At 34.5% G+C, this 72,089-nt stretch overlaps 1 long non-coding RNA gene and 1 pseudogene across 1 annotated transcript; both read right to left on the minus strand.

The window, feature by feature from the left end:
- Positions 1 to 33,240: 33,240 nt before the first annotated feature.
- Positions 33,241 to 46,139, minus strand: LOC109176849 (annotated as a pseudogene).
- Positions 46,140 to 53,895: 7,756 nt separating this feature from the next.
- On the minus strand, positions 53,896 to 60,700 carry LOC109176869. Its single transcript, XR_002053474.1, has 3 exons — positions 60,690 to 60,700; positions 57,798 to 57,800; positions 53,896 to 54,017 (listed from the first exon to the last, which is right to left on the minus strand). It is a non-coding gene; the product is annotated as an uncharacterized LOC109176869 (long non-coding RNA).
- Positions 60,701 to 72,089: the final 11,389 nt, after the last annotated feature.

Raw genomic sequence — 72,089 nt, forward strand, 5'->3', positions numbered from 1 at the left:
AAGTCAAACCAAACCCATTCCTCACATTTTGCTTTCCCAGACACCCTTCCTGCAACCTCTATATACACACACACACACACACAAACAAAAACACAACAAAACAAAACAAAACAAAAAACCTACAGAAAACAACAAAGTTGTGTTGTTGCAAACAAACAAGATAAATTAAACCTCGGCCGAGCTTATTGTCAGTTTACGCGATCAACCAACTGAAGAAAAAAACAAATAAATCAAAATGTTCAGAGACGATCACAGCCATATTTTGAGACAAACAAGGAAAACATTCATGGGGAAGTACGAGGAATTGGAGCATTATCTTGTTGGAAAAGCCGCCGGCGAGATTAAAGGGCAGAAGATGGAAATTAAAGGTGGAGTGATGGAAAGAAGCTTGAGTCTTGGGTCGCCGTGGGAGCTTAGGCTTGAAAGGTTCAAAGTCAAGACTCCAAATGTGATATACGGTGATGGATCCACCATAGGATAGATGAATAATTTTTTTTTTTAAAAAATAATTTATTCATTAATTACAAATGTAAAGTTATTTGAGGAATTGGATTTTCAAGGATGACTTTGCATCAAAAGAGCTGATTTTCTATACTTTGTACTAATTCTTTGTTCATTAAAATGATGTATGTATAGGTAAATATGCTTATTGAATTGATTTATTTTTTTTATTTGATTAAGTTGTTGTATTTATCATTTGGTCTTGTTGCATAGAAATTTTTTTCATATTAATATATTCACTGTTTTTTTTTGTTAAAAATTATTTTCTATCACTTTTTTAGTGAAATTATTACACAAGATCAAGAACAAATCAAATTATAGTGATACGCTATGCGACCGGTCAGCGGCGTCGATTATCGGTGTCTAGGCAGAATTTTTGCAACACTGCTTTTTTCTAGTGAACCCCTATTATAGGAAATGGTATTTTCTGATGACAAAGAAGAGACTTCTTTCTCCACCCCCCCCCCCCCCCCCCCCCTTTTTTTTTTTTTTACTCTACAACTATAGTAGATAAATCACAGGATCTATTGTACTGAATAATATTGATGTGTGAATTGTGGACTTGATGTGTTTTTTTCCTCTCTAGAATGCTAGGGTTTTGCTTCCTCTCCTAGGTTTTGGCTAGGGTTTCGCAGTTTTCATACGTTTTCCCGGTAATTTGGACCGTAAATTTGCGTCGAAGGTTGTTCGTTGGCGTGGGCAAGTTCGCGGAAGGCTGTTTGCGTTGTCCAGTGCAGAAGGCATTCGGCATGGCGGAGGAGGGTGGTGGAGACCGTGTTGCGGCGTTGGCGGAGAGGTGGGCGGATATTGCCATCGATGACGAGGACGATTACTTTGCTCCGGTTGTTGGGGAGGAGCAGGCTGGTGCAGAACCGCCGGTACAGACATGGAGCGTAGTTGGCAGATTCCTAACGGCGAAGATGATAAAGCTAGAATACATGAGACAAGTGCTGGCTTCGGTTTGGCAACTGGTGATGGGGGTGACGATCACGGAGATACAGAAGGGGTTGTTTCTATTCGTTTTCTTTCACAAAACGGATGTTGATTATGTGTTGGAGGGAGGGCCGTGGGCATTTGAGAATAGTACTTTGGTGTGTCGTCTAGTTGGTGATGGGGTGCTGCCGGTAAATGTGGTTCTGAACTCGGTAGACATGTGGGTGCAGCTGCATGATGTGCCAATGGGTTATACGTCACAGCCAATACTAGAACAGATGGGCAACTTTATTGGAACCTTTGTTAAGCATGATGAGAGGTTTGTGGGGGCGCCTTGGCTAGCCTTTTACCGTATCCGTGTGTCAATCCCGGTGGATAAACCACTACGGAGGCGGATGAAGTTGTTGAAGCGGGATAAGACCACATGTTGGGTTAACTTCAGGTACGAGAGACTGCACTCGTTTTGTTTTTTCTGTGGAATGATGGGGCATTCGTACAAATTTTGTGTGAAAGCACGGGTTTCGTTAGTTCCGATTCAGCAGTATCCATATGGCCCGGAGATGAGGGTGGGGGGAAGTCGGGGTCCGAGGGAGGTGGGGGAGAACTGGTTGGTTCCCGTGGGGGGCAAGCCGAGGGCTGTTGTTGAGGCTATGGCAGTGGGGGAGCGGGTGGGTGAGGTGAGGGAGGAGGGGCGGGTGGGGGAGGGTTGGTTGAACCAGTAGTGGAGGCGGTGGCAAAAAGGAGAAGGGATGAGGGATATGAGGGTGTTACGCGTACTGGTGAGGAGGATACTACAATGACCGATGTGTCAAAAAACATGCATATGGCGGGAGCTGCTGCGCAGTCCCGCCCGTCATTATGAATACGTTATGCTGGAACTGCTGTGGCTTGGGCAATCCACGGACAGTTCGGGAGGTGGTGGACATGGTGTCCAGTAAGAAGCCAGACTTTGTATTCTTGATTGAGACGATGGTGAAGAGTGATCATGCAGAAAGGTTGCGTATCAAGTTAGGGTTTGAGGGGGTTTTTTATGTGGATCCGGAATGACAGAAAGGTGGTTTGGCATTGTTGTGGAGATATAATAACACTGCAAGGTTAATAAGCTACTCTAATAATCATGTGGATGTGTAAGTAACGATGGATAGTCACCCCCCTGTGGCGAATGACGTGTTACTATGGGTATGCTCAGAGATCTAGGAGGCGGGAGTCATGGGAACTGTTGAAGAGGTTATCAATGCAATCCACGCTACCTTGGGTTGTAATTGGTGACTTTAATGACCTTCTTTTCCAGTCCGAGAAGTGTTGAAATAATCCACACCCGGAGAGTTTGCTACGTGGGTTTGGGGAGACTCTTGATTCGTGTGGCTTGCTACAACTGCCTATGGAGGGGTACCCGTATACTTGGGAGAGGGGTGAGGGGACGAAGGATTGGGTTGAGGAGAAGCTGGACAGAGCGGTGGCAACCATGGAGTGGCGGGAGTTGTTAGTGGAAGCCAAAACGGTTAATATACTCACACACAAATTCGATCACTTAGCAATTTTCCTGAGTATTTTTAATCCGTTAAGTTATGGTGGAGGAGGAAGGCGGGCCTTTCGCTTTGAGATGGCTTGGTTGTTGGACTCGGGTTGCCGTGGGGTTGTGGAGCAGGCATGGCTGGATGGTCAGGGGGGCGGCCTTCTGAATAATCTACAGTTATGCAAGGACCGGTTGCAGGCCTGGGGAGGGGACCGGTTTCATATGTTTGGTAAGCAGTTAAAACTTTTGAATGGCAAGCTAATGAGGCTTAAAGGTGGCAGGGGCCCAGCGGTTTTAGCTGAGTACAATACTATTAGTGCTCAGCTGTCTCGGTTGGAAGCGCATGAGGATATATATTGGAGGCAAAGGGCAAAACAGCATTGGCTGCGGGGGGCGGATGCCAACACCAAGTTCTATCATAGGTATGCTTCATCTCGTAAGCAGAAAAATTATCTGTCTAGATTAAAAGGGGTGGATGGGAACTGGGTAACAAAGGGTGCTATGAATGATGTTGTTATTGATTATTTTGTTGATGTTTTTAAATCGTCTAATGCCCCGGTCCATAGTAATTTTTTTTTGATACGGTGCCCCCTCGTGTGACTGAGTTGCATAATGAGTCTTTGTTGAGGCCGTTTGTGGCGGAGGAGGTTAAGGATGCATTGTTTGCCATGTACCCGGATAAGGCGCCTGGGCCAGATGGGATGAACCCAGGTTTCTACCAGCACTTCTGGGGTGTTGTGGGGCCTGAAGTCACAGGATTTGTGCTGAATTGTCTTAATACGGGTGTTTTCCCGGAGGGATTAAATGATTCTAATGTTGTGCTAATCCCGAAGAAAAAAGTTCCCGAGTACCCTGCGGATTTGAGACCAATTGCTTTAAGCAATGTGGTCTATAAAATTATGGCCAAGATGATTGCAAATAGGATGAAGCCGTTCATGGATACTATTATCTCAGAGTCTCAGAGTGCATTCATTCCTAACAGGCTGATAACTGATAACATTTTAATTGCTGCTGAGGTGGGGCATTTTCTGAACAGGAAGCAATGTGGAAAGGCAGGTTGGGGGGCCCTAAAGCTGGATATGGCGAAAGCATATGATAAAATGGAATGGGCTTTCTTGAGACAGATGATGAGGGCGCTAGGCTTTGCGGACAGATGGGTAAATTTAATTATGTTGTGTGTTACTTCTGTTTCATATAACATTCTTATAAATGGCGCAGTTGGAGGGGTTGTGGTGCCTACACGGGGCCTCAGACAAGGAGACCCGTTGTCTCCTTATCTGTTTATCATTTGCGCAGAAGGGCTGTCTTTGATGTTACAGCAGGCACAGTCTATGGGCGTTATTCATGGGTGTAGAGTGGCGAGAGGGGCTCCGGCTATTTCCCATTTGTTCTTTGCGGATGATAGCCTCTTGTTTTTTAAGGCGAATGCCCAGGAGGGGAGTGCAATAAAGCAGTGCTTGGAACGGTATGAAAAGCTGTCTGGCCAGTCTATAAATTTCCATAAATTCAGTATTTGCTTCAGTAAAAATACAACAGAAGAGATAAGGGAGGAGGTGGGTACGGTTTTGGGGGTGGCCCAAGCGGATGATTTCGGGAAATATTTGGGACTGCCGTCATTTATTGGAAGAAATAAGAAACGGATCTTTGCTTTCATTGAGGAAAAGATACAGCAGAGGGTAGGATCATGGAATAAGAAATTGTTGTCACAGGCAGGTAAAGAGATTTTGTTGAAAACGGTAACTCAGGCTATGCCTACTTTTTCAATGAGTGTCTCTCTGCTAACAGATTCCCTTTGTGCGGCAATTCAGAGGACAATGAATAGGTACTATTGGAATAAGGGGGGTGCGGGTGGAGGGGGTATTCATTGGATGGCATGGGATCGTCTCAGTAGACCGAAGGTTGCTGGGGGTCTGGGTTTTAAGGATCTAAAGGCCTTTAACCTTGCAATGTTGGGTAAGCAGGCGTGGCGGTTCCTTACAAAGCCAGAATCGTTAGTTGCAAAAATATATAAAGCAAGGTATTTTCCTAAGTCAAGTTTTATTGATGCCACTGTGGGGAATAGCCCGAGTTATTGTTGGAGAAGTATTATGGCAGCCCATAGCCTGGTATGTGGAGGGATAAGGATGAGGATTGGGAATGGAGAGACTACATTAATAGGAAAAAATCCTTGGCTTTTGGATTTGGATTATAAAATCCATACAGTTATACCACATAACATCTATGAGTCACGGGTGTCGGGTTTGATTGATCAGGATACTCGTACATGGGACCCAGACATTCTGAACGATATTTTTGACCCGGTAGATGTAAATCGTATTCGCACGGTGCCTGTTTGCCCGGATTATGAGGATACGTGGTATTGGTATAAGGAGCAGAATGGAACTTATTCTGTTAAAAGTGCGTATCGTTTGGTTGTGGGAGAAATTCAGAATAATACTGGTTTTGATAAATGGACTGCGTTATGGAAATTGGATGTTCCACCAAGGTGGAAGACATTTTTGTGGAGAGCTATAAGTGGAACTTTGCCAACCACAACAGCCTTGGCAAGTAGGAGAGTTGATGTGCCCCTAGCCTGCCCTATGTGTCTTGATTTTAATGAGGATGTTATGCATTGCTTGATAAACTGTCAATATGCCTGCCGTGTATGGATTGAGTCTTGTCTTGATATATCCTCTGTGCTTGGTGGGTCGTTTGCTGAGTGGTTTCAGAATGCAATGAATATGCTAACAATGGATAATCTTATTAAAATTGTTGCAGTCTTATATCATCTGTAGAATGCACGAAACTCGGCAGTATGGGAGGGGTGCATGTGGACTCCGAGACGGTTGTGGACTTGTGCCAAGACAACCCTTGCGGCCTGGATAGCAGCTCGGCCACCGGCAGCACCGTTGGAACAGCAGCAGCAGAATGGTATCGTGCTGGGGACACCGGCTTGCTGCGTCGATGCGGCCTGGAGTCCTGCAACGCGAACTGGGGCTTTTGGAGCGGTTCTTCTGGACGAACACAGGGTGTTTGTGGCAGCAACGAGTGGGCAGTTCCCTTATTGTGAAAATTCCCTTACAGCGGAAACTCTAGCATGTAAGGAGGCGTTATCTTGGTTGAAGGATCGACATGTAATGGAGGTTGCTGTTTTCACTGATTGTTCGACCTTGCAATCCTATCTATCCAAAGTTGGCTCGCAGCCTAGATCGTATGTTGGTGTTGTGGTCCATGAGTGTCAGGTCATTATGACACAATTTTCTACATGTCAGTTTAGATTTATTCCGAGACGTTTTAATATTATCGCTCATACTTTAGCTTCGATGGTCTCTGACCAGGATAATACTATGTATTGGGACGGTGTGCCTCCTGATTTCATTGTTTCACACTTACAGTAATCAAAAATCACAACTTTGCTTTCAAAAAAAAAAAAAGATAAATCACAGAATCATGGATTAAAACAATAGAGGTTAGACTGAAGCCGACGGGGTGGCAACATCCTGAGCTTTCAAACTGCGTAGCAAAATGATTCCCCCGAACTCAGAGATTCTCACATACTTGGTATTGCCAATGATGAAATATGATTTGGGGTCGGGTTGAAGGATGTGAAGACAAGAGGCGGGTGAAGGAGATGGTGCAATCCATGGCCGAAGAGACGGAAATTAGAAAGAAAAAATAAATTGGGCCAAAAAATTGAAAAATTTAAAAAAAAAAAATGAAAAGACGAAAATGTCATTGCCAAAAATAGGGTTTCACCGAAAAAATTCATCTAAAGGACCAAAAGTGTCCAAAATATTATAGTCTGAGATGTTAAATGACAAAAACGATTGTCTAAAACTAAATTTTGATGGCAAAAACGATTGTCTGAGACTAAATTTGGAATTGTCATCAAAGACAAAGGACTTCTGTTGGAATTAACTTATTGGGAAAAAAAAAAATGAAGAGACGAAAATACCTTTGCCCAAAATAGGGTTTCACTGGAAAAGTCATCGGAATGGCCAAAAGTTTCCAAATATGGTAGTCTAGGGTATTAAATGATATCAGGACTATGTGGTGATTATGAGTTCGAGCCTCAGTGGAGGCGTTATTGGTTCTTTGTGTTTCAGTAGGTTGAGAAAGTATATGAACAGATACTACAATGTAATAGAGCCAGTAGCTTTCAAAAAAAAAAGGGTGTTAAATGATAAAAACGATAGTCTGTGACTAAATTTAGAATTGTCATCAAAGACAAGGGACCTCCGATGGAATTTATTCTAATTTAAATATGTGAGCTAATATATATATATATATATATATATATATATATATATATATATATATATATATATATATATATATATATATATATACATACATATATATATATATATATATATATATATATATATATATATATATATATATATATATATATACATACATATATATATATATCATTTTCTACCCATTAAAAACAATCAAAAACAATATTTTTGACTATTTTTATATTGTAAAAAATCACCATCAGTACTACAGAAGTGTTGTAAATATATCTATTTATGTGACCATTACCCTAGTGTTATTCTTCCATGATCAGATACTGTTTTCCATTTTTATTGTATATATATGTATATATATAATTCATTATCTAGCTAATAAAACAGGGAGCTAGGGTTTTTGAGTTGAGTTAATTCCAGCAATGGTCCTCCGATTATGTTGATTTTTCACAATTGGTCCCCACATTTTAATTCGGACAATTTAGACACTTGACTTTCGAATTCTTTCCAATGTTGGTCCTTCCGTTAGATGAAGGTTAAGTATATGTCAATTTGAGGGGTAAAAGCGTCCTTTCAAGTACTAAGTGTATATTTCTTCTTCGTTCTCCCTTCCTTGTATAGTCGGAGGACCACGGCGGTTGCCGAATTTTCCGACAGAAGGGAGTAATAATTAATTAATGATTCAGGAGGGAAAATGTGTTGTGCCCTGCAACCCACATCCTTTTGCCAATTCCAGAATCTATGGCACAACTGAATCATACAACACCAATTGCTCGGAGATGTGCGATGGTCGTCTTCATGTTATACGGAACTTCGGCGACGCCTTCGGGGAGGACGTTGGGAATTGAATGAGCTCCACCTCGATCAAGGAGGCGGTGCTAGCCAAAGTTTAAAGGTAAATGCTTGCCCGTTACGTGAGGACGAACGTGACCTTGCCGCCTTTGGTAGCCAAGTGTGTGCAGAACTAGATAATTCTAGATTCAAGTGCTCACCACTTCAAGAAATTAAATCCAAAGTCGCTACACAGGAGTTAAAAATCATTAGAAAAAACAACAGCATAAACGAAAGCACTGCACCTTTCTTTTGAACTCTGATACATCTTCAAAATGAAATCCTATTTGATTTGGTAACTAAGCAGGCTGAATATGACAAAGAAGAAGAATCATAAACCTGAAATATGAGCATCTAGGGCAAGCGAGATGGGATTGAGCAGCCATCCACGCTTGTCTTTGGCAATTAGGTGAAGAAAAAGCAGTGAATCGCGCCAAGAAGCAGAGAATCGCACGTTACCCCAACTCAGATCCAAATTCCAATCCTCCTCCGCACGTGCTGGTGATTCGTAGAGAAGAGGCGTGGGGTTTTGTTGGACTATGAGAGGAGTGGGGTTTTGTTGTTGCTAAAGGGGCTGTTGGCAGCTCTGCTTTCTTCCCTAATTGCCTCTTGGGTCACCAGAAAACTAGGTCAGAGACTCCCTTGGTTAAACTTGTTGTTGCACGCCGTGAAGTTGAGCTCGCATACTCCCTTCCATCTCACGGCGGCGGTGGCGGCATCCCTTCATCGCAAAATGAAGGATGCTCTCGGGCAATCTTGGTACCCAAAACCTGATTATACACTAAGTAAGTGAAATGACTATTTTACCCCTTAATTTAACATCCACTTAACCTTCATCTAACGGAAGGACCAACATTGGAAAGAATTCGAAAGTCAAGTTTCTAAATTGTCCAAATTAAAAGTCGAGGACCAATTGTGGAAAATCAATATAGTCGGAGGACCATTGCTGGAATTAACTCTTTCTGAGTTCTACTTCTCTCTCTGTTCTTTGTCTTTACTTTACATGTCTTTGCTCTTGTGCGATCAGAATCATACAGCATCCACATACTATCAAATTCACAACACATTATCAGCACACACACCAAAAATTGTTACATATCATCTAGAAAGCAAAATCACAGTTGGAAGCATCCCCTTGCTCAGCCTCATTCTGGCAACTAAAAGCATCTGCTCTTGGAACCACACTATCCATTTGCCCGAAAGACCTATTAGCATAATAAAGATAAGCCAGCACCTGAAGGTTGGCAGTCGTAGTCCATATAACCATGGTCTAGAGAAATCTCTCACTGCTCGTGCAAGCACTACGAAAGTCCGAAACCTAGAGGAAGAAGAGTCAAGAGTAGGTCGCGATTCAGAAAACGAATTGAATAAAGTACCCTATGCATAGAATTGGCTTGGAAGAAGCCACAAATAAATAAATAGCCTGAAAAAGACTAACTGAGAAATGCTAGGCAGAAAAAACAGAAGAAACACCAGATGGCCTAAAAAGGGAGGAGGCAAGACTGAGGAACTGACTGACTAGTCAGATTGGTAACTGGTCGGCCATCCATTCGATCAGACAAGCGACCGGTCGGTCAAACCACCCCTCGATGACCGACTGCTCACTCAGCACCGACGGCACGTCACTCTCCATCATCCCAATATATATATATAATACGCAATATATGAACTGATTAAACAGAATGGGCCACCAGTCAAGTGGATTGGTCCGGCAGACTATTCAGACTTGTGGAATGGACAGGCTAACCAGAAAATATATACTTTCTCCATAAAAAAAAATAAAAAATAAAAAATAAAAAAAGAGGAAAGAAGAACTAGATCCATATCGAACCTGCCGATCGACCAGTCGGCTTGGGTCCGTCGGACTCTAAAGCCTCTCTGTCACGATCGTCTATGAAGAAGAAGAAGCCGGGCGTAAGTTATGCATATAGGATATGACCGGCGCCTACAACACACCATTTTGACGGAAATCCAATATCTTCCTTCATATGACATTTGACTTGCTTCTTCTCCATGAAGACATAAGGTGTGGATATATTAAGAATAGAGAGTATCTGGAGCCATGTAACCTTGTCCTTCACCATACAAACTTATTGTGGAAGATACTTGTATCGTTTATAGCTAGCCTCTCCGCGCGTCAGTACACATACACACACAACATGACGAGCTAGCTTTCTTGTTTTTTTCTTTCCTTTGCTCCACCATCGACAGGGACACATATGTACATAAAATACATATGTGTAGACCACTGGTTACTAGCTTTGCATCTGTTACGAACATAGCATATATACATAAAAGAGCACAGCAAAGAAGGAGATGAAGAAACCTAAAAATGACTGACCGGTCACCTAGTTGGGCAACCGGTCGGTCACTCAGTGAACCGACCGGCCAGTCCATTGAGAGTGTTCTCCATCAATCCTTGATGAATGTATGAGATCGATTATACAGATCATATCTGCAACAATTTCAACAAATATGTTTCTGATTTATCACAACCGGATCGCCTAACAAACAGAGGAGAGATCTGGAGATATTTTGATTATCAATATCATTGTTCTTGTGGCAATTCCTGGAAGCAGCCAAGAATTTCCTTCGGCGGCAGAGTGACGCAGCAATTGGTTTGACTTCCCATGTTGTAAATACTAAAGTCAAATGTGGAAATGGGCAGAACCTTTTTCTGATGAGGTTAGGAGCAGGAGCAAACACTTGGTCTGAAGAGCAAGAACACTTGGTCTGAAGAGCAAGATGTTCATCTCTTAAGAGCACGGTGCTCATCTCTTAAGAGCACGATGCTCATCTCTTAAGAGCACGATGCTCATCTCTGAAGAGCAAGATGCTCATTTCGGAAGAGCAGGAGAAAGAGCAAGATGTTCATTTCAGGAGAAAGAGCAAGATGAAGTTGCAGGAGAGGGTTTGCTATAAATAGGCAACTCCTCTTCATCCAATCTCATCCCATTCCATCAGGAATTCTCCCATTAGCATAGCAAAAATATAGAGAGTAGAATAGAGAGTTATATTGTAATTCCTATTGTAATATCCTTTTGCCAATACAGAGAATCCTTTTCTTCAAATTGCCTTTATTTTGTGTATGATTTATTTTAAATCTTACACTAGAAATATTCTCATTATTTCCGGTCCGAATTGCCGCTGGTATTTTGGTGTTGTGAACCGTATCGATCCTAACAAGTGGTATCAGAGCCCCAGGTTGGTTCAGAGATATATCTGTACTGTATCGTTATGTTAGAACTCATACTGGTAAAGTGATTGTACATGTCTAGGAAAAGATCTGGTTAAGACTTGGTATTTAAGCAGTCCATTTGTGACTCACCTCTCTTCTCTAGAAATATTTTCCTGGTGTACTGTTCACAGGACCGGTAGTTTTCTATTATACGATACTATTTAGATATATTGTTCAGGATCAAGAACACCACTTACAATGACGGCAAAGTACGAGATTGAAAAGTTCAATGGGAACAGTTTCTCGTTGTGGAAAATGAGAATGAAAGCAGTTCTCAGGAAAGATAACTGCGTTGCAGCAATTGAAGAAAGGCCAGCCGATTTCACTGACGATGCCAAGTGGACAGAAATGGATAGCAATGCTATTGCCAATCTGCACTTAGCACTTGCTGATGAAGTTTTGTCAAGTGTGGCGGAAAAAGGTACGGCAAAAGAGATATGGGATACTCTCGTAAATTTGTATGAGGCCAAATCACTGCACAACAAGATCTTCTTGAAGAGGAAGCTATACACTCTCAGGATGATGGAGACATCCTCAGTAACTGAGCACATCAACACTCTCAACACTCTATTTTCACAACTCTCGGCGTTGAGTTATAAAATAGATGTGAATGAACGTGCTGAAATTTTACTCCAAAGTCTACCGGATTCATACGATCAACTCATTATCAATCTAGTCAACAACAAGGAGGTACTTGTCTTCGATGACATTGCAGCTGCGGTTCTTCAAGAAGAAAGTCGGCGCAAAAACAAAGAAGATAAAGTTGGAACCTCACAACAGTCTCAGGCGTTGACAGTGACAAGAGGAAGATCTACGGAGCCTGGCTCCAGTGGGAGTCACAACCGAGGTAGATCAAAGTCAAGGGGTAAGAAGAATGTCAAGTGTTTTCACTGTGGCAAAAAGGGGCACTTCAAGAGTGAGTGTTGGCAGCTCAAGAAGGATGGGGCCAAAGGCAAAAATCCCGAGACATCAAATGCTCAGGGATGTGTTGTGAGTACATCGGATGAATGTGAAGTTTTATTTGGTGAAGCAGCAACGATTGTTGAAGGCAGGAAAAGTCTAGCTGATGTCTGGCTAATGGACTCGGGAGCAACATGGCATATGACCTCACGGAAAGAATGGTTTCATGAATATGAACCTGTCTCTGGAGGATCTGTGTTCATGGGAGACGACCATGCCTTAGAGATTGCTGGCTTAGGTACTATCAAACTAAAAATGTTTGATGGTACGGTTCGCACTATCCAAGAGGAACGCCACGTGAAGGGCCTAAAGAAAAATCTATTGTCTCTAGGACAATTAGATAGCCGTGAATGTAAAATTCACATTCAGGATGGGATCATCAAAGTAATCAAGGGCGCGCTTGTTGTGATGAAAGCTGAGAAGATAGCAGCCAATCTATACATGCTTAAAGGAGAAACACAACTACAAGGAGAAGCAGCCGTTGCAGCAGACAATCTTATAGAGGAATCAACGATGATGTGGCATCAGAAACTTGGCCACATGTCGGAACGAGGTCTAAAGATTCTTGCTGATCAACATCTTCTTCCGGGGTTAAAAAAGGTTTCATTACCTTTTTGTGAGCATTGTGTTACAAGTAAGCAGCATAGATTGAAGTTTGAGAGCTCTAAAGCAAGGAGCAAGGCTATCTTGGAGCTAATCCACTCCGATGTTTGGCAAGCACCAGTTATATCCCTGGGAGGTGCAAAGTATTTTGTATCCTTCATAGACGATTATTCGAGGAGATGTTGGGTGTATCCAATCAAGCGGAAGGCGGATGTATTTGAAGTTTTCAAATTCTTCAAAGCGCGTGTGGAACTTGAATCCAAGAAACGGATCAAGTGTTTGAGGTCAGATAATGGAGGAGAATATACTAGTGATGAGTTTGATAAATTCTGTCTACAAGAAGGTATCAAACGGCAGTTCACGGTGGCGTATACTCCACAACAAAATGGAGTGGCAGAGCGGATGAACAGAACCTTGTTAGAAAGAACAAGAGCAATGTTGAGGACTGCAAATTTGGCAAATTCATTTTGGGCTGAAGCAGTCAAGACCGCCTGTTATGTGATCAATCGGTCACCATCAACCGCAATTGATCTGAAAACGCCAACGGAGATGTGGACGGGTAAGCCAAGTAGTTATTCTCACTTACATACATTTGGGAGTCCGGCATATGTGGTATACAACGCTCAAGAAACATCAAAACTTGATCCAAAGTCAAGAAGATGCGTTTTCTTGGGATATGCTGATGGAGTGAAGGGGTATCGCCTGTGGGATCCCACTGCCCACAAGGTTATCATCAGTAGGGATGTTCTATTTGTAGAAGGGAAGGTACAAGAAGGTGAAAGCACTGGAAAGGAGAAACCAGTGACAACAACAGTACAAGTTGAGGGAAGGAAGGAAGAAGAAATTCCAGTTTCCCCTGAAACAGCAATAGAGCATGATGAACAAGATCAAGCTGAGTCTTCAACTTCAGAAGTTCGACGATCAACTCGGGAGAGGAGAGAACCAGCTTGGCACTCAGATTATTCCATGGAGGGAAATGTTGCATACTGTCTACTAACAGAAGATGGTGAGCCATTAACTTACCATGAGGCTATAAAAGGTCCAGATGCATCTCTGTGGATGACAGCAATGCAAGAAGAAATTGAAGCTCTCCATAAGAATAAAACATGGGAACTTGTCCCGTTACCACGAGGAAGGAAGGCTATTGGAAACAAATGGGTCTATAAGATCAAACGCGATAGCAACAATCAAGTGGAACGGTATCGTGCTCGATTAGTTGTGAAAGGATTTGCTCAACAGGAAGGAGTTGATTTCAACGAGATATTTTCTCCTGTTGTACGACTTACAACGATTCGAGCAGTCCTAGCGATGTGTGCTGTGTTTGACTTGTATCTTGAGCAGTTGGATGTGAAAACTGCGTTTTTACATGGAGAACTTGAAGAAGAGATTTACATGCTCCAACCAGAAGGTTTTGAAGAAGAAGGAAACTTGGTTTGCAGGTTGACCAAATCTCTATACGGTCTCAAACAGGCGCCGAGATGTTGGTATAAGAGATTTGATTCATTCATTCTGAGCCTTGGATACAATAGGTTTAATTCCGATCCTTGTGCATATTGCAAGAGATTTGATGATAATCAGTTTATCATCTTGCTGTTGTATGTTGACGACATGTTGGTAGTAGGCCCCAACAATGATCATATCACGGAGATGAAGGCTCAACTGGCTAGGGAATTTGAAATGAAGGACTTGGGACCAGCAAACAAGATTCTAGGGATGCAAATTCACCGAGACAGAAATAATAGGAAGATTTGGCTTTCTCAGCAGAATTATCTGAAGAAAATCTTGCGACGCTTCAACATGCAAGATTGTAAGCCAATTTCTACCCCTCTTTCTATTAATTTCAAGTTATCCTCAAGTATGAGTCCTAGCAACGAAGCAGAGAGGATGGAGATGTCTCGAGTACCGTATGCATCAGCAGTGGGCAGTTTAATGTTTGCTATGATCTGCACTAGACCAGACATTGCACAAGCAGTGGGAGCGGTCAGTCGATACATGACAAATCCTGGTAGAGAGCATTGGAGTGCTGTGAAGAGGATCCTTAGATATATCAAGGGTACCTCAGATATTGCATTGTTTTATGGAGGATCAGACTTCATCATTAGAGGCTATGTTGATTCAGATTATGCAGGTAATCTTGATTGTAGCAAATCCACCACGGGTTATGTGTTTACTCTTGCTGGCGGAGCAGTAAGCTGGGTCTCGAAGTTGCAGTCTGTTGTGGCAACATCGACGACAGAAGCAGAATATATAGCTGCTACTCAAGCTAGTAAAGAGGCTATATGGTTGCAAATGCTATTGGAGGAGCTCGGGCACAAATTAGAGAAAATGACTCTATTTTGTGACAGTCAGAGCGCTTTGTACTTGACAAAGAATCCAGCATTTCATTCCAAGACGAAACACATACCGGTCCAATTTCACTTTGTTCGTGAAAAGGTGGAAGAAGGGAGTGTGGATATACAGAAAATCCATACTAAAGATAACCTGGCAGATATGTTAACAAAGCCGGTTACCAACGATAAATTCGTATGGTGTAGATCCTCAATTGGCCTAACAAGTATGCAAGCAGCACGGAATTGGCAGAAAGGATGAAGGTCCACATTGTGACTTTAAGTGGGAGATTTGTAAATACTAAAGTCAAATGTGGAAATGGGCAGAACCTTTTTCTGATGAGGTTAGGAGCAGGAGCAAACACTTGGTCTGAAGAGCAAGAACACTTGGTCTGAAGAGCAAGATGTTCATCTCTTAAGAGCACGGTGCTCATCTCTTAAGAGCACGATGCTCATCTCTTAAGAGCACGATGCTCATCTCTGAAGAGCAGGAGAAAGAGCAAGATGCTCATTTCAGGAGAAAGAGCAAGATGAAGTTGCAGGAGAGGGTTTGCTATAAATAGGCAACTCCTCTTCATCCAATCTCATCCCATTCCATCAGGAATTCTCCCATTAGCATAGCAAAAATATAGAGAGTAGAATAGAGAGTTATATTGTAATTCCTATTGTAATATCCTTTTGCCAATACAGAAAATCCTTTTCTTCAAATTGCCTTTATTTTGTGTATGATTTATTTTAAATCTTACACTAGAAATATTCTCATTATTTCCGGTCCGAATTGCCGCTGGTATTTTGGTGTTGTGAACCGTATCGATCCTAACACATGTGTCTGACCTACTCCACATCAGTCCATCAGAGCTCAATAGAGAAATCGAAAATTACTAATTTTGCGAATTAGCGTGGCTTGTTATGGCCCTTTGAGTTCAAATTGATCAAAGAGGTTTGTCAATTGTCATATGCAATGTTTCTTGTAATGCTACTGTCCACCTTGCTTGCAGATTGCTTGTATCAATATACCATCATGACCATGTAGGTTCACGCTTGGGTACTAAAGAGCAAGAGCTTGTCGCGGCAAAAAGGTTAGTTTTACTTACTCTCTGAGTTTTGCGGGACTATACTCTCTGAGTTCTAATCCTTACCTACTTGATAATGTTCCAAGTCATTGGATTGTTTTTATAATAAAGGTCTGGAAGACCTCATATAGGAATTAAATTTTTTGATGACTAATGACTCATGAATGAAGTTTGAAAGTTCTATCTTTAGTGTTATGCTACTCTGTCAAACATGCTATGTGCTTGAAAGTTATAAGTGAATCACATCATGACAGTTTGCCTGAAGTAAACAAGTAGAGCCGTCAAAATGGGCTTATATATATACAGATTTACAGTAACACTGTAAATATATATATATATATATATCAGTGTCGGTTATTCGGTGATCGCAGTTATTACACCTTCATAACCGATAAATAACTGAATAGTCGAATAAATGATTTTTTTTTGTCTTATAACCGATAACTGAAATTATCGGTTGGTTCGGTTATCGGTTATCAGTTTTTCGGTAATTATACTTACCCCTATTGGTGTCATTGTTGTCATGATGTGTATGTTATTTTCTTATGAATAAGTGTTTTAAGTAGATAGCAATTGAGTTATTAACATAGTCACATTAGAGTTTAGATTTTAGGGACACATCACACATGATTAAAATAATAATAATAATAACACCAAGTGGCTTGTAGTCCACTGGTATTGGATTGCTCCCTTATGTGGGAGGTCTAGGTTTTGAGCCTTAGTGTAGGCGTAGTTTGTATGGGTATCCGCCTTCCTTTGTAATAAAAAAATAATAATAATAAATAAAATAAAATAAAACAAGCGGGCTTTGGCGGGGCCCGCGGGCTTTGGCGGGGCCCGCGGGCTGCCCCTACCTAGGCCCGTATTCTTGGCTGGCTTTTTAGCCCGCCCCGCCAAAAGGCGGGCTTTGGCGGGCCTTGCCCCGCCAGCCCATGACAGTTCTATAAACAAGTTGTGAATATATTTTATGATGATAACATCTCATAAGTTGAGAAAATAGATTTTAGAATTCTTGATTGATCTCACTATCTATTCTTTTATTTGGCTTTTAATTTCCTTAAGATAATTGAGTGCTCTAATAATTTTTGTTTAATGTGTATGCTTTTCTTATTTGAATAATATGAAACTATTAGAGAATTGCATATACTTATGAGTACTCATTATGTTGCGATGTTTTAAAAATTTAAAGACCCAAATTCTTTTAAATTATGGAATGAGTTATTGGGTCAATTAGGTAAATATAATGAGTCAGATTTGTACTAATCTTATTTTCATCATATATATGTCGCTAGGTAGTCTTCCTTCTTCACATGATTATTTTATAAAGAATGTGTGAACGAAAATTTCTAAATTATTAGTTTGGTTTTGGGGACATCCAATTTGATATACTACTGCTCTATTTATTCAAATCTGACTTACGGCATATTACAATTATCCACCATAAAACTTAATACGTGGTTTATAATTGAACATTTCCCCATCTGCGTTTTAGTATTAGTGTGCAATCTATATTCATATGTCATCACCATAGCGTACCTCTAGGAGCTATCAAAGAAACTAGGTATACAAGTTGGTTATAAATTAAACTCCGCTAAAAACCTAAAGCCCATGATAGGAGAACATATAATTAGGTACGCTGACTGCATACTTTATGAAGATCGTTTCTTGGCATTAGGGGGAGATAACAATCCAAATTTAAAGGAATGCCGATAAATTTCATGAAATGAAAACATCTTCAATATTTAAATTCACGTACTAGTTAGACTGAATTGGAAGTTCAGCAGATAATCAATTTGCAATTTTAGCAAATAATATGTCAAATATATCTATTAATCATTCTTATCATAAAAGAGTGACTAGATCTCATGTACCTTCCCCAACTTGGACCTAATATATCTAACGATCACTAGTACAAAAATGAACAAAAAAATCGAAGAATATGAATCCAAAGTTTAAACATTGGACGCATAATGTGGGAGGCGGTGACATTTTTGTAATTAAAATGTCACTATATAATTATTTTTTTTTAAATATAAAACAATGTGCGTCCAAAGTTTGGGAACTTTGGACGCACATTGTGGAGTTGGGAAATTAGAACTATTATATGCATCCGAAGCTCTTGCTCTTCGGACGCATATATGTGACACGAAAGTATAATATGCGTTCGAAGTTTGGCATTTCGGACGCATATTATTAGGGTTTTTTGAACAAAAACACCCTTAGTCTGTCGTCTTCCCCAAAACCTCCGCCGCGCTTTCTATCTTCCCCTCGTCGTCGTCCCCACAGCCGCCGCCGCCGCTCATCGTCGTCCCCATTATCTTCTCGTCGCATAACCCCACGTCTCCATCTCCCCCTCCGTTGCACTCCTCCATCGCCGCCGGTCTCCAGCCTTGACGCCTCCGCCACCGGTCTCCAGCCCCACCACCGCCGCTACCCGGTCCACGCCGTCCCCATCGTCCACACCGCAAGCTCGCCGCCGGTCTCCAGCCGATCGATGCCGCAAGGTACATACGTATTTATATATATATATTTTTTAAGTCTTTAATTTAATTTTATTTATTTGTAATATAGTTTAGAAATTTTATTGTTGTTTATTTTACTTTAGATTTGTTGTGTGTTATTGTATATTTTAGGCATTGTTGTGATTGTTTAATTAAAAAAAATGGTGTATTATGTATATATATATATATATATATATATATATATATATATATATATATATATATATATATATATATAGTTGTTATTGTGTGATAAAAATGTTGAATAATACATTTTAGAATTTTTTTTTTGTTTGTTTTAGTTTAGATTAATTGTGTGTTATTATTGTATATGTATATAAAGAATGTATATTGTGTATTATGTATTATTAGTTTAGATTAATTAGTTTTAGGTAGTATTTTAAATTTTTTATAATTTCCGGCCTTTTGCTCTCAATATCTACATGCTTGAGCTTACACAAATGTGACAACTTATTAGTAAATATGTTTGCCATTATGAATATGTCTTAACACGTCCAAATGCATGTGATAGGGATGCGAAGAAGGAGAAGGGCTAGGAAAAGACAAGCAAGGTATAAAAGGATATGTTAGAGTCAAAAACAAACAGTACAAGATACTGCAGGTTCTCTTCTTAGTCTTTTTTTTTTTTCCTACAGAATATTTTCTTTTATTTTAGTTAATGGTGCTAACAATAAGTTGTTCCTTCTGTTGAACTTAGAAATGAATTTTGTTGTGAGTAGTAATTTTTTTTTACTCTTTTCATTTTTGCAGCAAGCCACTGAGTCCAAAAATGAAGAAGGTATGTTAAAGTGAAAGGATATTTTGATATGTTAAAGTGTATAACATTATGCATAACTTGTCTCTGTTTCCTTCTAACAGTAAATGGTAAGGATGAAATGCAAGTGGACACAAAGACAAAGAATTCTCCAAGCAATGAAGATTGAAGAAGCAGTAGTTGCTAAAGTCACTCGTCCACAAGGAAGGAAAGTGCAGTGACTCTTTGAACTCCAGTATTTGCAAACAACGCCGTTTTCCAACTTCACTGCTTTCTGGTATGTGTTTCTTATTTCCACGGTTTAAATTTCTTCTTTCTGGTTATTATTATTTTTCTGTTTGATTCTTAATGCTTCTACCTGCTTGTTGTCATTACTTGCCTTAAGAGAAATTGTTTTAGCTGAATTTTCACTTCGGAGAAAAATAATGGATGTTATTTACTAGCTCAACAGCCTTCTTGCTTGAGTTCTTGCCTCATGAGATTTTCTTCCATGTTGTTTATTCTTTTCATTTTAAAGAGTTTATGGAGTTGCCCATGGTGGACAAGGATGTGAGGAACATAGAAGATAAGTCATCTGATAAAAATGCTATTCTCATGGATTTTTCTGATCGCATTCAGGAATGTGGGGCATGTACTCATGAATCTGAATTGTATATTATAGGGCATTTTGATATGTTGTAAATTTATGAGGGAAAAGAGCTAAGAACAACGTTGATTGGAAGGAAATTGATGTATATATCAAAATTAGAGTATTAATACTTTTTTACAATTTTATTAGTAGTGTTTTTATTGTTTAACTTACTAATATATATACATAAAAACTCATATTTTGTAGTGTCCTCGACAACCAAGTAATGAGGAATGCGGGTATTATGTGTTGAGATACATGTATGAGATATGCACTCTATATTATGAATTTGAACCTTTAGAAACGGTATGTAAAATTTATTAAAAACAAAATGTGACAACCCAAAATTTATTTTCCTAAATTCTATTTTATAAAATTCCAAAATAATTATTTTAAATCCGATTTTTTTTTCAAAATAGGTGTATGAATTAAATATTTTAAATCATGATTTTTATTAATTCAATACCAAGTAATAGCCTATTTCGAAAATCTTAAGTATGGTATATTCATGTATCAAGTTTTGACCCAAAAAGTCAATCTGAGTGAAACCTGAGAAGAACCTGTGAAATCTGAACCAAATGTTTTTATCTAGAAACATCCTTATAGAAAATTCATTTTATATCCCAAGAGTGTATAAACCTATTTTAATACTCTAAGCTAAGTTAAAAGAAGGAGCCTGATGTTTATGAAGCAAATGTACCAAAATGCCCTTATCAACCAATACATCAATCTAGGGTTTCGAACCATATAAAAGCCACACTATTCATCTGATCGTCTTCAATTCCTCCACTGCCTCTTTCACTCTAAGCTAAGAAATCTGAGAAAGATGAAAGAAATCACAGTAAGCTTTTCCTCCATCCATCTTCATTTTCATCCCTTGACACTTACCCTTCATCTCTTTCATCTTATAGTATATGTTTGAGTTTGTGATGGGTGTTGTATGTGTTTATGTTATTTTATGAGGAAAATAGGAGGTGAGGGGGGGAGCCATTGTTAAAGAAGAGGAGGGATTCACACTAGGCTTAGCAAGCTCAGAGGTATAAACCATGAATTTCTAAATCTATTATTTTAGCCCTATGTTAATAGATTTCTTGAGATTTGATGTTTAGAAATGAATGAGAATGCATGATAATATGTTTACTGTGTGTTGATGATGTTAGATGATTTATTCATGGTTGTTTGGAGGTGTTTTGTTGAAGTTTGAGTTGTGAAAATGGAGATTTGAGGCATCTGGCGCACACAGGTGCACACTGCCTGGTTCACTGGTTGGCCTTGCGGCCCTAGCCAACGGATCTGGGAGACACCCATTGGCTAGACCCGTGAACCAACGGACCAAAGCGACGGATCCAAGAGAGATCCGTCACTCCAGTCCGTTGCTTGGCGAAGCCAAATGACAGGGCCTCACAGGGCCCGTCACCAAGCTCCGCCAGGTCAAAACAGGAGATGGCGGGCCCTTGAGGCTCAGCTATGTGTTGTTTCGGACCGGGATTCGTGGGCCCGTGAGGCTCGGACACTCGGGCTCGTAACGACACGCTAGTGTGAGTTGTGTTTGTATGATTTTTGAGTAGAAGCATGTTATCCAGACAAAATATGATATTTAGTCCCTGAGTATTTGATTGAATGTTGAGTTTAAAATTATGAAGTATTATGTTGGCATCTGCTTACAAGAATTATTTGATTAAATGTGCTAATTGCATTGCTTAGCTTATGAATAGAAGAATTGTTGAGATTATTGAAATTCTTGCATAAGTCACTGTTTTTCCATACTTTGCATTAAAAAGCCTATTTTGTCACTTTTAAAGATTTATGTACAATAGAAGGCTTAAAGTAAAGCCTTAAACTATTTTCAAAACCCTTATATCTATTTTGGAAAATCTATATATATATATATATATATATATATATATATATATATATATATATATATATATATATATATATATATATATATATATATATATATATATATATATATATATATATATATATATATATATATATATATATATATATGCATTGAGAAGCTTGCATGATAATTAGATTTCCAATATGAGAAAGAGAAGTTATATGAGAAATATATGTGCATTGAGAAGCTTGCATGATATTTAGATTACTAGCATGAGAAAGGGAAGTTGCATGAGATATATATGCTATTTATATAAAGTGAGGAAAACACATGATTTTGGAGGCTCCCGTTAGGACTATGTCCTTTCGGATGGACAGAGAAAAGATCGGTAAAGTCACCGACAAAACAGAGAAAAGATCGTTTAAGTCACCGACAAAACAGAGAAAAGATTCGGTCAAAGAAGGCCGCTTTTAGAAGTAACTTGGTAGAACAATCCTGAGTTGCTAGGTTCGATACTACCCGCTGGGCTTGGAATCCTAGTTAGGGGGTGTGCACATTAAAGGTACGATACCTGATTCCACAGAGATTAAGAACCACGTACGAGTACCGATTTTGTGGGCGAAATGAGTATTAGGCCGGCCAAATTTGCCGAGCCCGGACAGGTCCATTGACGATTCGTGAAGTTCTTACCTCCCACACGAATTCGAAAAGAAAGCAAGAAATGAAGAAAGAAAGGAAGTAAGAAAGAAGAAAAAAGTGAGTCAAGTGACTCAACAGAGATCCTCCACAGAAAAGTATTCTTTTTATATAAAGATTGAGAGCATAAGTATATATATAGTATCATTCATAGCATAGCATATGTCTTATCTTGAGTATATATATGAGAAGTAAAGTATCATTCATGGCATAACATATGTCTTATCTTGAGTATTTGAGAAGTGAAGTATCATTCATTGCTTGAGTAGTAGCATGGAAGCATGATCTTACTTGCTAGTTATATCTCTCGTTTATTATCTATCTTGGAAGTATCATCATGATTGCAAGAAGTACATAGTAGCTTAATAGACGAGTTGTATCACAGTTTCCAGTACATGTTATATGCAAGAGCATTATTTATGAATTGATATCTGTTGAGATGAGTATAGGTTGTTGAGCATATAGAAGTATATAAAGTATTCTTAATTGAGATCTATTGATTGAGTATCTTGATTGCTTATGTTCATACTTGAGAATGTATATGAATGCAAAACATTTTCCAACATATATCTATAGTATGTTACAGGGTTGAGTGGCTTTATACTTAGTATTATATGCTAACGGGTTTATTTTTCCTATGTGTTTTATAACCCCTTTCATATGAACCCATTGCATGATGAGAGTGTGCATTCTTATAGTAGTGTGTTGCTCTAGTATCCATGTAGAGGCTAAACTAGTATTTTCCCTCCTGATTAGACTTCTGTTGACTTTGGATGTAGCGAAACTATAGTTTTATGTTGGTGCGTAGACACCGGTGATTGCTTCCCCTTTTTGTTATTTTTGACTTGTGACTCCAGTTTTTAGTGGTTTTGTTTAGCCTGTGCAGTTACTCAAGAGTGGGTAACTGTGGCAGTGACATTCCCCTCAGTTTTTGAATTGGATTTTATATCCTAGTTTAATTAATCTTTCCTTGATTAATCCTATTTAGAATGATTATTTGTGGGCTATAGAGTTTAGAAAATGGGGTGCTACACTAAATACTTTTAAATTATACTTTATTAATGTTAAAACTAATTATTTGATTATTTTAAATTTTTGTAGACATTTGAGGCAAAGTCCTACCCAAAAGAGCAAATTGATGAGATTCGTGAGGTTTGGGTCAAATATTTTACTGAAAAATGCTTATAAACTTTTTTGTAGGTAAACATGTTGATATGCTTATGAATTTGATATTCAAGTGTTGAGAATTTTAATTCAAGTGTTCATGTTTGAATGTTGTGTTGAAAATTTTAATTCAAAGTGTTAGATATTTGAATGTGTTTAGTGTTGAATGTATAATATGAACTTTTGGCTAATGTGTTAAAGTGTTAGATTTATGAACTTTTAGCTAATGTGTTGAAGTGTTGAATATATGAGTTAGTTTTGTAGTGTATTACTATTGTGTTGGTGTTGGTGTGGTTGAGACCTTTGAAATCCCAGTGACAGTAGTGGTAGACTGACAGTATTAGTGTTGGTAGTGTGATTTTGTACAGGATAAAAATTGAAATTTAATCTAATAAAGTGAAAAAAAAATAATAATTAGAATCTGCATCGGAAGATGAAGAATTTTGGACGCGGATGGTATTAAAAAAAAACACTATATAATTACTATATGCGTCAGGTTTTTAATAAATCCGATGCATATAGTATTTTTATTTTTTAAAAAAAAAACACTATATGCGTCCGAAGTTGTTCAACTTCGGACGCATATAGTTATTATGGCCGTCCGATTTCACTTTGGACGCATATTGTTCAGACAATCTGCGTCTCCAACATATGCGTCCAAGCAACTTCTAACGCGAATTGCACATTTTCTCGGATGCGTATGACTATTATTTCTGTACTAGTAAATACTCCTTTGACGCCAAAAGTGTAGGATGTCTATCGGTGTAAGAGATAAGAATCATAATACTAGATCTAATAAAGGAACATTGTCACTCTTGAAATACCTTGAATAATTATGTCTTGGAGACGTTCGCCCAGATGGCGAAAATTCTAGTAAATTTATAGGTCCACCAAAAAAACATAATATTAGGGATGCAGAATGACCAGATCTAACTTTGTGGAATGACAACAATCTGGTTGATTCAGAGATTGTCATGAATTTTAAATTTGCAAGAAAATTATGATAAATTATTATAGTTGTCGACAACACAATTTTCTATATAATTGCTCATATTATAATTTGGATCCAAAGCTAGACACTAGAAGTGTCATGACTATTTAACATATAAAGTAGCAATTAAGGCATAGCTCAACTCACAAAATAGATTCTCTTTATAACACGTACACCATTGAATGTTAACCTTGTTGGTTACATATGGGTGTTAGTACGTAAGAGGAACAAGGATAATGAGGTGGTGTGATAAAGCGAGTTTTGTAGCCAAGGGTTCACATAGAGACCCATAATTGACTTTAGTAAAATATATTCTCCCACAGTAGATGACATTCAGTTCCGCTGCTTAATATCATTGATCGTAAATAGCAAATTTAGATTATGCAGCTAATATTTATTTTCGAAAAGTCCCTAAAGGATTTAAAATTCTCAAAATGAGAAAAATGAAAATCGCAACATATATATTATTAATTTACAAATTAAAGGTCTTTATATGACCTGAAAAATAAATAATTGACATGTAGTGACATCTCCCTTGTGGGAAGTCATGAGATCTTGCCTCAGTGGAGGCGTTGTTGACTCTTTGTGCTTCATTAGGTTGAGAAAGTATGTTTGAACAGATACTACAATGTAATAGAGTCAGTAACATTAAAAAAAAAAAAAAAAAAAAAAAAAAAAAAAAAAAAAAAAAAAAAAAAGGTCCTTATATGACTTGAAAAATAAATAATTGACTAAGTGTTTTTCTCATGAAGAAGGAATATGTAGATAATGTGTGTCATTATGTGCTCATTAAGGAGTTGCTAATAGATTTATTTATCTATTATTTTAGTCCATATGAATGGTAAAAATACGATTAAAATACATAAAGAGCTTAATGATATTAGCTAATGCCTAAAGACGGAGTTTGAAATGAGAGACTTGGAATTACCAAGTATTGTCTCGACTTGAAGATCAAGCTTCCCTTTGAAGGAGTTTTATACACCAGTTAACCTACTTGTAAAATGTCTTAGAGATGTTTTATATGGATAAGTATCATGTACTTATTATACTAACGGTTGTCTAATCTCTTGAAGTAGATAAAAAACCGTTTAGACTCGAAGGGAATAATGAGGATACATTAAGACCAAGGTCCATTACTTCATTGTCATTGGAACACTATTTTGGGACCAGAAGTTTCATAATCGCATCAGACTTGATATTGTATTTGCGATGAAATTGCTAGCAATATTTAGTGATCATCCTACAATGAAATATTAGAATAGTGCTTAACATATCCTCCAGTATCTTCGAGATACAAAGACTTGACATTCATATGAGAAACCAAGATATGATTTTTGATAGGCTACTTGGGTACTAGCTATTTTGTTTGATCCCAATGATACCAAGTCTCAAACTGGTTATACTATTAATTAATTACCACAAATGTCCAAAATGAGGATAATAAAGCTCGTGTTGCACAAATAAGAAATATGTATGTTAAGGAATTTTTGACAAAACATATATAGTGTCAAAATTCAACTCGCATGAGCTCCAAATCAGAAGAGTCACAACATTATTATTGTACAAGATATTCACTCTAGTGACAATAATCTAGAAGATTTGTTCACAAAATCTCTTTTTACACTTATTATTTTTAGAAAGATATTTTTATGTGTGGGATTTGAAGATTGTTATCTTCAGGGGGTGTCATTTACTTAAATCAATCCTGAGATTGGGTCTTAAAGACCAACAACTGTACTCTTTTTCCTCTGATTAAGTTTTGATATTATTTTCTTAATTAATGGTCTTTTAATGAGGCAGCTACTGCAACATGAATACACATATATCATGTACTCTTTTTCTCAACTAGTTTTTTCCACCGGGTTTTTCTACTGAGATTTTTAACAAGGCATGAGTATGATATAGAAATGTCAAAAGAGGAAGTTGCAAATAAATATTTAAATAGACAAGCCTAAAAAATCCTAAAGATTATGGCATGAAGGTTTATGATTGGTTTATAGTTGTACTCTTTTTCCTTAACTAAGCTTTTTCCATGGATTTTTCTTAGCCTAAGGTTTTTAATGAGGTAACCCTGGATAACACATGTTTTGAAATACATCATGTACTCTTTTTCTTGCCTAGGTTTTTCTCACAGGATTTTTCTAACAAAGTTTTTAACGAGACATGAGTATAGTGAGATAATGACCAAAAGGAGTGTTGTAAATATATCTATTTTATGTGCCATTACCCTAGTTTTAGTCTTCCATGATTAGATATAGTTTTCCATTTTTATTGTATATGTATATATATCATCCGTTATCTAATAAAACGGGAAGCTAGGGTTTCTGAGTTCTACTTCTCTCTCTATTCTTTCTCTTTATTTTACCTGTCTTTGCTCTCTTACGATTAGAAACATACTACATCCGCGCGAGGATGCTATCAAATTCACAACAACAACATCATATATAACTCGACTCATGCTTCTCGTGATGCATTTACAAGTTTCTAAATTAAACAAAAAAGAATCCGAAATTCCTTTATTCGTGGGATTGCAATCAAAGTAATTCGGACAAATGTCCCATGACAGAAACTGTAAAGCTAAAGCAAAGAACATTCCACACTTTATACACTCCGATAATTAATTATAAAAAGTTGTATGGAGTAGATATTTTTAAATTAAATATCTTATCTTTAATGCACAGAAATAATTTATAGATATATAAAATATCTTCGGCATGAGATACATGAGTGTGGTGTAATTGTGTATAGAGTAAATACCCAAAATGGTCCCTCGACTATAGCTAAATTCACAAATTGGACCTTGACTTTCAATTTTAACCAATTAAGTTCTTAACTTTGCAATTTTAACACAATTTGGTCCTCTGTCTATTTGACTGTTTGTTGACTGTGATTTTTGAGGATATATATGTAATTTCATGGTCCATCGTCGGGTTTTTAAGGTTCCGGTTGCATTTTCAGACCGCACTGTTACATTTTAATCCACTGCCGAAAGCAATCTACCAAATCCAGTCGCCTTTCTTCATCCTCCCTTTGGATTCAATGTAGTTGAGTTCGTACCAGAGCGAAGAAGACGACGTGTTTCCGAACCGGTGCAACGTCATCCTGGAGGCCTCCACGTGCTCCGGTGAGAGCTGAAGGTTCTTCTGGAGATCGTCGATCACGGTCAACAAATGGTCAAATAGATGGAGGACCAAATCGTGTCAAAATTGCAAAGTTAAGGACTTAATTGGTTGAAATTGAAAGTCGAGGACCAATTTGTGAATTTAGCTATAGTCGAGAGACCATTTTAGGTATTTACTCTTGTGTAAATTAAAGTAATAGTACACAGCTCTGTGATTTATGGTTCAAAAATAACGTCGTTTTGCATAATTTTTTTTTACACTATTCACGGGTCACTGTAACATATATTTTTATAACTTATAATGTACATTATTCCACATTATCTTACTCTAGAAGTATCATTATTCTAACACATAATATACATTATTCTAACACATAAAGTACATTATTTTAACTCATAAAATTTAACGACGACGTTTTGAACCGCGGTCCAATTTACCAAATTAAAGCACAGTTGGCCAGCTGTCCATTCCCATCAACGTCTCACACATATATATAGATCAACATCAATGTTTCTTATACACCGTCGATATAATTCTAGAGGGCATTTGGCAGCAAGAAAATTTTAATTTTTTTTTAGAATTTAACAGATTATTCTCGCATTGTAATCTTTGACTTATGAAAGTTTGTTTTAATGAGGATCTAATCAACTAATTTCATGACATCAAAAAAAAAAAAAAATCTCATCTAAGATATGTAAGATTCTTTTTCTCGAGTGACGAGAATATACTAAATTTATTCAATTTTTTTTTTTCACTTTTAGTGTCAAGTTAAAATCTCTTTATTGAAGAAACTTGTCTCTCTTATCATTAAGAATGATAACAACACTATTTATTAAAAAAAAACTTCTCTCTCGACACTTTTTTTTTTTTACATATGTACTATTTTGAATTTTGAATATTCTTATTGCGTCTAGTAATATTTTAGCATATGATTTATTAATTTACAAGTGATTTATAAATTTATTAAACACTTAATTATTTGCTATGCGTTTCTTTTTAATGTTTGTATATATCACTAATATATTAGAAATTTTAAATATTTTATATGAAAGTTTAAACGAACCAAACATCTTAATCAATTTTCTAGATAATTTAATTATTATGTCTCTCGGATAACTCCAATCATTTTAATTAATTTTTTTTTGTAAAATTATTCTCATCAAATACTCTTTAAAAAATTCCAGAAATTTAATTGATGAGCTGGCCCAGGACATTTTTGTCCAAGGCCAATGCACAGAGCTCCAAAAATTGGGGGCCCAATTCTAAAAGAAATACTAAAATAGTATGTATATTTATATATTTTTTTAAAAGGTTGAATCCCGACCCTTAAGGCTCCTCACACTCTCATTCAACAGAGTATTTGAAAAGATATAAATTATGATAACTCAACTGAACATGAATTATAGAGGCTAGACATTTGCTCACTGCGCACAAAGACATTTATAATATATGTATATTTATATATTATAAAGCCCAATGATGAAGACAAAAGCTCAAATACCTATTCTGGCAATAAAGCTATTCAAAGTGAGGCGTTGGGCCCATTATATAGGGATGTAGCATCTAATACAAATATATATATAAAAAAAAAAAAATCAAGTTTTTTATTTCTACTAATATAATAAGAACTAATCTTAGTAGGTTATATAATTTTTTTCTTGTAAAATGACATATAAGACATTTTTAAAATTACAATCTTTCACTTTTTACTTTTCTATGCATTTATATACAAACTTTAATAACAAATATTCTTTTAAGTATTCATCATTTTTAACTTACTTATTGTAAAATATTTTTTAACATTTTAATAATAATATTAATAATAATAATTAAATTAGTATACGCAAAATGGAACTCGATCGTATCATTTTTTTATTTTTCTTTCTATTCTTTTTTCAACTCGATTGTGCTAATAAGGATTAAAATATATAATATTTTCTTTTAATTTGGTTTGTTTCTTTCAACTATATAAAAAAAATTGAAAACTATTATTTTTTGAATTTTCATCCTAAAAGAATAATGAATGTCATACTATAATTATTATAAGGATAATAAATTGTATTCTCTTTACTTAAAACAAACATTATTTGTTAAACACAAATTTTAATTTTCTATTCTAAATCTATATTGCTTTAATTAAAATGTATATTTTATTACAAGTTAATCTACTATCTATTAGACAAAATTGCTCTACATTTTGTATGATATAAAATTTTAAGTTTTACTGACTCATCAATATTGCATTAAAAAAAAACTTAAGTTATTGTAATATGAAATTTGTTAACACAACATTTTTATTATCGATTATAACTATCTGTAAAACTGTAACAATACTTATCTTTACCACTACTTGTAATACAAGTTGAACATAATCATTTTGATTATATTGAAAGTAATCATTTTTATTTTATAAAATTAATTATTTAATATTTAAAAATTATACTAAATATTTATTTATTTTAATTTTCGTGTTGGATATTAATTTAATTGTGCAATGCGCGCCTTATAACTTGTATATCCAATATAAAAGATATTATTGATGATCCGCAAGTTAAAGTCGCAAATTATGTTGTGGACTCGTGTCCACAATGCATTGTGAACACGAGTCTAAAACGACGTCGTTTTCAGAAAAAATGCGATATTTCAGTAAAAAAAAAAAAAAAAAAAAAAAAAATTGATTTTGTCTCGGCGTTAACGACATTATTCGTTTGTGGCATTATGAATGTACAGTTATGGAATTATGAATGTAAGTTATGAAATTATGAACACAGAGCTCTGACATTATGAACTTACAATTATGAACATATAGTGATAAAATTATGAACATAGAGCTTCGAAAATTATGAATTTACAGTTATTGAATTATGAATGTACAGTTACGGAATTATGAATGTACAGTTACGGAATTATGAATGTACAGTTATGCAATTATGAATGTACAGTTATGGAATTATGAATGACAGTTATCAAATTATGAACACAGAGCTCTGACATTATGAACTTACAATATGAACATATAGTGATAAAATTATGAACATAGAGCTCTAAAATTGTGAATATAGAGCTTCGAAAATTATGAAGTTACAAGTATTGAATTATGAATGTACAGTACGTTACGGAATTATGAATGTACAGTTATGGAAGTATGAATGTACGGTTATGAAATTATGAACACAGATGTCTGACATTATGAACTTACAATTATGAACATATAGTGATAAAATTATGAACATAAACTCCTATAATGAAGCAGTCTAAAATTTTATTTTTTTAAAAAAAAATTAAAGATAACTGTGCCACTAACGACACCGTTACCGTGTCCACAATGCATGCTGGACACGGGTCCATAGCATAGCGATTGGGTTAAAGTTGATGGGATAAAAGTATAAAACATCCCATATGGTCGTACAAGTATTGTAATGATAGGCTCCAAAAAAGTGTAATTATCCACAAGTGTCCCACTAAAATTTGTTTCAAGATTGGTACCTTTCTTGAGCAACAAATCGACATGAAGAATACTCTTAGATGTAAACAAAGAAAGAATATAATAATGATCAATTAAAAATAAACATTGTGTTTGTATTAATTATTAGGATTTCTTAGATGTAAACAGAGAAAGAAAGAAGGACGAGTGGCCGTGCACTCTTATTTATTAAGTGAAGTCAGGAGTTTGAATCCTCTCTCGTATAGATAAATCAATTTGACCAATACTTTGCCCTTACAGTTAGTATAGTGTCTGCTCAGGGTACCTCGTGGTTTGACCCAAAAAAAAAAAAAAAAAAAAAAAAATTATTGTACTCTTACATTTATAATTTTTTATTTTCAAAAGAGGAAAATTGTAATTTATGCCCTCCATAATATGTCAATTGTTAATGTCACTCCTGAATTATTAGTGGTGTAAATGTTACCCCTAAATTTTTAAAATGATACATATATTATCATGTAAGATTATTCATTTTGGGTGGCAAGAAAAATTCGTTGTCATTATTCGAGAGTGTACACGGATCACGGGATAAACCTTACTCTTTTGTAATAGCTTGCAAATCACACAAGAAAGATAAGTTGCACTCAGGGACGGAGCCAAAAATTCGATTGAGGGGGGGCAAAGAAGTAGGACGGATTCAGAAATTTTTTCTAGTAAAAGCGAAACATTAAAACAAAAGAGATAATTTAAAAAAAAAATTTACCTAAGAATTTTTTTATTTTTTTTTATAATCATTACCTAAGAAATGTAGTTGTAAATATTGTTAGATATGTGCGAAAAATAAAACACATCGAAACTTTATAAAAATATTCATAACAAATTATGAAACATAATTAATTTGATAAAATAATTTGAATAGAAAATACATTATAAATTACACATCTCACTTTAATATAAAAGAATGTTTTATATGTGTGTGTGTGTGCGCGCGCGTGTGCACTAAATATTAAAAAAAAAAAGTCATTAAAAACGTGACAATGTTGAAGCTATAGGGGAAGGACTCAAAAAAATCTTAAACTATGTTAATGCCAAAGGATTCAAACCCAAGATCTTTCCTATTACCAAACGCATGCTCTACAAACTAATCTAACTCTTTACTTATTGATATTTACTATTTTTTTAATACTAATATTAAAATCTATACTATATATACATATATACATACAAAGATTATATATATATGGGGTGGGCCCAACCAGCTGCCCCCTGCCCCCTGCCCTCCTTTGGCTCCGTCCCTGATTGCAATAGAAAACCCATATACAATGAACTCGATTAAGAGGAGGTTGGCAAATTGAAAATAAAAAACGTAAATTGTAACATTACTTTTGAAAATATGTTTAATAGTATTCGTTTGCCAAATTCTTTATTCTTTTTCATCAAATTTTTAGTAAAATGAAATTTTTTACCAAGCGCACTTATCTTCATGCGTCACGCAAAGTAGATGCCAATCTTACTTGGCTTGTTATCCACTTATGACAAACCTTCCCATTAATATGTCATTAACTTTTGCTCAAAAATTTTGATCCTGTGACTATTGGGGTCTTGTTAATTGCAATTCACGATTTTTAAAATTATTAATTTAGTATCTTAACTATTCAATTTTTATCAATTTTAGTCACTCCGGTCAAATTACTGGCTAAAACTCACCGAAAAATTTTAATAGTTAAAATAATGATGGTATTTTAGTCTTTTTGCATCTCTTTTATTTCTCCCTCATTTCTTCAACCGATTTGCTTCAAATTTCGCTGGAGAAGACACACCGACGTCGGTTTCTGGTAACCCGGTGTCGAATCACAAGGTAAAAGAGGAAGAAAGATTAAAATTCAAGGTTTTTACTGTGAAATTGTGTGTAATAAGTGAAGGGTTTCTGGTTTATTAACTCTGCAAGCAAGTTGCCAGTGACTTTCTTTGTCGTTGTCGTTCTAGGTCTAGGAGGGGATATTGTCTTGTACTCGTAAGTTGTATTGGCCTTTGAAAAAATCTTTTTTGATTTGCTGTTATGATTATGGAGGTGCAATGACAATGAGGGTGAGATGGAATCGACCTCGAACGACGCCGTAGCAAAATGCCCATCCATCGAGCTATTGTGCCTGTGGCGTGGGCCCAGACCCATCGCCATCTTCTCAGACGAGTGCGGGGTGGTTGCTCCGCCGCCGACAACCGATGAAACACCAAACTCTAGACCATTGAAGAAGTCGGAGTCAACGGAAACGCTGCGGAAATGGGTCGCCGGCTTATGGTCAAGTTGGCCGGCTGCATGGCGGTGTCGGCGAGGGCGTAGTGGTTGAAGCCTCCTACGAGGTCATCGAGCATGATATCATCATCCATGTCTGGGAATCGGAAGAAGGTCTCAGACTGGGTCCGACGGTGGCGGGGTCGTGATTGGACCCTCCAGAAACCGACGCCGGTGTGTGTCTTCTCCGACGAAATTTGCAGCAGATTCGGCGAAAAATTGGGGGAGAAAGAAAAGAGATGCAAAAAGACTAAAATACTCTTATTATTTTAACTATAAAAAATTTTTGATGCGTTTTAACCGGTAATTTGATCGAAGTGACCAAAATTGATAGAAATTGAATAATTAAGGTACTAAATTAACAATTTTGAAAGTTGTGGATTGCAATTAACAAGACCTCAATATTTACAGGATCAAAATTGCAATTTACTCCAAACAAATTCTACAAGTAAATTCAAGAACAGCCGTGTATGTTTCAAAAAACCGTCTTAGTAGTTATGTTCTTGTAGTAGTGTTTTAAAAAATTTGCATATTTTAATATATACAATAAGACATGTCAACTACTCCGTAATAATTATTAGTACTTTTTAAAGTTATTTAAGTTTGAGAGAAGTAAATAAGAAAAAGTATTTTCAAAAAAAAAAATAAGAAAAAGTATGATGCGTTCATGATTACAGTGTCTCATCACATCAAGTAAGATGAATGTAGTTACGCATGCATCATTCAACTTCAAAATGAATATATTATTACAAAATATATTTTGATCTTTTGTTCTTAGTTGAAATCAACTTATAATCCCTTCTCTAAACGGAGTAATGATACTCAAACTAATTAAATTTTCTATGCTGAATTTCATATGACTTATATAGTTTCATCTAGTTAACGCTTAATAAGATCAATCAATATTAAATTAATGATCATATATATATAGTGTGAAAAATTTATTACAATTATTTCCTCAAAAAAAGTTCACACGTAAGAACGCGAACAGGGATAAGGTTCGTGATACTAACATTTTCATTAAAATGGATTTGTTACCTCTTAAGGGTGTTAGAAGATAGTGTTAACACGTCAATTTTTCAAAATACAATAATTTTTAATATATAAACTGAACACTCAAAATATACATATGGTGAACTGAAACATGAAAAAACATTGGTTTTAGAGTGGAGAAGTTTGCAGAACTTCTCAAAGAATTTATAAAGGTTCGCTAGAGAGAAAATTGTTTTCTGTGTGTGTTCAAATAACAATCTTCTAGTAAGCACGTATATATAAGGAACCTAACATATTATAGTTATGAATATATAGCTTTTTGGGAAATTAATTGAGCATGACAAAATTATTTTTATTTTATTTTATAGTATTGATTTTAAAGATTGCACTTATATTACTTTTGATAGGGCCTCATTTATAACGGGGCCACAAATTAAAATCCATTTGATACTAACATGGAAAAACATTGGTTTTAGAGTGGATATATAAGCTCGGTAATAATTTATAACGGGGCCACAAAAAATGAGGGAAACCTAACATATAAGCTCGGTAATAATTTTGAAGATTGACTAAACCTTAGTTGTCTCTCAAAAAAATAAAATCAATACTATAAAATATATAACTCTTCATTCCAGTTACAAAATTATTTTGTCATGCTCAATTAATTAGATTTTAAGATTAATTGTAGATTTTTTTTTTCTTTTTAGGAGCTATGTCAAAAATAAATATTGGACTATCTAAAAATTGAGGTCCTTTGTTGCTCATCTTGGACGCCCTAAAATCCGGCCATGCATGTTTGAACTTATAGGCCGTTTTCACGTTAATTGTTTTAACAAACAATACTTATCTCGAATTTCATAAAATAATTTAAATTAAACTTACTACAAATGGTAGTTGTAGTTGACCATATAACACACACACACACAAAATTGAAATACCTACACATCACCCGCACGGCTTAGCTCAATGATTTAGTGGGCAGTATTTGGGGTAAGAAACCAAGATTTGAACCTCGGCAGCGGCAGTGTGAGAATTATGTTCAAAGTGGACAGATTTTTTGTGCGCACCGGCATTTGGCCCTGTCTACTAACTCATTGAGTCACCGTGATTAGGGTCGGAGTGTGGAGGCCTTTAGGTTTGGAAATTCAGCCTTTTGGGTAAGAAATACCTACAGATTTTACCAATTTATCAACAATAAATTTGATTTACTTTTTATAATATCTACTATACTAATAAGAGCCCAAGAGAGTTAGGCCTATAATGGGTAGAAAAAATGGCGGTCACAGATTTTAATCAAATGAATGGCTCAGATTGATTAAAAGATTGATAAGATTTAAATTTTACACTAAAATTTCCTAAAATACCCACACATCGTTACTAATTCCGTTAAAATTTTAAGAATTGCCGTTAGTTCACCGTTAACTTACTCATTGATTTCAATAAAAAAAAATGTCTTAGGTTCGAACCTCATCCCAATCAAAGTTGACATAATTAATACTCTATTTTACTCTTATTAAATTATATAAATAATAATTTAGTAGCTACAACAAAAAATTATAGATATGCATTTCTTTAATTTAGAATTATGTGTCCACAATGTCTTTATTCAAAAAAAAAAAAATTATTCATTATCAATAAATTAAATAAGAGAAATAATTGTATTAGTTATATTGTCTTTATTTTTCTACAATATAAAAATTCTTTATATTCAAATTTATTAATTGATTATATTCGCTACATTGTCCTTACAATGTCTTAATTCAGTGAAAAAAAATTATTCATTATCAATAAATTAATTAAGAGAAATATTTTCATTAGTTATATTATCTTTATTTTTCTCAAATGTAAAAATTTTTATATTCAAATTCATCAATTGATTATATTCACTACATTGTCTATTATCTTTTTTGTGCACTATTTTTCTAATTAAATATCAAAGTTATAATACAAAATAATGCTATATATTTATTTACCAAGTATTTTATTAATACCATGAAAAAATTAAAAATATATATAATTAATAAAGCCAACCATATTAACTACTTGAGAGATTTTGTGACAAAGAGAGTATTCAAATCACACAACAAATTGAAGTGAGAACTACCCTGCAATGTCCTTGTGTGACAATCAGCAGTTAGCGGATTTGACCAACGAATTTATTTAATTATTAACATTGGGTAGAAAAAAAAGACCGCCAAATTATTAAATCAAATGAAAGGTTCAAATTGTTCAGGTTTTAATTTTTTTTTAAAACTTTTCTAATTTATCCTTAATTATATGATTATCCATTTAACTTTTCCGTTAAATACAGTTAATCCACCGTTAGTCTAATTCTAATATTAACATCTAATATAGAATTATAATTACACCATTAATCTAATTCTAATATTAAAGTCTTAATAGAACTTAACCACAAATCCTAATGTCGAAATCTCCTCAAACAATATTAGTATATATTTAATATTTTATGCCCTAATTTTTATTTGTTCTCCCTTATGTCTCGTATTTGGTTTCAACCATACCTATACAATTATTTTATTGACAATTATAATCAATCTTGACTATATTATCTTGCATTTGTAAACTTAGAATTACCTATTTAACCCGCACGGGCTTAGCTCAATGGTTTAGTGGGCAGTATTTGGGAGAAGAGACCAAGGTTTGAACCTCGGCGGCGGCAGTGCGGGAATTATGTCCAAAGTGGGCAGATTTCTTGTTCGCAGCGGCATTTGGTCCTGTCTGCTGAACCATTGAGTCACCATGATTTACAACTTCCTACAATGCTCTGTCGGGTCAGAGTGTGGGGGGCCCTTGGGGTAGGGGACTCAACCTTTGGGAGAAGAATTACCTATTTAAATACACAAATTCAACCTTCAATTATCTATGCATGAACAATTTCAATATAATCTTGCCTTAATATACTTTAAAGTACTTATTTAAAAAAAAACATTGGGCATTATCTCAATCGCGCAATGGGCGTAAAAGACTAGTAATGTAAAATATGGACCAAGTGTTTTTTTTTTTTTTTTTTTTTTTTTTTTTTTTGAGAAATGGACCAAGTGTTGATAAGGACTATTTCTAGTTTCCCTAAACGACAAACCGAAATCCAAGGATTTATTGACTAGAAATGGATAACTAATAAGATCATAATTCTGAGACAAAATATCATAATTGTGCCATAAAACATCATAATTTTGACATGGTAAGTGTTGTATTATCAAGTCTCCATTATTTAACTAAGAACAGATAATTTGTAGGGCAGTGTTGCTTACATCAGGGAATTCATCATTCTGATTATGACCACAATTCCAATAAGCACTTAATATCACTTTTTTCAGATATTTTTCCCACTTGATCAATATATACAATTATAGTATGGAAGCAAGTTGCGTTCTCCTTCATTATCTTTCTTTGTCTTGCATGAGTCTAAAGATAATGCACTTAATAATATTTTAATGCATGTTATGTGTGTCATGCCCACAGAAGGCAAGCCCCACGCTCCTGCCTAATAGAATGTCCATAAGGAGTTTATCAGACCACATTAGGTATAATTCTTATACTGCGACAGGTAGGGACGAAGTCAGAAAATTATTTGAGTGGGGGCGAAGTTTAAATAACGATAGAAATGTCAATTACAAAATATCAAACAATCATGGTTAAAATACAAAATATATTATAAATTACAATAGAATGTTTTTGATAGATTACACGATAGTTAAATGCGGAGCTAAAAATATACTTGAATGGGGTGAAAATGTAAAAATATTTATGACAAAATATGAAACATAATCAATTAGACAAAATAATTTGAATAACACTATATTCATAAATACTTTTTACTGAGTAATTTTCATTTTTTTATTTAGATCAACTTTAAGTTTTTCTAAATTAATTCGAATACCAATGAAATATAATATAAACTTATATACTACATTAATTAATTGATTCATAAAAAGTAGACTAAAAGAGCATTTAATTTGTTAATTAAATTATTCATAAAAGTAGACTAAAAAATATTTAATTTATCTTGGGAAGAAATGGAAGAGATAAAATAAACAAGTGAAGATAAGAATAAGTGTTGTTAATAAGGTTTGAACCTAAGACCATAGGTACACTTTACAATGTTAAATTTGAAGTTTAACCAATTAAGCTATTCAAATTATTAATAATTTGAACATAAGTATAGATTTTATATAATACTTAATGCTATATATATATATATATATATATATATATATATATATATATATACACATACATACATACATATAAAGGGGTGGGGGCAGCTACCCCTCCCCATACTAGCTCTGTCCCTGGCGACATGCAGGACTCGACTATGTGTATGTCTTTGTCCACAACTAGTATATATCATCATATATGTCACTTGTGCGATGCACAGATAGTAACATCTTAACTATAATAAAGCTATATGGTTTGGGATGTAATTAATGTTACAATTATTATTTTGGTGAGCAATTATTGTTACAATTATTATCTCTATCCTTATTATTATGAAATAGCCACAACATCCTTTAATATTAAAAAAAAAAAAAAAAAAAAAAAAAAAAAAAAAAAACAACATTTGAAAATAAAATAGCTATTTTTTTTCTCGCCAATAACAAAGGATTACATTTATTGAATTAATGGAGTTATTAAATGTTATGATATTATGATTAAGGATTCCGATTCCCGATTAATAGAAAATATGAAACGATGCAATATTAATTAAATCTCTGACTTTACAATGAAATTCTATTTGATATGCTTTTGTTATTTATGGTGCTTCTTGGGATTACAATATTAATTAAATTTTCGATAAAAGCCTATCAATATCCGAAACAGTGCAATTAATGCAAGCCTCTACATATAATTTTTCTCCTATAAAACACCCCAGATCAAATTCAGGTGAGCGTAAACTGCAGCAATTTGTCCTACCATTTGTGTATTTTCATGGGCATAGCGGCGGAGGAGACAAAAGACGGTAGAATGTAGAGGATGCTCTAACAATCACACCCACCATTAAAAAAAAAAAAAAAAAAAAAAAAAAAAAAAAAAAAAAAAAAAAAAAAGAGAAGAATCATGGAAATTGGTAGAAAAAATGGAGCCAGACATTAAGGAACCACCTTCTACAGGTAGAGATTGTGGAGTGTACTTTTCTATCTTCTCAAATGCTTCAAAGAAATGGCAAAAGCAAGAAGGGATGAAGAAAGCAAATGCTGCGGGCCGTGAGTCAATTATTGGACTTCAGAATTTAAAAAAAAAAAAAATCATTTGAGCCATAAATAAAAAATTTTAAATATATAAATGTATATATCGTATGGATCTTTAACGTGTTTTCTGGATTTCTAAACTTAGGACTTTTAAAAGAAAAAAAATCCATTTGAATTATCTCCACAAAAAGTGGTCTTGGGCTTATAGAATGACATTTGGGTTTATGAAATGACATGCATGTGCATAAAGAATATATTATATAATCATATAAAAAACTGTGTTCAATTAGAGTTTAAATTTGCTCATACAAAATTTGAAATTTGCTTTCTAAATGTAATTATCTTAGTTATTATTCATATTGTGAAAATTATATTATAGATGAAATACAATTAAGAATAAATCAATGTAATTATGTAAATTCTCTCAGTTTATTTGAATATGTACCTAAGTAGAGATTATATTAATCGTACAAAATTTTAATTTTAATTTTAATTGTAATTTTGTATTCTATAAAAATAATAAATACTTGACCAATGGAAGCTCAAAAAATATTATTATATTAAACAGTTTAAAATATTTTATTTTTTCTATTTTTTATTTATATTTATAATAACATAATTTTTTCCCAGTGCATCGCGCGGGTGAATTACTAGTATATTTAATAATTATATTATTTATAAAAATTCATATAGTTTAAAATAAACAAATAAATAAATTATCAAAATATTATATAATATTATAAGAATTTCTTATTATAATAAAGTATGTATGACTCTCCCAAATGGGAGGTTATTGGTTCGAGCCCTAGTGGGGGGCGATATTAACTCTTTGTATTTCAGTAGGTTGAGAAAGTATTTATGAACAGATATTACATTGTAACAAAGTCAGTAGTACTAAAAAAAGTATGTATGATACTTTGTATCAAATTTTTCTTTATATTAAATTAGTATTGGGATTTAAAAATATATATATATAAAAAAAAAAAAAAAAAAAAAAAAAGATCACATACACATCATAATCATGGTGATACAAAGAGAGTTATACCAAAAAAGCCACGGAGACTGAACTTAATTTGTAGGTATTTATAGGCAATGAACACCTAAAAGTTGAAGTCCAAAGTAACTTTGATCGATAGACACAATTTTTAAATTTGAAAATTTTAATTAAATATAGTCAGCAAAACAAATAATGTATTTGGTTGTACAAATGTATTGGAATTGAAATCTACTAAACTATTGTACTAAATGTACTTTGGTAAATTAAGCCATGTGTGTGTTGCTTTTTACGTACAAATATTAATAATAATACGTAGTAATTTGCATTCCCAAATATATATTAATTTCAATATCATTGATATTTCCATCCTTTCAGGTTGTGATGGCAAATTATATCGTCTATTAGGGACAACTTACACGGTGGATTGTCGTTTTATATTAATTGTCAGTTAATGCATCATATTTAATAACATTATCATATACTATGTTCATGATATTTGTTATATATGTGCATAAATCAAATTTTAATGTCTATAAGCACTAATCTAAATGTACATCATATGTATTTTTCACACTCTATAGTAGGTTCATAATATTTATTTTATACGTTTATAAAAACAAAGGAAAATGTACAAATATGCCATTGAACTATTTGGGGATAGCAATTAAGCCATCGAACTCGAATAAGCTTCAAATTGATCCATGAACTTGGAAAAAAATACAATTAGCATTTTAGCAGGTTACCAACAAGTTTTTGCTGATTAGGATGCCATATGTATATTTTAATTTTTATTTTTTATTATTATTATCCTACCAAGCATTTGACCCTAAAAATAATAAAATAAAATAAAAAAACTAAGCATTTGACCCTGAAATCCATGTGCTATAAGAATGCAATACATGAAAATTTTAAATAGTTCATTATGTTTAGTCTTTTTGTTTTTTTAAGGGTCAAATGTTTAGTAGGATAATAATAAAAAATAATAAAAATTAAAATATACACATGGCATCCTAATCAGCAAAAACTTGTTGGTAACCTGCTAAAAATGCTAATTGCACGTTTTTTACAAGTTCATTGATCAATTTGGAGCTTATTCGAGTTCGATGGCTTAATTACTATCCCCCAAATAGTTCAATGGCCTATTTGTACCTTTTTCCTAAAAACAAAATTTCATGTACATTAACAATTTAACATTATACTACATATGCATCATGTTTAATAATATTCATCGATCATATACTCATAATATTTGTTCTATATGTCCATAAACATAAATGTTAATGTTTATAAACACTAATAGATTTTCATTCACTCTATAGTAGTTTCATAATATTCCTTATATATATATATATATATATATATATATATATATATATATATATATATATATATATATAAGAGTTTGCTCAAATGCGGCCGCGTCTTCCCGTGCGGTCGGTGCGGTCGCTTGAAAAATGCACCAATAGTGTGAAAAAATAGCACCAATAGTGTTAGAAAAATGCACAACAATAAAATGCATAAATACACCAAAAAATGCACAACACACCCAAATAATGCACCATAACTCCCCACACCTAATTGTGCTTTTTCGAACACTGTGTGAAGCTTTTATGCATATTTGATGGTCGTTTTTTGGTGATGCGTACCTAATGGTGCATATTTGTGTTGTGCATTTCTTAACACTGTTGGTGTATATTTGCATAACTATTGTGCGGCCACACTGACCGCACGTTAAGGCGCGATCGCACAACTATGATATATATATATATATATATATATATATATATATATATATATATATATATATATATATATATATATATATATATATACTTATTTTTTTTATTAATTTATTACTTGAGGACTAATTGTGCTTCCCGTGTGTCTATTTAGACAAATAGCCATCTGATATGATGATGCATTGTGGTAACAACATGTTTAATGTGTTGATTATAGGATGATGACATTAGGCATGACATTTTCAACTTTTTTGTTGTTGAAAGTTTTAGTTAATTGTGGTATACTTTTTGTCCGCACGGATTTAACTTATTGGTTCAATAAATCGTATTTGGAAGAAGATATCAAGGTTTAAACCTCGGCAGTGGCACTCTGTCAGTGTGAGGATTATGTCCAAAGTGGGCAGATCCCTTGTGCGCATCAACATTTAGTCCTTTCTGTTGAGTCATTGAATTATCGTGATTTATATTCTACCAAATTATCTATCGGGTCGGAGTGTGGGGCCTTTTAGGATTGGGAATTCAACCTTTGGGAAAAGAAGGATGTAGTATTGCCTTTTTAGAGTTAATAACGCATAATGTTTTTTGGAATAAGGTTCAAATTGGCCACTGAACGTTGCATGAAAATGCAATTAGGCCACTGAACAAAAAAAAAAAAAAAAAAAAAAAAAAAAAAAAAATGCAATTAGGCCACTGAACACATAAAAAACGTGCAATTTCACCTGATAGCAAATTACCATCAATTTTAGCAGGTTACCTGCTTACGTAGCAGCTGAGTTGGCATTTTTAATAATTTTTAAAGAATTTTTAATAAATTTTAATAATAACTTTTTTAAAAAAAATAAATAAATAAGACGGGGTGGCCGGTGACCACCCCGTCGTTTATTTTTTATTTATTTTTTAAAAAAATTATTATTAAAATTTATTAAAAATTATTTAAAAATTATTAAAAATGCCAACTCAGCTGCCACGTAAGCAGGTAACCTGCTAAAATTGATGGTAACCTGCTATCCGGTGAAATTGCATATATTTGGAGAGTTCAGTGGCCTAATTGCACATTTTTAGAGTGTTCAATGATCTAATTGCACTTCTTTTTTTTTTTTTTTGTTCAGTGGCCTAATTGCATTTTTAGGTTACATTCAGTGGCCAATTTGAACCTTATTCCATGTTTTTTTGAAGGCAATAACACATAATGTAATTAATAGGAAATTCAATTCAAAGTTGAATATTGGGGGTAGGTATTAATCAATCATTATTGTGTGGATCATGGTTGTGCGGACCATATTTTTTATACTGTAAAATAATGTACATTCAGTACAAAAATAATGTACATTGTATTTCAGGGGATGTACAACTGAGTGTACATTATATTGTATAACTAGTCAAGGGCATGCGCTTTGCGCGAAACGTCATGCCCAACAATCAATTATTATGTTCTAATTTTTTATTTTTTATTTTTAAAACGAGTATGTTCTAATTTTTAAATAATAATATATATAATTTTTAATAATTGTTATATGACAAAATAAATAAGAATACATAAATAAGTTATTTAGATACCAACATGATATACAAGAATTGAATTAGGAACACGCGGGAGGACATTAGATTTGATTTTGAGGGAGAGAATGAAGATGTTAGCTAGAATAATGTAGTGGTTTTAAAAAAAAAAAATGTTAAAAAAAGAAAAAGAATGGAGTGTTGGAATGATGGAGAAAAAAAAAACAAAGATCACATCAAAGCAATTCAAAGAGGAAGAGACAAAAAAGTAATGGTAAAGTTGTTATTTCTTTTAAAATTAAGGGCAATTAAAATGAAAAAATAAATCAAAAATTAGATAACAAAAATTTCATCCATTAGATTTGAAATCAATGGTAAGCAAGGGGTGCCATTTTTGATGGGCAAATGACAACTCCCAAATATAAGTATAGAGGAGATGTACATTCAGTACAAAAATAATGTACATTTAGTATATTAAAAATGTACTTTTTGTTATGGTCCACATAACATTGTGTGGACCATGGTCCACACAATAATTTGCCTGTATTAATATAATGGATTAATAAGAATAATATATTATCTAAATCTAAAATATAATAAGTTTCAAACCAAGTTATATCTTTGATTTATGTCTATTTTTTATATGTTAATAAATGCGTACATTTTACTTTAAATGTTGTACATTTCAATTTTATCGAACAAAATTGTCCCTACTAAATTATTGTTGACAAAACTCTTTTTACATCGTCATAACTCCGTTACTATTTAATTCTAACATTGATGACTCCATCATTATTACCATGCACTTATATCTATCATATCTTTTTTCTATTATTTAATTATAATTTTATTAAAATCATTATATAATTAATTTAGTTGTTTATTATATTTTAAATATTTTTTATGAATGGTAAATCATGTGTGTATATAATACATATATTATTTACTTATATATAACTTGAACTATAATTTTTAATTATTTATACTTATCAATGTTTTATATTGAATATGAATTTTCGTGCATCAGGCCTACAAAATGTTAGAATAACAAAATAAATATAATGCCCCCACAAGACCAGTTTAACCAAACAAATATAATCATAACAAGTGTAAGGTAATTTGTTAACATATTAAAGTTAGAGTTTTAAAAGAAAGTTGTACAGTTGTTATATCGGAGACCAATGTCCACTATAAATATTATGAATCATGGTTTAAATTAATTATATACACACAGTTAACATATTATATACTTTCAGTTTGTTGAGCATATATATATATATATATATATATATATATATATATATATAACATAAATTTACAATTCAATCATCAACTTAGTCTTTTACGGGGTGTATTCAATTAAAATTTTTATTGATTTCATAAAATCTTTATAGACTTTTGTAAAATCTTTTTGACTTTCACAAACTCTGCACGGATCTATAAAAGTTTGTAGGACAAACATTCATATAAACTTTTTTTTAAAAATCATATTAAAAAATTTACAAAAATCATTAGAACTTTAAATTAAATACACCATTACAAACATTGTATTTCACATTATTTATAATTCATACAAAAACTTTTATAATATATACTATAATTTTTTATATCATAAATAAATAAATGCATTACAAAAAAATAAAAACTAAAAAATTGATTGTCATAAGAATAGGGTATATTATACATAACGATAATATCAATTAAAAAAATACTGAAAAGCATAAAATTAAATAAGTAATTATATAAATTTTGCTACAAACAACTAGTGATCAGAACGAAATTTATTATTGCGAAATAGCAAAATTGTCTACTTGTCATGCGTGACTGTCTGAGATTCTTTAATATGTTTCCCACTATATTGATAGTATTCCATTTGTTTAGATGGAAAGTATCAGAGTCTGGTAGTCAACCTTCCAATTCTTCAATTGATGGACCTACAGTGGTGGTTGGGCTGGCACCAATAATCAACAGAATGTGCATCCTCTTACTATAGTTCCTGCGAAGAAAATGAAGCAGGTTGATTCCAGATCCAGAGTTTGGGATCATTCTGAAAGAATTTTTTTATAGTAATGGTGTTACTACTATATTGTGCTAAGATATATCAATGTGAATTAAAAAAAAAATGGTACTTCATCCTTAAGGAACCACTTGGTAACCTATCTGAAAAACCCTCAATCTAAAGACACTAGGCAGTCACTTCTCACATTTCAAGTTGTTACAACCTCTGATGCATCTCAATCTACTATGGGGGAGTTGGGAACATGGGTTTTAATCAATAATCTATTAGGAGGTCCTGATATAAATGATTAAAATAGATGAACTTCCTTTTAGATTTGTGGAGGGGCCAGGGTTTAAGAAGTTCATACCGATGGCTTGTCCTACGTTTAATGTTCCATATAGATGGACTATAAGTAGGGACGTCCATGTGATTTAGGAAGAGAAAAGCTTGAAGTTGAAGTGTTTTCTTTTTAGGGGAAACACTTAAAGAGTCAGTATTACAACTGACTCTTGAACATTTATTCAAATGATTAACGACATGGTAGTCACTGGTCACTTTATAGATGAAGAGTGGAAGCTTCATAAAAAAAATTTCTCATTTCTCCATATTACATCACACAAAGGTGAGTATGTTGCAAAAGCTCTAGAAACATGTTTGCTAGAGTGGGGCTTAGGAATGTCTTTACTATTGCAGTAGATCAGACAATGTTTCATCTAATGATATTGCTCTGGGTTTTTTAAAAAAGATATTGCTATCTTGGGGAACATCTAATGTGAAGTGTAAGTATATTCACATGAGATGCATTGCCCATATTCTAAACTTAGTTGTGCAAGATGAGCTGAAAGAATGTGATATTTCTATAAAGATGGTTAGGGAAGTTGTGAGATATGTCAGAAATTCACCTGTTAGGCTGAAGAAATTTAAGGACTTTTCTGATTTAATTGGAATTGAACAAAAATCTTCATTGTGTATAGATGTTTCAACCAGATGGAATTCTGCATATTTGATGTTACAATCTGCAATTACTTACCAAAAAGTATTTGAAGCATATGAACAAACTGATACTTATTTCAAATCAGTTTTGGGTGAATATGTTCCTGATTTCATTGATTGGGATTATGTGAAGAGTTTGGTGAAGTTGTTAAAATGTTTTTATTATATGACTATCAGAATTTCAAGATCCTTATATGTCACATCTAACACTTTTTTCTTTGAAATATCTGATTTCTACTACATCTTGAATGGCATGGTGGAAGCTAATGGGGTTGTGAGTCATATGGGGGCTAACATGAAGGCCAAATTTAAAAAATATTGGGGGATATAGATAAGACGAATTTGATGATTTTCTTTGCAAACATTCTGGACCCAGGGACAAATTAGAGTATATTCCAACTCAGATCAATCATATGTATGGTGAGGTTAAAGGTAAAGCCTAATTTGAGAAAGTGTTTGTTTCTTTGATAGAGTTTATTGATGATTATGTTGTCACTTGTGATCCTACTGTTGTCCTTACTGCTTTTGGTTCTGGTAGTCCTTGTACTGATTCTGCACAGTCTGCATCTGTCTTAGTTAGGAGGCCACAACATTATTGAAGTCCCAAATAAACAAACAAAGAATAGAAAGTGGGGTGAGAAAAAAAAAAAAAAAAAAAAAAAAACTAAGTTGGAAAATTACTTGACTGGAGCAATAGTTGAAGATGAAAACTCTTTTGATATACTTAGATGGTGGAATCTGAATGCTGAAAGATTTCCTATCCTTTCTAAGCTTGCTAGGGATTTCTTAGCTATACCAATATCAACTGTTGCCTGAGAATCTACCTCAGAATCTATCTTCAGTACATCTGGGAGGGTTTTATATCCTTTTAGGAGTTCATTAACTCCTAAAATTGTGGAAACTTTGGTTTGTACTCAGGATTGGCTTAGATTGCCAAATACCCCGTTATCAATTGATGAAAATCTGGAGGAATTAGAGAAATTTGAACAAGGTAACACTTCCTACAATTCCTGCCATTTTTATTTAAAGTTTTTTTTTTTTTTGTAATTTTAACATTCTTCTAATTTTTATTTTGCAAAATTTAGTGTTGATGGTGGCAGTGGAACAGGGAAAACTGGTGGTTCTACACTTCCTAAAATTCTTGTAATGTTATGCTTTATACTTTATACTTTATACTTTATATTACATTAATACAACTTACATTCTTATGTATCGAATTAATTAATTGTATTGCCAACTAATCTTGTCCTAATTTTTTGAGGCTTGGTAACTTGTTAATTGATGCCCTTGCACAGTTGCACTATTGTATATCTAGTAATGTTGTCCACTACTCCACTACTCCACTTGTCCATATGTCCCTGTTTTAAGACTTGGTAACTTGTAAATTGTTGCCTTAGACCTTAGTGTCTTTGGCCCTTTGTGCACTGGTGTAAATCTGGTAATGTTTCTATTATCCTATTTGACAAATTTTAATATTTTATTATGTTTTGTCCCTATTTTGTGGCAATGATGGAAGCTTCCTCCCATAATCTTAAATACGGGATTAAGATGGTATGTTGCTCAATGTTCATGGTGATGTTTTAGCAATTTGTCCTTAATCCTAACATTGATATGGGCAAAAAGCTTACTGAGCCAACTTTAGAATTGTCTAGTGTTAATTATTTTATGTTGTTTATTTGATATTTTGATTTACTAATTCTTCCGAGTTTTTATAGAAAGAAGAAGAGTAAGATTTCAAATCTAATTGCTTGGATATCATCTAATTGTGGAAGAATCATGAATTTGAAATTATTTGGATAACTTGAACTTCATAACTAAATCTTTTGTATGTGATGGATTTAATTAATCTGGGATAGCCCGAATCAATAAACCCCGATAACTAAGGAAAAGTGTAAATGGATAGCGTAATAGGACAAAATATGTGTTGTTGGGTTGCGGGGACCAAATATTGTATTAGTAACGAGGTATCAAGCTATTACAAGGATGTTGCAATGCTATTACAAGTATAGTTTAGGACAAAGCGATAGAACATGTCTTAACGAGAAAAATGAGGGGCCATTTATACACTACGGACCCTCTAATTGCCCTCCTAAATCTGGGGAGCGGTTGCATCTCCGCTTTGAACGTGCACGGTTCAGAGACCGGGCAACATGGCTAAGGCCCATTGCCGAGGCCTCATGCTGAGGCGGCCCGGGTCGAGCACGGAGCTCAACCTCGGGGCCCCGGGTCCGCTTCGCCTTCCCTGGTCAGTTTGGATCCATTTACAATATATCCATCATCAGTCCCCCACTCTCCTAGTTGCGAGAAGTCGTCAGCGAAGGAGAGTAGATGCTCCAAACCGCGCTCCCCAAATTCCAACCCCCGCCTTGTAAATTCTGACCCCCTAAAATCAGACCTCACAAGATCTGACCTCATGAATCAGGCCCCTCGAACCCGACCTCACCACCGTCGCGTCTGGGACCCAATAATCCACGCACGAAAAATATTTCATCGCGATAATGGTGGAGTTCTATCGCGAATATAACTCCTTTGTTTGCTAGGACTCAAATGAATAGCGGTAGAGTCCCAATAGGTCTCATTCATCTTCCCTATAAATGCCTCAAAAGCCCACCCATCCCAACCATCATCTCTCACCACTCCCAACCTTTCCTCTTTCTCTTTCCCTTTTGAATTTCGAATTCACCCCCCCCCCCCCCCCTTTTTTTCCCCTTATCCTCCTCTCCCCACTTCCTATATAAACACCCTCCTCCTTCTCATTCTCCACACTACAAAACTATTCCTTCTCATCTCCTAACTCCTCTCCTCGAGGTCGCCCGAGCTACGCCGAGCTCCCTTCGCGAGCACCAAGCCCTAGCACGGTAAGCCTCCTCCTCTCATATTTCGTACGGTTTCTGTTTTTGCTTCTTTTTTTTTGTTGATCTCGGCAGAGCACACCCCTTTATTCCTCTTTTTTGCTTTATGTTTTTGCATGCACTCTTCTACCAGCTCTCTAGATGATTTCTTTGGACTACCTAGACACCCGAGACCTTCCTATGGATTCGACTGATGACACCACCTCTCCATTTGCCTTACACTCCCCCTCCACGGAGGTGACCACGCTACACGATGGCCCTTTAGACGACCCCCATCCTCTCATAGTCGACCCCGATTCCGCCCCTTTTAAAGACCCCTCCTTATACACCAAGCTAGAAACACTCATTCCCACATCCACCTTGTTCGAGACCTCCGAGAAAGAATTCGAGGAGGCCAAGGGCTACACAGATTCGGCCGTTGAGGTACACCTACCTCCCCTCAAAGAGAATGTCACGGAACCCCCCGAACCCCACCTCTTTGGTATCCACGTGCAATCCTTGAATCTCGGTTTTCGCTTCCCCATCCACCCGTTCGTGATACAGTTCCTTAATCATTAAGGTGTAAGCCCGGGGCAGCTAGTCCCCAACGCCCATTATATGTTTCTTGCCTTTCTTCTTCGATGTCTTGCCATTGATGTAGAGCCCTACCTGGACATCTTCTAATAAACCCTGAGATCAAGGTGAGCGAGTCTAATCATTCTGAGCATTCTTCGAGGTCATCGGCCGAGGCCTTCGCCAAGCCTCTTTTCGAGCCCGTTGCCGACCCCTAAAGTGCTTCGTCTAGATGTCTCTTCTTTTTCCCCTACCTGGTCCACCAACCATATATATTGCTTGCGTGTGTTTACCTTGATTTGCTTTGGTTTTAAGGAGATCATCCGGCATGACTTCGTTTGTGAACGCCTTGACTGTGTTGTGGAGTGTGGCCTAGTAGCTAAGAGACAGAGGGTCGCTCCACAGATATTAGACTTCCCTTGAGGTATGCTCTCTTCCTTACGCTCTTAATTACAATTTTTGCACCCCTTAGCTTTGTCGTTTTAACACCCCCCCCCCCCCCCCGGTACACGCATTGAGGAAATCATTCGAGCCTTAGAGGATGAGAAAAGAGGCACGCAAGGCTTTGGAGGTAAAGACTAGGCGCGTTGACGATGCCCTCAAGGCTTTGGAGGCGGAGAGGAAGGTCGCAGTGGACGAGAGGAAGAGTCACACCAAGGAGCTAGCACGTGTCATCCCCGCCTACAAGAGGTCTAGAGACTTCGCACGGGATGCTGAGACGTATGCCCGGGAGCACATCAGCGAGTTAGTGGCCTCTTGGCTTGCTAGTGAGGCGAGCAAGGAGAGGGTGGGGGGGGGGAGAGCGCTCTGGCCTACCAGCTGGGCAAGTATGAGATGCAGCAGGATATCTATACCGCACTGCGGCAGAAGAGTGACGCCTTCGACTCGGAGATTTTGGAGCTGCCGGCCGAGATGGAGAATCCCGACCCGAGGTGCACGATCAGCAGACGATAGATTCCAAGGAGGGTGGGGGGGCCTCTACCGCCGCCCCTTTCTCTTTGTCGCCTTTGGATCTTGCTAATGAGCCGGTTGTGACTGTCTCCACTTCTGGAGCTATCTCGCCTACTTTGCTGAGCATTCACCCCTACGTAAACGACCTATCCTAGGTATTTTCAATAATGAAACATTTTAATTTGAGGCTGAACCCCAAGAAGTGCACCTTTGGGGTACAGGAGGAAAAATTTCTGAGGTACATGGTCTCTAAGAGGGGCATAGAGCCCAACCCCGATAAAGTCGAGTCCATCCTGGACATGTAACCTCCAAGGTCCCTCCTGGAGGTCCAACGCCTCAACGGACGGCTGGCAACCCTGGGCCGATTCCTCTCAAAGTCAGCTGAGGGGTCCATCAGTATGTACTTAGTAAGTTCGTAGTTTATAACTTACTAGTCAAATGTTATTTTTGGATTTCAATTTGGCTTGTAAGTTGTTTGTATTTTTCAATGCACTAATGTGTCATTCGGTAGTCTGTAATTTTGTATTTCTATTTTCATATTTCCAATTTTGTTACTTACTTTTGTATACTAAGTTACTAACTAATAAGTTGCTAATATACTTAGAGCAAATACCAATTTTGGTCTCATGAGTATTAGCAAATGATGATTTTGGTCTACATGTTTAATTTCTACCAATTTTCATCCACGACTATTGTTTAACTACCATTTTAATCCACGACTATTATTTTAGTACCAAAATTCATCATGCCAATCACCCATCTATTTAAGACATCTTGAAATCTAAAAATTTTAAGGGCATTTTCATCATTTTCAACTTAAAATTCCAATTTGAACATAAATAAATGAATTTAAGCGCTAAGATCGATCTCAATTCGCAATTCTCCTCCTCATCCTACCATAATTTGAGGAGAAAAACAGCGAATTGGGATAGATCTTAGGGCTTAAATACCTTTATCCATGCTCAAATAGGGATCCTAATTTGAAAAACACAAAACTACCCTTAATAATTTCATATTTTTCGGCATGTATTAAACGAAGGGGTGACCGGTGTGATGAATTTTTGCACTAAAACAATAATTGTGTATGAAAATTGGTACTAAAACAATAGTCGTGGATTAAAGTTGGTAGGAATTAAACATGTGGACCAAAACTGTCATTTTACTAATACACGTGGGATCAAAATTGGTATTTGCTCAATATGCTTATGTATATTAGTAATTTAGTAGTTTATTGGAAATCTGGAAAGAAAAAATATTAAATATTTATATTTTCATTTTAGGGTCTGTTTGGAAATCTGGAAAATGACTTCTGGAAAATGAGTCATTTTCCAAAAGTCATTTTCCTTTCCTATGTTTAGCTGCACAATGGAAAACTGTCTTTTGGTGTTTGGTTCATTTTCCAGAAAATGATGAAAAATTATCTTTTGGTGTTTGATTCATTTTTCAGAAAATGAACAAAATGTCATACTAAAACATTTTAATTATTATATACCGAATATGACAATTTGAAATCACAATTACATGTTAGAAACAACATAATGCATAAATAATCAAGTCTTGAAAATTAGAATTCACAAATTAAGCAAAATCATTTTATTATATAATCAGTACAAAAAAAATATCAGCAACATGATTTGACATAAAAATCAAAAAAAAAAAAAAAAATTGCATCTGGTTTTCCGCATCGAAAACCAGATCTGGTCTCCGATGCGGAAAACCAATTCACTGGTTTCCGATCGGAAACCAGTGACTGCACTGGTTTCCGATTGAAAACCAGTGACTGCACTGGTTTCCCCAGCCGGAAACCAAACTGGTTTCCGGCTGGGGATTTGGTTTCCGGCTGGGGAAACCAGTGAAGAAGGTTGAAAAAAAAAATCGAAAAGGGGAAGTCATTTTTTGGGAGAAGAAGGTTTGAGCGTGTTTTGATTGGAAGATGGAAAATGACTTCAGCCAAAAAAAAAAAAGGTAAGTCATTTTCTGGATTTTAGCCCTCATTTTCCATTGACTAACTAGCATTTTCCTTTGACCATTTTATTTTCAGCCTTCCCAAACACTAAAAATCCGAAAAATGATCTCCAGAAGTCATTTTCTGGGTTTCCAAACAGACCCTTAAGGCTTTTGTTAAATTCTATTATTTTTTTTTTAATTTTTACTATCCGATATTTCTTCAGATATCCGGCCGAACCAAAATCAAATAAAATCGAAAGGATATTTTGCATTTTAAGCATAATTGGATGTTAAAATTGTAATCCGAAATCTGAGTGGGTTGATCCTCCGACCACCCAAACCGTCGCTCACCCCTAAGTACGTACTTTGGTTTATTTCTATTAAATTTAATGTACAATATAATTAAATTGCATGATCATACATTCAACTCAAGTCAAATTGGAAGAAGGGATTCTCTTTTTCAAATTTACCCATAGGGGTGTTCGCGAACAGAACTTTCGGTAAATTATTCATATTTGTGTTTGGTAGCGTTCATTTATGTTCGCTTATTAAGGTAAACGAGCATAAATGACCAAATTTTAGAGCTCGTTTAATAAACGAATAGAGTCTGAACATTTGTAGGCACATTTGCTAAGAGCTCCAACTCATGAACAAGCTCGTAAGCGTTTGTTTAATAATGTTCATGAACAGGCTCGTTTAGTGTTCGTATAATAATGTTCACAAACATACTCGTCTAGAGTTCGTCTAATAATATTCACAAACATGCTTGTTTAGTGTTCATTTAAGATTGTTCACGAACAAATTCATTTAAATGCAATTTATTTTATTTTATTTAGTTTTAATATACTAGTATACTACTTTAAACTTTTTGGAATGACCAATGTGGAATATAAATATCTTATATTTTGTTATAAATATTTCCATTATGGTCATTAATCTTGAGTCTCTTCATTTGTCTTCCACTTATTACATTGTTTATGATTAAGGATATGAAAGGTTGTATGGATTCCTATAAATTGATAGTGAAGGCTAATGAAATGATATGGTTGTTGTGCCCTACATTTTGGTGTTCTTCTTCTTCTCCTTTTTCTCTCTTTATACATACACGCATATACATACATACATATCTCCAAGCTATTACCGTGCAATCATCACGCGAGAACTAACGAGTTGATAGGCAGAATTACAACACGTTATCAGCACGAATTGCCAATATATTCCTCGGTGAACGGTATGCTCGAACCTGTTATAATACATGTTTTTAAACTAGGCAAGCATGTTCATAGGATTCATATAATACATGTTTTATATGGCACATGTTGATTCTACACCTCTTGATATGATTATGAAATGCATGATTGATATGATACATATTGATTCTATATTTTGAAATATGAATTGCTCATATTGGTTCGTATATATATATGATTGTGTAAATTCCTGAATATATATTTTCAATTTTATTTTTGATTCTTAAAATTGAAAGAAAAGCATGTGATATATATGTTTGTGTAAATAGATGGGGCTTTTCATATGAAGATGCAATGTTTGTATACATATTATTTTCATTTCGCATACTTTGTATGTTATATACCCTATGTTGTAGTGCATTATTATGCTTTTATGGTATGTCATTTGCATGTGATTAGCAATTCGTTTTTGTGCCTGATTAGGCAATGAATGAATGGTTTTTAATTAAGATTGTTAAAGTTTATTTTGTTGAAGCTTAAGAGTGAGTAAGACTTTAAAGTTTAATTGATGACTTGGGAGCATCAATTCGGTGTATTGGAGAATGAAACACCACTCGTTGCCTGTAGCGCGAGTTGATGCTATAAACACGAGTCGATGCTTGCTGCATCAATTCGGTTTTTCGCACCGATTCGTGCCTTGTTGCTTGTAGCACGAGTTGATGGTATAAACACGAGTCGATGCTTGTCGCATCAATTTGGTGTTTGCCTCACCAATTCGTGTTGCACCATTTCGGTTTTTGTGTATATTCGAAAGATCAATTTGTTTTCTGATTTTATCTTTTGACTTCATCTCGGAAAGTTCATTTTGCATCTAGAAGATGTTAAATTCCTTATTTTGCTATAAACATGTGATATTATGAATGTATATGAGAACATATGATATATGTTTTGTAGATTACGTATTCAATTGTCAAATGTGATTTTATTGAGCTCGCTCATGTCGATAGCAATTATTTCATTTGGACTTTGGATATTGAAATATTTTTTTTGGCATCCAAAGAATTGAGCCAAGCTTTTGTTGCTAAGTCACAGAGCACCGATGCCCAGAAGGCACAAGCTCTCATTTTCATATGTCACCACTTGAACCACCATCTTAAAAATGAGTATCTGATTGAAAAAGAACCCCTTGAATTAATGGAAGTCCCTGAAGGACTATTCCGACCAAAAGTCATCAAATGTTCTTCCCCAAGACACATTTTGACTAGTTTAATTTTAAGATTATAAGTCAGTGATTAACTATAATTCTGCTATGCACAAAATAGTCTCAGAAGTGAAACTCTAAACAAGAAATTTTAGAGAAATATTTAATTGAAAAGACATTGCCAACTTTTCATGCGAGTAATTTGTACTCCAGCAGTAGTACAACACAAAATTATGAGAAGTATCCTAAGCTGATTTGAGCACTCCTTGTGGCTAAGAAATATAACTAGTTGTTGATGAAGAATCAAAATGCATGTCTGGTTGATTTTGCACAGGTGCCTGAAGCACATAATGTTACCTAGTTGAGTAACTTCATAAGGGGTTGTGGTCGAGATTATAACCAGTGTGGTATGAGTTTCGAGCTCAGAATAAGAAATAAAGTGATCAAGATATTCAAGGACGACCAAACTTATCGAGGCAAAATCTTAGCCAGGAGCAGATTTGCTAACAATGTGGGTCTGAAGGGCATTGATCCCTACGTGCCGCACACCAAAGCATTTGGTCATCGGAGAATGAACATCATCTTGATGATTCTAGCTAATTTGCCTGAAGCAAATATTGTGATAAATTTTAATAATGAAATGATAAGGTATTGATGAAGAAATGATTGGTGTCATGATAATGTTTTTGAACAATGCATGAAAATATATTCATGGCCAAAAAAAAAAGTTAGTTTATGCCTGAAGCATGAAGTATCTTAGTAGTTAGCTCATTCTTGAAGCATCCGAGAAGTTAGCTTATGCTTGAAGCATCCGAGAAGTTAGTTTATGCCTGAAGCATCCGAAAAGTAAATTCATGACCGCAAAATTCGGAAAGTTAAGTTATTTTTGGACGCAAATTATTATGAGGGCAAAGTGATTTTACTTTGCTGATTTTACTACTCGGATTAACTATCTGAAATGTAACATGACTCAATTTTGTTCTCATGTACTTCTCTTAATTTGCATGCGTGTTTACTCAATTTTGTTCTCATGCATGCAACATGACTCTCGTATGCAATTGACTGGTTGTTAATTCAAAATTGAATTATTATTTTTTCCATAAATCCTATATCAATCCCGGAAGGATTTCTATTATCAACAAATTATGATAATCATCTTTTGACTAAATTTATGATGTCAACATGACAAAATCCTCTCCAAATATGGCTTAGTACAATTCTGTGCTGTTTATGGAGTGGTATACTCCTTTATAAAAATGATCTTTGACTTATTGTCATACATGATATGATTGATTTAGATATTATTGGTTTGAAAGCTAGAAGCGAATTATATCATATCAGTTTGCCCGAAGTAAACGAGAGATTGGATCATATCATATCAATTTGCCTGAAGCAAACGAAGGACTAAATTATTTCTTATTAGTTTGCCCGAAGCAAATGAGGGAATGAATTATATCATGTGAATTTGCACGATGCAATTCCCAAACCAGTGAGTGAACTAATGTAAAGTTGAGGATAAGGATTTTTGGGAGATCTTGAAGATATATTTTATATGACAAGCTTCACAGCTTCCCTATGATTGTTGTGTACCCTTGTAATATCAATTGATATGTATGCTTTCATATCTGATTATATATTTTTTTTCTTGTTGGGGACATCAGTTTTATATGCTATTGTGGTTATCACAATCTGACCTACTGCAAATCATAATTATTTCCCCTAGAACCTAGTACGTGGTATAAAACCAAACATTTCCCATCTGCATTTTATTCACAGTGTGCAATCTTTTTCCTATATCACCACCATAGCGTACCTTTGTGGGCATGTATATGTTGATTATAAACCTCCTTCTGTTATTTAAATTCTTAGAGCCCATGATAAGGGATCAATATATAATTAGGTACGCTGACTGCACATTTTATGAATATCATTTCACGGCATTAGGGGGAGATAAGATCTCAAATTTTATAGAATGCCGAGAAATTCTATGAATGATTGATCTTCAATATTTAAATCCACGTACTAGGTAGACTGAACTAGAAGTTCAAAAGAAGTAAACTGAACTAGAAGTTCAGTAGATAATTAATTTGCCAATATATATACTCATAAAAATAGTGACTAGGTCCTATATATTTTCCCCAACTTGGACCATATATATCTACCAATGCTCCTTGACGCCAGAAGCGTGGAGACATGTTGGTATAATCCGCGGAAAGCTAAATCTAGTAGAAAATGGTGTCACTCTTGAAATCGCTTAAAGAAGTATGTCGTGAAGACATTCGTCCTGAAGGCGAAAACCCCAGTAAAATTTTAGGTGCACCCAAAATTATAATACTGGGGATGCGGAACGACCAGATAAAAATATCTTTGGGAAATGTCTAGAGTCTGGTTGAATTAGAAATTGTCATTATTTTATATATATGGGAGAAATTTATGAAAAATGTTATAGTTTTCGACAACAAAATTGTCTTTACAAATTGTTCTCGTTATATAAGAATCTGGATCCAAAGCTAGGCACCAGTTGTGCCTTGGTATTTTTTATGTATAACGGAGCAATTAAGGCATGTACAGCTCAGCTCGCTAAAACTGTATTCTCTTTATAACACGTACACCATTTAATGTTAACCCTGTAGGTTACAAATGGGTGTTTGTACGAAAGAGAAATACAAACAATATGGTGGTATGATATAAAGCGAGACTGGTAGCTTAAGGGTTTACGCAGAGACCCTGAATTAATTTTGATCAAATATTCTCCCCCACAACATATGGCATTACGTTTCGCAAATTAACATTATTGGCAGTGAATTATAAATTTAGATATGCAGTTGATGAGTGTCATGACCGCAAACTTACCGGTCGTTAGACGCTAATATTTATTTGTAAATCCCTGATGAATTCAAAACTTTTGAAATTATGAAAGTGAAAAATGGCAACGTGTATCATTAAACTACTAAAGTCTTTGTATGACTTGAATATTATTGACTGAGTGTTTTCCTCCCGAAGAAGGAATATGCAAATATGTACCATTATGTGTTTGTTAAAGAATTGCTAATGGAGTTATTTGTTTATTATCTCAGTCGGTAATGATGATTTAAATGTTATTGAAACACATAGAGAGCTTGGTGATATCAGCTCATGCCGAAAGACGAAGTTTTGAAATAAAAGACTTGGAAATCCAAGTATTGTCTCGACCTGAAGATCGAGCTTCTCCTTGAAGAAGTTTTATACACCAGTTAGCCTATTTGAAAAATATCTTGAAGATGTTTTATATAGACAAGTATTATTTACTTATCACATAAAGGGTTGTCCAATAATCTCTTGAAGTAGATAAATGACCATTTAGACTCGAAGATTATAATGAGGATATTTAGGGACTGGAAGTCCATTACTTCATTGCTATTGGAGCATTATTATTGAACTAGAAGTTCCATAATCGCATCAGGCCTGATATTGAATTTGCAATGAAATTGCTAGCAACATTTAGTGTTCCCCCTATAATGAAAATTGTAAATGATATTTAACATATCCTCAGCACCTTCGAGGTACAAAGTTTTTGACGTTTATGTGAGAAACCCATATGTGGTTTTGATGGGCAACTTGGGCACTGGTTCTTTTATTTGATCCATATGATGCCAAGTCCAAAACTGGTTATGCTATATTTTTACCCCCAATGTCCCATATGAGGACAAATAAGATTGTGTTGCACAAGCAAGTAATAGTTTTGTTAAGGGGAACCTTACAAAACATATTGCACCTAAATCCTTCTACACACATGAACTCTAGAAGAGTTGTAAAATTCTTGTTGAGAATGTTTTCCCCACTGAACAATCTTGTAGATATGTTCACTAAGTCTCTGCCTACATCCACTTTTGAGTAATATGTTTATAAAATTGGGATGCGTAGGCTTAGAAGATTGTTATCTTCAGGTGGAGCGACAACCCCTAGCTGTGCTAGAATGGACAATCTAGAGGATTTTTGATATCCTGAAGATTATGCTGCGAAAGCATATAGTTGTACTCTTTTTCCCTTAGCTAGGTTTTTCCCACAGGGTTTTCTTAGCTAAGGTTTTTAATGAGGCAACCGATGTTGGTGCACTTGAGTGGATAGTCCTGAAGACCCTTGAAATCTTGAAGATTATGCCCAGAAGGCTTATGGTTGTACTCTTTTCCTTGGCTAAGTTTTTTCCCACTGGGTTTTCTGAGGCTAAGGTTTTTAATGAGGCAACCGGTGCAACACAATAGTTTAACATACTTTGTGTACACTTTTTCTCATCTAGTTTTTCCCACTGGGTTTTCTAGCGAGGTTTTTAACGAGGCATGAGTGTGGTAAGATAATGGCCAAGGGGGAGTGTTATAAATATTTTCGTTATGGCCATTAATCTTGAGTCTCTTCATTTGCCTTCCACTTATTACATTGTTTATGATTAAGGATATGAAAGGTTGTATGGATTCCTATAAATTGATAGTGAAGGCTAATGAAATGATATGGTTGTTGTGCCCTACATTTGGTGTTCTTCTTCTTCTCCTTTATCTCTCTTTATACATACACGCATATACATACATACATATCTCCAAGCTATTACCGTGTAATCATCACGCGAGAACTAACGAGTTGATAGGCAGAATTACAACATATTTTAAGTTTTTTTTTTTCTGCTTGTAATGTGAACAAACAATTTTTGTGTGTATGTGTGTTTTTTGTTCAGGACTTGATATTTTTACTTTGATATTAGATTTTACTTTTGGACTTATTTGTACGGATTATTATTTTTATAGTATAGATTATGTTGTTTGTTTGGTTATTGTTTCTAAACATAGACTATTTATTGTTCACGAACAAATTTTGATCATGAACATGTAAATGTGTTTGTTTATTTAGCATTCATGAACGTGCTCGCTAATACTAACGAACATGTTCGTGAATATGTTCATTAATATTAACGAACACTAATGAAAGCTTAACAAACGAATATGAACAAGATTTTCAAAAACCTTAACAAACGAATATGAATACGAACACTCCAAAAATCTTAACAAACGAACACAAACAACCTCTCTGTTCGTTCATGTTAAATTGTTAACAGCCCTACTCATCCACTTGGGTGTATTAAAAATTCTTTTAAGAGTTAGTATACATGACCCTAATCCCTATTAGTCAAATGGTCATATCATCTTCACCTAGTCATTAGATAATGACTCATAAACTACCGCTAAATCTCCTAATAAAGAAGAAACACAAAATGTAATATAGAATCACAATTTTCTATCCACGGGTAAAGAGCACAAAGAATCAATGTCTCTACTGAAGTTTGAACCTGTGACCTCCTATTTAAAAGAGTCACAACTATGCCACCTGACCATAAGCACTTTGGCATTGTTAGAGTATATAATCACATAGAAGCACTTTGGCATTGTTAGAGTATATAATCACATAGATGCACAAATGTTTAGTACTGCTATTGCTGTCTAATGTACATGGTGGTCAGTTAATTGTTTCAGCAACCTCAATAGTGAGTGTGTGTGAGATTCATCAACGTATTAAAAAATGTTCGAAGTATGAACTTTTATTATTATTATTATTATTATTATTATTATTATTATTATTATTATATGGATGAGTTCTGGTCCAGAGATAGCTTTCAGTGCGGTTGTACGGTTAACAAAAAACGACACACCTTAATCATTAAAATAGCGCACCTTAAGTACACAAACAACGCACCTTAAGCACATAAACAAAGCACCTTAAGAACACAAACCACGCACCTAAAGTTTTAAAATAGTGCACCTTAAGTACACAAATCATGCACCTTAAGCACACAAACAAAGCACGTTAAGAACACAAATCACACACCTAAAGTTTTAAAATTGCGCACCTTAAGTTTCAACAACTAACGCACCTTAAGCTGTTAAACATACAAATCACGCAGCTTAAGAACGAAAACAACGCACCTTAAGAAGGAAAACCACGCACCTAAAGCTTTAGGCTGACGCACCTTAAGTTTCAACAATTGGCGCACCTTAAGCACACAAACCACGCACCTAAAGCTTTAGATTGACGCACTTAATTTTTCAACAATTGACGCACCTTAACCCACACAGTACAAAAATACTCACCTTAAGAAGGAAAACGACGCATCTTAAGAAGGAAAATCACGCACCTTAAATTTGACCTAGATGCAAAATGACCAAATTGTCACTACATTTTTTTTTTTATTTTTGTTAATCCTAAACGTTGATTTAGGCAAGCAATGGCTCAAATTTAACGGCTCAACTGCACAAGACACACCCAAATTTAACGGCCCATCTACCTTATGCATCCTAATGAAAACCCCTTTGTTCATACGCTCTAAATTTTCACACTAAATTTCTTTGCTCCAACTTCTTCAAATTGCTACTAAGAGGTATGATCCCAACATAATCTTCTTACTTTGTGTTAGTTTGTATTCTTATTTTTAATCATATGTATATCTGAATCCAACAGACGTAAATCCTGTTTGAGCCGAAGCAATCCATGTAGTCTAGAAAACCTTTGGGGAAGAAGTACCAGGAAGGGAAAAGAGTACCCAAATAAGGTTCATAGATGTTGTTAGGATTGTAAACGGAGAAATCCGGTAGTAGGTTAGGGGTGAAAAGGTGAGGGTTTTAGATAAAATATGATTAAATAGTAAGCATAAAAACTAACATGAACTGATAAGATTAAGAAAGATCATATCTGGCAGTAGTAAAGAGAAGAAGAAGGAGCAAAGCTTTAAAAAGTAATATTTTGAAATATAAATTCTCAAAACAATGCCTGCTAAAAAGACAATTTGTACAAAAATTTGAAAACATGGATAAAAAATTTATTCAAGAATATTTTGAAAACATATTTACGACATACTATTTAGATGAAAAAATTATATATATATATATATATATATATATATATATATATATATATATATATATATATATATATATATATAACAGAAGCTAGTGTCTTTTTCCGGCCAATCATATGGAATACTTCTATTTTGAAATTTGAAATTACAATTATTTTTTATAGAATTAACTTCTATTTTGAAATTTGAAATACAATTATTTTTTATAGAATTAAATAATATCATAATGCTATATATGTTAATTTAATTTATAGTAATTGCCTAAAATATTAGATTATTATACCATTGATCATGGTCTACTCTTAAAGTACACTAAATTAAACCTTTTTTTCCAACTTAAGTTTATATATATATATATATATATATATATATATATATATATATATATATATATATACTATTAATTCACCCGCGCGATGCACGGAAAAAAATTATGTTATTATAAATATAATAAAAAAATAAAAAAACTAAAATATTTTAAATTATTTAATATAATAATATTTTTGAGCTTCCATTGGTCAAGTATTTATTATTTTTATAGAATACAAAATTACAATTAAAATTAAAATTATAATTATAATTATAATTTTGTATGGTTAATATAATCTCTAATTATGTACATATTCAAATAAACTTATTAGAGATAATTTACATAATTACATTGATTTATTCTTAATTGTATTTCATCTATATTATAATTTTCACAATACAAATAATAACTAAGATAATTACATTTGGAAAGCAAATTTCAAATTTTGTATGTGTAAATTTAAACTCTAATTGAACACATTTTTTATATGATTATATAATATATAGGTATTTTATTTTTCAAAATAATATTTTTTATATGATTATATAATATATAGCTATTTTATTTTGTATGGTTAATATAATCTCTAATTATGTGCATATTCAAATAAACTTATAGAGATAATTTACATAATTACATTGATTTATTCTTAATTGTATTTTATCTATATTATAATTTTCACAATACAAATAATAACTAAGATAATTACATTTGGAAAGCAAATTTCAAATTTTGTATCTATAAATTTAAACTCTAATTGAACACATTTTTTATATGATTATATAATATATAGCTATTTTATTTTTCAAAAGTATATTTTTTATATGATTATATAATATTTAGCTATTTTATTTTTTAAATGTTGTGTGTTTTTTTTTTATAATAAAGGATGTTGTGGCATTAATTGTAACATTAATTATTTCCCAAACCATATAGCTTTATTATATAAAGGATATATATATATATACTAATTACCACGAGCGCATTGCGCGAATAGTTTAGTGCCTAATGTGACTGTTTCAGAATTTATCAAACTATGTTTAGTGCCTAATGTGACTGTTTCAGAATTTATCAAACTATGTATCATTCAATCGGTATCCTGGTGTATATTAATGCAAGGCGATCGACCGGGGTGGTGGCCCACCGGACTCCCAGCTGCGCCCCACCGCCGCGGCCAAGGGTAAAATGCAACAATTTGGGTGGGTGCTACTACCAGTAGGTTTCAAACCCCCGCCCTCCCGCATAGCGGCGTGAGACCAAAACCATCAGACCACACCATCACATGTGTACCAAAGCGCAACAGAATGTATTTGTTCCGACTTTCTCTGGCGGGCAGCCTTAACCGCCGGCCATGACCGGCCTGCGGCAGGTCCCGCCGGCCAACACAGGCCACGGCGCGGCCAGCGGGGGTGTTGCGCCCCCGGGCATGTCAACGGCACCCCCCCCCCTTTTTCCCGATGGGGTGTTGGGTGGTGTGCGTTGCCGGGGTCTCGTGGTGCAGGCGGTATGGTGTGGCGCCACGGCGAACGTGTCCGCTTGCGTAGCGATAAATTGGGGAGTGATGATGGATTATGTGGGACACGTGGACGCCAAGGGAGGAGGGGAGTATGCTATAAATATGGGTCCTTGATCCTTGGCGAAGGGCAACTTAAACATGACAGGCATTATGGTCTAGTGGTCTTGATATCATACTCTCTATGCAGTCACCTGGGTTTGATTCCTACCAGTAGAATAGTTAATAATAGCCCATCTTGTGGGCCTTGTTCTTTGTATTTGGATCGCCATTTTGGGCCTGTACCTCGGACTTTGGCAAATTATGCCCTGGACCCGTGTCCACAATGCCCAAAACGACGTCGTTTTTCAAAAAAAAAAAACGCGTCATTTAGTTTTTAAAAAAATCGTGCGCGTTTTGCCGTTAACGGCGTTTTTTTTTTTTTTTTTGGATTATGAATGTACAGTTATGCCGTTATGAATGTACAGTTATGCAATTATGAAATTATGAACACAGAGCGCTAACATTATGAACTTACAATTATGAACATATATAGTGATAAAATTATGACCATGGAGCTTTAAAATTGTGAATATAGAGCTTCGAAGATTATGACTGTACAATTATGGAGTTATGAATGTACAGTTATAGAGTTATGAATCTACAGTTATGGAGTTATGAATCTACAGTTATGATATTATGAATCTACAGTTATGGAATTATGAATGTACAGTTATTGATCGAATTATGAACAAAGAGCTCTAACATTATGAACTTACAATTATGAACATATAGTGATAAAATTATGAACATAGAGCTCTAAAATTGTGAACATAGAGCTTCGAAAATTATGAATGTATAATTATGGAGTTATGAATGTACAGTTATGGAGTTATGAATGTACAGTTATAGAGTTATGAATGTACAGTTATAGAGTTATGAAGTACAGTTATGGAGTTATGAATATACAGTTTTTAACATATAGTAATAAAATTATGAACATATACTCCTATAACGAAGCGGTCTGAAATTAAAAAAAAAAAAAAAAAAAAAAAAAAAAAAAAAAAAAAAAAGATAACAGTGCCTAACGGCACTGTTACACGGGTCCAACGCATAACGATTTTCGGACTTTTGTACGCATTGTTCTGGGCTTAGCGCCCTACCCCCGTTCTATGTTCCTATACCCGGTTTATGGTGGACCCGGTCCCAATAAAACCATCAGTATCTATATCTAGATAATAACAAATTAAAAGTATTATCAATGTCTTTTTCTATCCATTTATATACACATACATTATATTTATAGTATTTTATACAACATGAAAATATATACACTTTTTAGAGAATTGTGAGTACATATATAATTATACATGTTAATTGTTACAGTGGTTACTCATTAAGAAAATTATTTTAGAATTGAGTTAATTCCATTTTTGGTCCTAGATTTATAGGTGGCAATCCACTTTAAGTCCTTTTTTATTAGAACATTCACTTTTGGTCCTAATATTATCGTGGCATTACCATTTTTGGTCCTTTATCAACAAAACAATTTAAATATCGTTAAATACAAGGGCATTTCGGTCTTCAATTATGAATTTTTTCAAAAAATAAACATTAAAATATGCCGGTTCAACCTACTTTGTATATATAAAAAATAAAAATAAAAAAAGATTGAAATGTCTTTGTATTTAACGACATTTCAATGATTTTGTTGGAGGACTAAAAATGGTCATACCACAATAATACTAGGACTAAATGAGGATGTTCTAATAATAATAAAAAATAAAAAAAAATAAAAAAAAAAAGGACTAAAAGTGGATTATCACCTATAAATCTAGGACCAAAAATGGAATTAACTCTTTTAAAATTTGTCTAAACTCATCTTCTTAATTAAAAAATCAAAAATATTTAGAAATCTATCTAAATACGTAATATAATTAGGGACTACGTTAAAAATAAGGAAATGAAATTATAAAATTAACAAAATGTGTGTTCATAAATATTTAGAATTGTTTTTAAATAGAGTAAATATCACTTTTGGTCCCTTGACTATTATAACTGAAACACTTTTGGTCATTGACTATTGCTTTTTTCAATTTAGGTGCATGACTTTTTAACTAGTATCACTTTTGGTCATCCGGTCCAATTTTTCGGCCACATATTACCGGAATTTCAACCGTGAAAATATTGTGTTGTAATTAGAAAGGTATTTTGGTCCTTTCAAATTTATTTTATTTTCCACTTTTATTTTATTTATGCCACGAAAATAATGCCACAGTGATTCTACCAGATTTTGTAGTTGTGTACATACATCTAGACATTAGCTATTAATTTGAGCAATCATTTGCACAAATTCAAGCAATGATAACATCAAAATACATAAACGATTCAAACCATATCTTTAATTGCATTATATAATATTTGATGTTCTAATTTAAATAATTATATATCGATACAAATATTCTTATATATTACAACATATCCATTCCGTGCATCGCACGGGTGAAAATACTAGTTTGAAATAATCTAATCTAATCTAAAAATTAATAAGTGTGAATGAAAGTTATACCCTTCATTTATGTCCATTTTTTCCATTACTTTTTGTATACATTATGCTATAAGAGTTGTACTGTACAATATTTTGGACAAAAATACCCCTACCGTTATAACTTCCGTTATCTTTTTCCACTATTTTTGCCATGCATATGCATCCACTATATATTTTCTTATCTTCTTCAATGCTAATAATATATAGACATTATATATTGGAGTTTAATTTTATATACACTATTGTTGTTGTTGTTGTTGTTGTTGTTGTTGTTATTATTATTATTATTATTATTATTATATAATATAAATATCTAAAATCTAAATAAATCTAAGATTTTAATATAGAGTATTAATATTGGGCATCAATTTTTGCGTATCGGGCATAGAAAATACTAGTATAAATATAAACATAAAAATTAAACATGCATGTGTTGCTGTTGCAAATCTAAACTCGTTAAATTTTTATGGGATTGCCAAAATAAGGAGATAGTCTTAAAAAAATATTGGAATAAGGGTCAAATAGGTCACTCAACTGCACACTAAACTGTAATGGGACTATTGAACTAAAAATATATATATACAATTGAGTCCCTGAACAACGCAAACTCATGCAATTCAATAAAAAATCACATGTTTACATGGAAGCTCATGCAATTGGGTGTCTGACATGTCGGTTACCGAATTTTAAAATAATTTTAAATAAAATAATTTTTTAAATTTAAAGGAAAAAAAAAAAAAAAACCCTCGGAATACGGTTGTCTTCATGTTGGCGGTCGGAGCAAAAGGCAAAATCTGTGCACCAAATGCTTAAATTTCATAGAAAAATAGTTCTCGGAATACGGCTGTCTTCATATTCGTAAAATCTAGTTGTATGAATCTACAGGCGAAATATGATGGGGAGCCCTGTGCTTGTGTGTTACTGGGGAGCCCTCTGCTTTTGGAATACAAAGTAACAAATATATATCAATAGCCGCCATCCCAATGGACGAAGACTATGCCGCGCCGCCCCTTGGTCTCCCACCGAAGATGAAGACTTCTTCGTTTTTGTCGGAGATGAAAGAAAGTTTTTTTCTCCTCTAAATATGAATTGAATTGAATTGAATTGCATGAATTTGTATTGTTCAGAGAACAAATTACATTTTATTTTAATTTAATGATCTAATTCCATTTTGGTGCGTAGTTGAGTGGGATTTGACCCTTATTCTAAAAATTTGTTAAATCAAATTTAATGTCTCATTAGGTAACATGTTTGTATTGGTTCTCTGGCACATAAAATATCATTAACACATATGACATATCATAATAAAAATTAATACCTTTTTCTTGATGGGGGTGGGGGAGACAAAAATGACATAAAAGCTTAGGCTGACTTCAACCCAACAAGTGGTTCACTTGCTAGGTGAGATGGTTAAAAAAATTATTTTTATTTTTATACAATAGGATAGTAAGTTTGTTGTTTTAAAAAGAGCAAATTACAGTTTTGGTCCTATGACTATTGGGGACGTGTTGATTTCGGTCCATGACTTTTAAAATTAACTATGTTTTTTTTAGCAGATTTGGTCCTTCCGACCAAATCACCGGTGAATTTTCACCGGAAAAATGTAATCCATTTTAAATTAAATATAAGTGGGGGTAAATCGGTCATTTCGTCACCTCCTTCTTCATTGCAGATGCTTGCCAACTGATTCTTCCTCAACCACGGCGACATTGGTGCGACCGAGTCAACTCGCTCCTTGAAAGTGAATGTGTGTTGTACTGAACTGTACGCATTAATGGTGCGACCGAGTGTTGGCCTCCAACGAACTCCAGAGCCTGGTGAAATTGTGTGAAAATTTTCATTCGTGTTGTATTGTATGCATTAACGGCGGCGATGTCGGCCTCCAACGAACTCCGCTTCTCCAGCCGCCCAAACCCATACACATAATCGATTCCTTGACCCTCGCACAGCTTCCCCAGCAGGCCGCCTGTCCACCCCGTCCACCCATAGATCAGGAACTTCAACGCTGTCTTTTCCGATGATTCGTTCGCTGGAAAACCCATCACGTATATATAAGACAGACAGAAAAGAGTAATCTTCTTTTTCAATCTTCAGAGAGAGAGAGAGAGATGAAAGAAGTGAAATATATGAAGCAGTGAAAGATAACGTTGACAGTTGGATAATCTGAGCAATAATCCAAATCAGTCGCCGTGGTTGAGGAAGAATCAATCGGCGAGCAGCTGCAATGAAGAAGGAGGTGACAAAATGATCATTTTACCCCCACTTATATTTAATTTAAAATGGATTACATTTTTCCGGCGAATATTCACCGGTGATTTAGCCGGGAGGACCAAATCTGCTAAAAAAAACATAGTTAAAGGACTAAATTGTTAGTTTTAAAAGTCATGGACCGAAATTAACACGCCCCCTATAATTACAGGACCAAAAGTGTAATTTGCTCTTTTAAAAAACTTGCTAATGGCAGCTTTTTCTGTCAATTTGGCTGCAAAGGCAGCCATGTAGGACTTTTTTTTATTATATAGTTTTGAGTTAATGTTTTAAATTGATGTGATATTGGAATTTACTTTTGAAAGTTAATTGGATGTACAGAAATGTAATGTGAATAGTAAATAAATTGTAAATTGAATGATGTAGAAATAGGACTCACTTTTAAAAATGAGAGTATTGCAGGATAAGGATAGTCTTATGCTTACTCCGATCCAAGTATCACGGGCACTTAGCTGGGTTCATCATATGCATGCATGTTTTTTTAAATTGCATTATTCAATACAATGATTTTAAAATGATAAAAAACAATGGTATGTTTGGTAACATAGTTAGCTTATCAGTTAATTTTGGCTTGTTTGATCATTATTAGTTATTTGACTTGGTTAAACAACCAATATGAGTGTTTGATTAATCAACTTTTTATAATAACTTATTGCTCTAAAACGTTAAAATTCAAAAAGTTGCTCAAAACAGCTTTTTCGATCAACTTTTTGAGAAAATAAATTATACCCTTAAAGGTCATTTTGCATTTAATCTACTATCATCTAACAGTTAATTTACCAAATATCTTTCTACAACCAGATAATGATATCAACTAGTCAAACCCGCTAAGCCAATCTGCTAACGGCTATTTGACAAATACTCCCAATATATGTAATACAAATATACTTGTGTGGCTATATATATGCTCCTTATGAAAAATTGTATGATATCAAATAATAAAAATGTTGTTTATTATAAATAGAAGGAATAAGGGTCAAATAGGTCATTGAACTGCACACGATAATGTAATTAGGCCACTGAACTTAAAAAATCTATAATTAGATTCCTAAACTGGCAAATTTCATGCAATTCCTCCTATTTGCAGGTTTCCAATAGGGCATCCCAAATTAAATTAGTTTTTAAAAAATAAAATTTAAAAAAAATAATTATTTAAAATTAAAAAAATAAATAAATAAAAAGACTTCCGGCCGGAGACGAAGAAGCGGAAGTTATGTTTTTTTTTTTTAACAATTTATTTGTTTAAAAAATAATTTAATTTGAGTTGACATGTTGGAAACCTGCAAATTGGATGAATTGCATGAAATTGGTTAGTTTAGAGACTCAATTGTAAGTTTTTTAGGTTCAGTGGCCTAATTCCATTATTGTGTGCAATTCGATGGCTTATTTGACCCTGGATGGATTATATGAACTCGGGGGTCCGGATTATACAACCCGAATATAATAAATAAATAACAAAATGATAATAGGGGTGGAAATAACGCACGAATAAGCGTCACGGGGACAATTATTGTATTAATTGGATGTATAATGCTATTACAAAGGTTTAGGACGTGTAATAACAAGACAAATATAGTAAGAAGGTAGAAGATGCCTGAACAAGACACCGGGGAGTGTTTTTATACCCCTGATTGTGCTAATGGCTCGGGGTACGCGGGAGGAATCGCAACCGCCACAGCGAGACTCGGTCCACGCGAGGACTCGGCCCCTTGGCCAAGCACGGAGCTCGGCCAAGAGGCCGGCTCCATGGTGAGCCGGCCCCATGCTAGGCCGACCCCCGGGGGTGCGTCGAGTGCCGAGGGACGAAGGTGACTTGTTCAATGTCGAGTCCGACCCGCTTCGTATTGCTTCGCTCCAAATCCGCTCCGCGATTATTCCATCAACCCTTATTCCTAAATAGAAAGGTGATGATATATAATTAACTTCAAGAAAAATAATAGAAAATGATTATTATTTTTTTGTAGAATTTTTCCATAGTAAGGATGCAATAATATATCAGAACCTAAGATTCTTCCCTTTTAATAGTCTAATACTATTGACGTATTTATAGCTTGTTTTGGATTATTTTCAGCAACTATCTAGTTTGCATTTAAGTCACACATCCTCATTATCCAAATGTGGCCATTACAGTCATTAATAAGATGTATATGCATTCATCCCACAATCACTCGACTCATAATAGTTATACCCTGCACCACGGCGCACATAGCACTGTGCGTCCCGCGCCTCTCAAAACGATCTTGTTTTGGGAGACGTGGTAGGGAGTTGACGTGATTATGTGTATTTGTTTATACAATTATGTGTATTTGTTTATACAATTATTTGTATTTTTTATACAATTATGTACATGTTTTTTATACAATTATGTACATCCGAATCAGGAAATTTAAAAAAAAATTATGTGTATTTTGTTATATAATTATGTACATTCATGTATACAATTATGTACATTTTTTACATGTCGAAATATGAAATTATTAAAGGTAGTTTCGTGCTTTTCAAATTAGGATCCCTATTTGAGCATGAATAAAAGAATTTAAGCTTTAAGATTTATCCCAATTCGCAGTTTTCCTCCTCAAATTAAGGTATGATGAGGATGAGAACTACGAATTGGGATCGATCTTAGGTTATAAATTCATTTATTTATGTTCAAATTGAAATCTTAAGTTGAAAAGGACGAAAATGCCCTTAAAATTTTTAGATTTTGGGATGTCTTAAATAGATGGGTGACCGACGTGATGAATTTTGGTACTAAAATAATAGTCGTGGATTAAAATTGGTACTAAAATAATAGTCGTTGATGAAAATTGGTAGGA

This window comes from Ipomoea nil, unplaced genomic scaffold (genome assembly GCF_001879475.1).
Source record: "Ipomoea nil cultivar Tokyo-kokei standard unplaced genomic scaffold, Asagao_1.1 scaffold0761, whole genome shotgun sequence".
Classification (NCBI taxonomy): domain Eukaryota; kingdom Viridiplantae; phylum Streptophyta; class Magnoliopsida; order Solanales; family Convolvulaceae; genus Ipomoea; species Ipomoea nil.